General features: G+C 35.4%; 3 protein-coding genes and 1 long non-coding RNA gene across 4 annotated transcripts; 3 read left to right on the top strand and 1 right to left on the bottom strand.

Moving 5' to 3' along the window:
- Positions 1–8,128: 8,128 nt before the first annotated feature.
- On the top strand, positions 8,129–21,395 carry LOC115452095 (solute carrier family 46 member 3). The gene is made up of 7 exons (XM_030180550.2): positions 8,129–9,203; positions 9,475–9,634; positions 10,070–10,171; positions 16,159–16,296; positions 17,714–17,803; positions 18,478–18,634; positions 20,411–21,395. The coding sequence occupies exons 1-7, from the start codon at positions 8,418–8,420 to the stop codon at positions 20,460–20,462; spliced, it is 1,485 nt and encodes a 494-aa protein (XP_030036410.1). The 5' UTR covers positions 8,129–8,417; the 3' UTR covers positions 20,463–21,395.
- A 16,301-nt stretch (positions 21,396–37,696) lies between these two features.
- On the top strand, positions 37,697–48,950 carry LOC115453207 (proton-coupled folate transporter). The gene is made up of 7 exons (XM_037443257.1): positions 37,697–38,541; positions 39,741–39,900; positions 41,154–41,255; positions 42,542–42,679; positions 43,449–43,538; positions 44,711–44,867; positions 48,634–48,950. Exons 1-7 carry the CDS (start codon positions 37,756–37,758, stop codon positions 48,683–48,685), a joined length of 1,485 nt encoding a protein of 494 aa, XP_037299154.1. The 5' UTR covers positions 37,697–37,755; the 3' UTR covers positions 48,686–48,950.
- LOC119190736 lies at positions 46,891–47,353 on the bottom strand. Its single transcript, XR_005113074.1, has 2 exons — positions 47,307–47,353; positions 46,891–46,940 (listed from the first exon to the last, which is right to left on the bottom strand). It is a non-coding gene; the product is annotated as an uncharacterized LOC119190736 (long non-coding RNA).
- A 6,982-nt stretch (positions 48,951–55,932) lies between the features above and the next one.
- On the top strand, positions 55,933–61,508 carry LOC115453351 (proton-coupled folate transporter). The gene is made up of 7 exons (XM_030182052.2): positions 55,933–56,777; positions 57,031–57,190; positions 57,726–57,827; positions 58,371–58,508; positions 59,080–59,163; positions 60,725–60,881; positions 61,252–61,508. Exons 1-7 carry the CDS (start codon positions 55,992–55,994, stop codon positions 61,325–61,327), a joined length of 1,503 nt encoding a protein of 500 aa, XP_030037912.1. The 5' UTR covers positions 55,933–55,991; the 3' UTR covers positions 61,328–61,508.
- Positions 61,509–63,622: the final 2,114 nt, after the last annotated feature.

The following is a 63,622-nucleotide window of genomic DNA, read 5'->3' as shown; positions in this document are numbered from 1 at the left end:
ACTTTGTTTTAGAATAATATGAAAGGATAACTCAAAATTTAATCACAAACTAACTGAATACTTATAATTAGTTCCATGGTTTCATTAGTTCCATGTTCCTGCTTCATAGTCCTGATAAAAAACCTAATATAAACAACACAACAATCCACATTTAAGTTATTAGTGTCATAACATTAAGGCCCCGTTTCATATCTTCTGAGTAAATGCTATTTGTCACATAAATGTATACTTAAGCCGACCAAATATGCAAGTCACACATCTCTGCACAAACAAATGGCAATAAAATAAATACTATCTACATTATAGGTTAAATACGATAACTGTCAAATAAAGTTTACTTGAAACAGGCTTTTAATGTGATTAAGTCGTGAAAAAATCGCTCGAGCAACTTTCTTCCCTACTGTAACTACATTTAGGACATTTTTCTGGATATGTGAGTATGATACGTTTTCCTGTGAATTTGTCAAAAGACTCATACAACTAGCTTTTGCCCGTGGCTTTGCCTGCGTAAGAATTTTTTTCCGGGATACAGTTTTCCGTTATAAGAGTCAAGCTATTTATTTTCCCGGGGTAGAAACTTTAAACGTTTACGCAGCGCAATGGAAGCTTTCAAAAGTAATAAATTTTCCCTGGTTTTGCAACATTATTCATTAATTTTCCGCTCCTATTGGTCATAGCGTGATGATTTATAGTCTATAGCCTTCCACGATAAAAGGGCTATCCAATACTAAAATATTTTTCAGTTCGAACTACTAGTTCCTGAGATTAGCGCATTCAAAGAAACAAACTCTTCAGCTTTAAATAATAGTGTAGATATTTAAAAATACTTGATTTTTTGCGAGAGAATTTTATCCAATTAAGCTATAATACTAATCAGATAAATCCATATAAACAGATAAATAAATTCGCTACCTTGGTCATATTTTATATAGAGTAAAGTTATCCTTTAATTATACATTATGATTCAAAAGATTACTTTATAAAACAATCATGTTTCCAAATTACGCGCAATAAAATACTTTTGACTAAATTTAATTGATTATAATTATCGTCTTAAAGTACTTAATCTCATATTTCTTTCTACGCATGCTTTTTTATTAATAACCTTATCATTACGAAGGCAACAGATCTATATCGATCAGTTTTCTTTGGAAACACAAATAAATAATACCATATGGGCATTCCATGTGAAGCGGGTACGCAAAAAATGTTGATCTCTCAGATTTTAATAATATTGGACTATGTTATACCTACCTGTATATATGTGCCCAATCCAGATAGGATCCAGTATAAAGTCTGGTTAGTGAGTTAAAGGACTTTGAAGTTTTGACTAGCCGGCTGTTATACGCCACTTCGAATCCCATTATAAAGTTTTAAAAACTTACAATAAAATAAGTAAGGCAGTGAAACATATAAGTACTTAATTTATTGAGCTTTTTTATTGCAGGTTTGGAAATTGAAAAAAAGACATTTTATTATTTCAAACTTGAATTTCTCAAAGTTGGCATATTTATATATAATGATTTCTTATGTTTACGCGAATGTTAGACATTAAAATTAAACTATTTTTCGGATTTTATCGCGGTTTTAATTTTCTTATATCGGGCAAACAAAAAGAAATACAGGTACCCGCGTAAAATAACATATAGCTGACGCCACAAATCCTTGCCAAAGAACACCGATTCCTCCCTAGGATGATTCGCGAGGCTATTGAAATTAAAAAACATCCTTATTTCAAAAGGGAAGACCAAGACACAAGCCTGGGATCCAGTTTTACATTTAATTAAATCGGAACCCAAAAGGCCAGATTTCAAGACACTGTGAGCTCATTCTGCATAGATCGGACCACCAACAGCTAAAATTTTAAAATGTTGTATATTTATAAAATGTAGGTAGATATTGTAACTTTGACTTTGCGGATGAACAACACCTCAGTCCCCCCCCCCCCGTGACCATGAAGGCTGCAGTCTTTGAAACGTCGGGAGAAAAGTAAAATATTAAAACCGCGAGAAAATCCGAAAAATAGTTTAATTTTAATATTTATATATTTTTACGTTTTTCTTGTAAAATTAGATACTATTGTATACATAATCCCTGCGAAGTTTCATAATGGGCTGAGAAGTCGTTTAGGAGCTAGACCGGTTACAGTGTCTTAAATGCATTATCAACCTCACTAAATTTAGTTCATGTGGCATTTAAAAAAATGTCATTCAAAGATTGCATAATTTTTGTTGAAGAAGTCATTAATTTAAGCAATTCTTATCTTGTATGTAATAAATAATCTGATATAAATTACTTGAGAATTAATTTATTATCAAATACGTATTCACTGATATTACTGATAATAATGTCTTTAATCTTATCATTATGGAGATAATATGTAATTTTTCAGTTTTCTACTGAAAGGGAATGACTCACTTTGTTACAATTTGTCATAAAATGTATATTGTATAACCACAACAACAAATATGACGTGGGTTCGGTCATCGATGAGCAAAGGAATAAAAGAGGTCCAGAGAATCGGGAAATCTAACCGCACAAAATTATACATCCCATCTCTACCACTAACAAAACTCTCATCTACAATAATATTATTTATTAGGTACTTACTTACATATGGAATATACTTTATATCTAGATCGAGGACATATACAGGTATAACAATCAAATATTACGAAAATCTGAGACGTCGAATTTCTTTGCGTGCCCGCTTCACGTGGAATGCCCCCTATTAAGGTGCCTTTCCATGCTTGCCAAGGCTTGACAAGCGTCCACAAACACAAGCGTGCAAAGAGGGTGTTTGGCTTGGCTTGCGTGAGCTTGTGGACGCTTGTATCCGATCTGGTCTAGTGTCGGTTTTTGGACACAGATCAAAGGGCGCTTGCGGCAAGCGCTTGCGACGCGTTCACACGTTGGCGCGCGCTTAGTAGCCGTTGTGATCTCCTGGTACGATTTCTATGAATCTTTATCATCCACCATCTTCGTGGTCGTCGGGGTTTCCTTGCTTTTGTTTTATTTTGCTTATATTTGAAATAAAAGTACGTTAAACCAAACGTAATAGCCGATACAAGTTCGGTGTCCGCCATGCTTGGATGTATGTAGCACACTGACGCATTCACAAGCGTGTAACCGACTTCCAAATGCCAAGCGAGATTTGTGGACGCTTGTGCCTTGTGGATGCTTGTCAAGCCTTGGCAAGCATGGAAACGCACCTTTAAATCTGTTATTATGCATACGTACTTTGAGGGCTAGGATCGCACCAAAGCGATTTCCCGTCCTCATTGTGGGAGCTGGATTGCGTGAGGGAAGGTGGCAATACCAATTAACAAGGCCCCGAGAGTTTGTATTGTTCAAATACAAATGTTCGTATCACTGTTGCTTCTTATCGGCGGCCACCGTAGCGGCGTATGCACTGTAGCGCGGTGTGAGCTGTGTGGCATGCATGTCGCTCTCTCCCTCGCACTGTCCAATTTTCTTGCTTGAATTTTTCGCTTCAGGGCTTCCTTTTCTTTGTTGAGTTTCCTTTCTTCCTTGCGCTGCTGGCTCGAACTACGCTAGGTTGAAAATTGGAGCCGTTTATATACTCCAAGGTCATCCCGTAGGGAGACCGCCAAAGATAGCCGCCATTTTGAAGGCTAACTTTCACTATCTATGCTATGTATTTTCACAAATTAAGTTGAATCTTTCAAGTCCCCTATACTAATTGTACATCATTTTTTAGATAATACAAATACCTGTAACAAAATATAAAACTATACGCCTATGTGCGATACGGACAAAGTCATTCCCTAAAAACAGACAAAATTTACTGCCAATCGACGCACAAAGGCCCTTATAACGCTATTTTCTATAAAACTAACACAAATATCATGACCCCGGTTACATTACGGGGGAGGCAAAAGCCTAAATTAAGTCTATACAAAGTTACTTCACTGTCACTTTGATTTCTCGGCCGCGAGGTCGCGTTATAGCACAATTAGTCTGTGGCGGTACAATCGATGTATATACCGCCATCTTGTCAACATCGCCGGAACTGCAAGAGGATCGATGCAGTGACACAACTAGAGTGATAATCACACAGCAAGCACGATAGATGGCGACATCGATCCTGAATCACGGTTGCACAATTTGCGCGACGTGCAGCATATATACCACCTCCGAATAGGAACTGTAGGAGGGGCCGCGGCCGGTCAGGCGCAACATCTGCCTGACTGGGAATCTTCCCCTTCCATAGAGGAACGTAACCATCTGTTCCTCTACAGCGGTGTCTACCTTTACGCCGCTACAGTGGTGACCCCTGACGCTGAACATCATCGCACCGTCATCAACGAGACCAGCCGCACCTGCATCGTCGTCGCTTCGCACCACCTCGCCATCCATCACTTCCTTTCCATCCAGCCAGTCAACACTTCGCACAGCCAGCCAGCAACTGTCCAGCCATTAAGGTTACCACATGCATGCTGCCAATGCAAGCCTGGTACCTTCAGCACTCCTGCACGGACTTCGGCTCCAACGTCACGGCACAACTGCGCTACAGCCGGACCATCTACGGGCAGCATTCGCCGGTTGTCGTGGTATAGCCACGTGACGCACCGAACTCATCGCGGAGGGACGCAGCATCGATTCCGACTCACTGGAATCGAACACCGTCAGCTTCGCTTCAAAGGAGCTGACCACCCGCGCACAGCCCTGACCCACTAGGGCCAATTGCGCACGGTTCCGACTCACTGGGACCACACCCCCGACTCACTGGGGACATCTCACCCCGACTCACTGGGGCATCTCACCCCGACTCACTGGGGCATCTCACCCCGACTCACTGGGGCATCTTCACCCCGACTCACTGGGGCATCTTTACCCCGACTCACTGGGGCATCAACACCCCGACTCACTGGGGCATCATCTCTCTGGCACTGGCAAGCTACAATTAGCACCGAAGAAGACTCGACTGAAGACTTTCGACCTCCGGTCTCCGGGGGGGAGTGATGTGGCGGTACAATCGATGCATATACCGCCATCTTGTCAACATCGCCGGAACTGCAAGAGGATCGATGCAGTGACACAACTAGAGTGATAATCACACAGCAAGCACGATAGATGGCGACATCGATCCTGAATCACGGTTGCACAATTTGCGCGACGTGCAGCATATATACCACCTCCGAATAGGAACTGTAGGAGGGGCCGCGGCCGGTCAGGCGCAACATCTGCCTGACTGGGAATCTTCCCCTTCCATAGAGGAACGTAACCATCTGTTCCTCTACAGCGGTGTCTACCTTTACGCCGCTACAAGTCCATTGAAATGTTACATTTTTTAGGCCTTACCTTGCGTTTTTTAGAGGACGCAATTTTATTTTTTTGAAGAGTAGGGGGGGTCAGTGTAAAGCTAAAACCAAGTTTGTGGGGTCGCCACCCTTGTCCCACGGCCGCCATCTTGAAAATAGGGGTTGAAATAGTTTTTTACGATGTATCTCTTAAACTATTTATCTGACAAAAAAATTATAAACATTTTTGTTGCAAATTAAATTCTCTACAACTTTGGTTCAGTAACTTTTGTCGTAGAACTATAAATAAAAAAAGTTATAAGCGAAAATGTTAAGAAATTCAATGTTAAGCAATGTCCATTGCAACGTCATCAGAACGTGTGTTTATAAGGTTCATAATACTTTTTTGTACTCTCATTACGTACAACACAAACCCGCGGTTGTCGGCTTGTACGCGAATTACTTGGATCCTGAATCGCTTTGGCACAGATGAAGCAATTGTTCACAAAATCAAAGTCTGGCTCTGGAGCTTCTGAAACTGACGATAAACTACTATACAGGGCTGATATTATTATTATATTATGATAGCTTAGTTATTTAAAAAAACACTTTATCTAGTATACTTTTAGTAGTGTTTTGGCCTATTGGTACCATGCAATATCTATAAAAATATTTTTTTCTTCCATGACAAAACAGCGATTTAAAATGAAAATCCTTACTTTATAAATCTATGCATACAGTAAACAATATGGAACGTGCTCGGTGACGTCATCGAAGGGCGTGAAAAATGGCGGCGTTCGAACATGGCAATTCAATCCATATCCAATTTTTTTTTTTTTTATAAAACTTCCAACAATATTTATATTTTTACTACATCTAAAAGGTTTTGAAAAATGAATTGAATAAATAAAAAAGTATATTGTGCATATACCCTGTTGCATATCTAATGACCTAATTTTTAGTATAAATATACCCTTAAAGCCGCTGTCTGAATTTTGATGCAATTTGGCACGCAGTAGAATTAACACAATGGCAGCTTTTTAACCCAATAATTTGCTATTATGATAAATAATGCTGGTGTCCTGTTGTGTTTTGTAGCGGGAAAGCCATTTTATTATATTATAGGAGGGCCAGTAAGTGGCTGATGATAATACATGAATATTTCCTCAGCCAATTCATAACAACGACTTCGCTTGGATTCAGTTTACAAATGAGGCCATGTACGTTTAAAAATTAAACCACGATATAGATTAAGATATCTATTTTAATCTATATTTAATTTCCATGAAGACAAATATAAAAAGTTCTTAATTCCGTTAAGAAATGAGCTTCGTTTCATTTTATTTTTTGTAATGTGATGTCATAATTCAAAATGTCACGTGACCTGTTTTCGATATATCAAATTAATGAAAAACCTTTTTTTTTTCCTATCAAGCAACGGTTTTTTTGTGAAAAAGCTTATTTTAAATATTTATAATTTGTAAAATACTTTTTTAACAACAATGTAGTAGCCAATCATAAAGACGTCCACATAAAAATTGTTAAAATACAGTGAAACCCATGCTAGAATCCATTCCGTGACTTCCAGGTAGTGAACAGAGAAACAGACTAAACATTGTTTAGAGACTGATTCATTTGTTTAAGAACAAAATGTTTAGTCATCTGATTCCAAATTCTTTCCCTACAAAAGTTTTCTGGAAGAGATAGATCGCTTTTAGCAATAATACCGCCCATTAGTAAAGTTATTTATTTATTTGTTTTTGTTTTATCCCAATGGTTGCTACAAAGAGGATTGACTGCAAAATTACTTTGTGTACCAAATGCACCCTAGCTCCTATTCCAGTGTAAATTCCTTTTGAAATAACCAGTCTGCCCGGCTACAAATTTATGTGTCATGTTAAGCGCGAGTTAATGTCAAAGGGGTATTATAATGTAAAGGACTACCTCGATGATCAGACGGTTTAAAAAACAGTCCTGCGCACCCTGTCCAACCCTATGGTAACGCCAATATTAAAAATTAACTTCATAAACGTCTCATGTGTACCTTTTTACAATTTTAACATTATAGGGAAAAGTTTTAAATCGCCGTGACAAATTTTATATTGTACTTATTGACTCATTGACTTACCAATTTATAATAGACGACCGACCGATCATTTTGTTGCACTAACCTTTAAATTTATAATCTAAATTATATTGACCGAGATCTATGTCAAAATATGAAATATAAAACAACAAAATTATGTTTGTAAATGTAGGCGTATGCACGCCGTACACTGTTTCATAGTTTTTATAAATGTTTTAGTATTATTGCTTTTTTTAATTTTGAGTTATTGTTAAATACTTTTATGTGGATTTTCTCCGCATTTTTACGGCGATGTGCGTGTATTAGCTTATATAATTAATCAGACTTTGTATACAAAATACTCATTAAAAAAATATATATTTAATAATAATAATATAAAAGATTCCATGGACAATTGATGACAAAAAATAAAGCCTGGAGTTTCGTTTTGCCTTTCTTCTTCGGGTAGTCATCGCTTAGGTAGTTAGTGAAAGGCTGGTAGGTTAGCTAGGTTAGGGCTTTTATTGTCCTCACCGGTTTATTTAAAATTACATATATACATCATTTTATTTCCTCTTTCGTGCCAGCCTGAGCTGGCTTCTTTGTTTACTTTTATTTTTTAATTTATTTTATTTTCAATATAAATTGTCTTTGTTTATATAAGCTAACTTAATTAAGTAATAATTAAATATTCTCATGTACCTTGAGTTATCATAAGTGCAACTATGTTCGCCTACGTGATGAATTAAGCTATTTATTTTATTTTATAGTGTACGGAACATTGGGCTGATATATCGCTCAATTAAACAGAGACTAATGTGACATTATCTGAATTACAAATCAATTGATACATTTTAAAAAGATAATTGTAATATATTTATAGATAAATATGATAAAAAAGATGACTAATGGAATTCCCATACAAAGCTCATTACGGAAGGTTCTATCTACATAATATTATCTTGACTTTTATCTTCACGTTTTACTTTTATCACAAGCAAATCTATAAAAACTTTACACTATGAGCATATGCTGCTCACAATACAATTGATCATCTAAATTAGAGGTCGACCAACTTTTTATCAATAATGGAAGCTGAAAAGGCTACTATGGCAGAAAAAGATAGGAGCCTAGCTCCGACTGAATACAAGAATATGTCATTATGTCAACGAGTCAAATATGTCAAGAGCCACGTAACTGTAGAAGTCACTGGATTTTTAGTCATTTTTGCGAATGTTATACAAGGAGTGGCCATGCAAACCATGGGCTTAGAAAAAGCATGCCGAGTAAATTTAGAGTTGGACGACGCGATATGCGATGCACTCAGAGCCCAGAATGGGACAGAAGATTTATTACCTTACGAGAGAATGGTCCAGGAGCTATACGCATCACGAATATCATGGAGAAGCATTGTGCAAACGGTACTCTCTTGTGTCGTGGTCATATTTGTCGGTGGATGGAGTGACGCGACCGGCAGAAGGAAAGTGATAATGATGGCTTGTCTTTCTGGTGAAATAGCACATACGTTGAACAACATAATTAATGTGATATTTTTTTATCAAATCCGTCTGGAAATTTACATATTTTTTGATGTATTCTTTCTTAGTATTTTCGGAGGCACCGGTGTTATGTTCCTAGCACTGATTAATTACATATGCGATATTACAACATCTGAAAATAGAACACACAGAATTGGTTTTGTAAACTTGTCAACATTTGCTAGTATTCCATTGGCCTTATCCATATCGGGTATTGTTTTAAGCTATGGGGGATATTATGGTATATTCATACCAGCACTAATAATGCACATTTTAAATTTATTTTATCTTATATTTCACATATCTGACCAAGCCAGAACCGAAGAACATAAAAAGGTAAGTCATTTTTCAATATTTTCTTTTCAAGTGCCAGTTATTTGTGACAGTAAACCGAAAATAAGTAACAAGTACACACACAATATGTTTGTACAATCATATACACGACATGTGTACAATTTTATTGACAATTAACCAAACATTTACTGGTTATTCACATTTTTTTCGGAATAGTCATATACACATACTAAAGATCAATTTTCATACCATAATTATTGCATATGCACTAGTCACATGCACATGCTTATTATGCAAATGTTTGTCCCACCAGCACGACGGTAGAGGGGTGATTCACTTCTTGAGGACTTTCTTCAACTTAGCGACTATAAAAGAAACTTTGGCTATCGTTTGGAAAAAGACAGAAAACAACAGGAGGAAAACACTGCTGATATTAATTGGTACTATTACTTTCATGCACGGGCCTTTCATTGGTAAGTCGAATATCTGTCTCTCTATTAAAAATGTGTCCTCCCACGTCTTATCATAAATTATAATAACGAAGCCTGTATTTCTAAATTTTTAATATTATAATTAGTACTGTCACCCTCTTTTAATCGATGGTTTTTGGGATCGAATTATAATGTACATATGATAAAGAAAATGAGCAAGGTTACAATCAGAACTACTTATGTTAATTACTTCTGTCAATTATTATGAGCAAAATAATAACAGAACGTATCTAGATGCTAATAACAAAATATTCACTAAGTCTAAACTTGTCCTTCCGATATCGTTACACGCTCGGAATTCGTCCCTAATTGCATCGTAATACTTGTTTATTCCGGTAAACTTAGAATCTTAAACCAATAATAACCAATTCCTTCAATTTTTGCTTAGTCGTTTATTCTATTTTAATATTGTTTTAGGGGAAATGTCAACTTTATATATGGTGACTAGATATCGTTTTAACTGGAATGAAGTACAGTTCAGCTTCTTCCAGACCTACAGCTTCTTTATGAGTGTAATCGGTAAGTTTAAATTGCTTTGCTGCTCACGGCTGGACCAACTTAAAAGACTTTTACCCGTATAAAAATATCCACAGTAGCTTAATATAATAGTTAGCCATGACCTGCCTTTTAACGATAAAAATCCGTAGGAATCTATTCAGCGGTCCGTGTGTTTACTTCTAGCAAATATATAGATCAATAACTTGCAAATGACACTTTTCACCCTAAAAAAACAGGATAGGAACCCTGCTTTCTGAATTTTGTTCCGTAAAACCTCTGTGAAATTGTGTTATCTATACTTCTATACTATTGGATGGACATGGGATATGCTCGGAGTTTTTCTACGCAATCAAATCAGAAATGAAGAAATCCGTAGAAGAATGCCTGCACTGCGCAAACAGTTAAAGTTACGCAACAATTATGTATTGTGGAATTGTTCGTCCTAAAAGCTCTAAAATATCTTTACATAGTATAAAACAAAGTCCCCAAAAGCTGTCTGTGTCATATGATCGATTTTCTCAAAATCTACTGAACGGATTTTTGTACGGTTTTTACTAAAAGAAAAAGCAATTCTTGAGGAAGGTTTAGGTTAATAGTACATTACGGTTTTATTTAAATTGAGTGAAATATAACGTTTACTGTTGAAGAGGTCTCGTGGTTGTAAAAATCTCATGGGACGGAATTTAGTCGAGTAAAACTTTCTGATGCACTGATTTCCACGCGGGCGATGCCGCAGGAACAGCTAATATATCTTAAAACAAAGTCCTCCGCCGCATCTAACTGCCTATCCGATCTCGGTAAACTCAAAGACTACATAAAAGATGTCGATGAAATTTGGCATGGAGATAATTTCAGATCCTGAGAAGAACATATACTTCTATGCTTGCTAGAAAAAGTTTCTCACGTTGGCGGAGCCGCGAACAAAACCTATCATATAAAAGTGTGCGCTCATCATAATTGCGTGACAGTGTGATGACAGGTCCGTATTAATAGATGCATCTCAATGCGATAATAGCTGAGACGCTGTCAAGATTGAGTAGGTATGTTAAGGGCCGGCGCATATATGACAGAGCGTGGCGCAGAGATTTTTTTTACTGTCAAACAATTATCGACATTGTCATCAATGAAATAATATTCAAAATCCATTAACACAACAAGAAATTTCCGAAAAGTATCGAAGCGACTACATGTGAAAGGTAGCGCAGAAGTACAGGAATGTGTGAGCATGCGCGCTGTTCCGAGCGCATCCGCTCTCAGCCGTCGGGTTTGCCAAAACAACGCTCGTGCGGCATGAGCGGGAGCCGCTATTTTGTTGTCAACATTCGTTCTTCTCTTTTTTAATTAGGAAGAAGTGGAATACCACTTCTTCTTCTTTTGCAAGTTATGATCGACAAGCAGGACCCAATCCACCATTACATTTACGAATGTATGTACACGTTTGGACTCTCTAAAGATTGCAAAAGGAATAACGACGGTATGTCGTGGCGACGTGGCGACTCGCGCATACGCTTGCGATCTTGAGGATAGTCGCAGATTCTCGAGTAGAAATTCGTCTAATGTGCCACACGTTCAGAAAACTTCGCAAGCATCCTCTACACTGTGCCCCGCCACATGTGCGTCGGCCCTACGATCGTAACATAACGTAACAACGTTTATAGTTATAATTATCATAAACTCATTATTAGTTAATGTAGAGAATTAATGTAAGTTCGTTTAAATTATAACATTATGCTCATATTAAGATACAATGACATCTATACTATTATATAAAGCTGAAGAGTTTGTTTGTTTGTTTGTTTGTTTGAACGCGCTAATCTCAAGAACTACCGGTCCAAACTGAAAAATTCTTTTTGCGTTGGATAGCCCTTTGTTCGTGGAGTGCTATAGGCTATATATCATCACGCTATACCCAATAGGAGCGGAGCAGTAATGGCTAATCTCAGGAACTACCGGTTCAAACTGAAAAATTCTTTTTGCGTTAGATAGCCCTTTGTTCGTGGAGTGCTATAGGCTATATATCATCACGCTATACCCAATAGGAGCGGAGCAGTAATGGCTAATCTCTGGAACTACCGGTCCAAACTGAAAAATTCTTTTTGCGTTGGATAGCCCTTTGTTCGTGAAGTGCTATAGGCTATATATCATCACGCTATACCCAATAGGAGCGGAGCAGTAATGGCTAATCTCTGGAACTACCGGTCCAAACTGAAAAATTCTTTTTGCGTTGGATAGCCCTTTGTTCGTGAAGTGCTATAGGCTATACATCATCGCGCTATACCCAATAGGAGCGGAGCAGTAATGGCTAATCTCAGGAACTACCGATTCGAACTGAAAAATTATTTTTGTGTTAAATAGTCCTTTGTTTGTGGAGTGCTCAAAGTTATATATCATCACGCTATGACCAATAGGAGCGAAGCAGTAATGGCTAATCTCAGGAACTACCGGTTTCAACTGAAAAAATCGTTTTGTGTTGGATAGCCCTTTGTTCCTGGAGTGCTATAGGCTATATATCATCACGCTATGACCAATAGGAGCGGAGCAGTAATGAAACATGTTGCAAAAACGGGGAAAAATTATTAGTTTTGAAAGCTTCCGTTGCGTGCGCTGCGTAAACGGTTAAAGTTATGCAACAATGATGTATGACGGGATTGTTCCTCTTAAAAAGTTCTAAAAAATATATTATAAAACAAAGTCCCCCGCTGCATCTGTCTGCTTGAACGTGTTAAACTCAAAAACTACCCAACGTATTAAGATGAAATTTGGTATGGAGACAGTTTGAGACCCTGGGAAGAACATAGGCTCCCGGGAAACTACTACTTTTATAACGGAAAACGTTAGCCTGAAAAAGTTTATAACGCGGGCGGAGCCGCGGGCAAAAGCTAGTTAAATAATATAGTTGTTTAGACCGGTCATCAAGACCGAATTTATGCTCCATAAAATATTACCAATTGGTAGTAAGTCGTTGTCTTGTTTGAAATGTCCGTGTGACAAGGTGTCACAGCGTCCATAGATATTAATACAAAATGAAATATATTTATAGCAAATATGCTGTTACGTCCAAACAACGATATGATAAAAATATGAAGTATCTTACATTGGTGTTTTGATATTTCACGGTAGATTGGGTAATAATCGCATAAGCATAAAATTTCTGTATGAAAATCTTCCCCAGTCCACTCAATATACTCTTACAACTCTTTGTTAAGATATATTTTTTATGACAATAACATAATAACAAGTTTACAGGTTAGACCTTCCGTCAGTTAAATCCATCTTTGCTAAAAGATTTCCGAATTACTCACATTCGTTTATCTATAACAACGTCTCAAAACACTGTAACATCAAGAACGATTGCCCTATTAAAATAAAAAATACAATTGTTAGCTGGCTATTTAATTTGAATTATGAAGAAACGGAATTATTGTTATGTAACATCATAAAGAAATTATAAGTTATTATTATTTTGCTACCTTTTACCATATTATGTTTTAAAGAAGTTCTCACCTCACTCAATTTTGTTATTTATTTAATTTTATTTACTGTTAGTGCTCACCTAGCAAACAAATTATAGAAAACCTAATTGTGTTTTATATTTAAATTGTTTCTGGTATCCCAAGGTACAGGCCTAGCCTAGTTTGGGTACCCCTGGCAAATATGTTAACTTTTGTTTTTATAATAAGTTTGTAATTTGTAACCATTGAAATTGTAAACAAATTCTGTTATTTACAATAAAAAATTATTATTATTATAATAGCAGTTTATAAATAATAATTTCATAATAGTGGACTTAATAATAAAAGTGTAATTGTGTGTTACAAACTATAGTCGAGCTCGATAAATCGACCGAGTAATTTGACAGTTGTAGGTTAAAACTTAACTATACATAGATGAAAACAAGAGATTTGGTGGTACTAATGTAAAGCTGCACAGATTTCTTTTTAATAATGAAATATTGTTATAGAATACAAACAAAATTTCGTGTAACAGTTCAGTTTTATCGATAGGTTCTGTTTTTTTGCTCGGACCCAAAAGCTGATGTGTTTGTATAAGCCGACCCTTGCCAAGCGAACCAATATAGTGTTAGGTTAAGAAAAAGCTTAAAATCTTAATTTCTACGCTTTATACCATGTCCTACACTACGTACTTTATCTATCTTTATAACATTTTGTTAGTTATCTCTTATCTAAGTATTTATCCTTTCGTCACTTTATGAAGATAATTGATTATATTTTAATATTATTATCTTGATTATATTACGCAAATAAGTTTTTTAAGCTGTTTCCCTACACAATAATATATAAAAAAAAAATATAATTCTGTGAATCATAGTGTGGCAACGAGGCAACGCGATTGTACTTCTAACCTTTGTATATTATCAAAATTAGATAAGTACCTAATAGGAACGATGAATAAATCAAGATCCAGTTGATAGATATTACATTTAATTTTATTTATTTGTACAAAACAACACTTAGCTATCAATTAATGATTTAGAATTATTACAAAAGAAAATTATTAGGCATTTTTTGTTTTAGAAAATCAGATTTATTTTAAACTTCTCCTTGTCCTGACATATAATACTGTAAATCTGGGGTTTCGTCAATTTCAAAATTTCATGTCTATCTTACTAGTTGATAATTTCCTGCTAGGGTTGTTCGAATTGGGGGTCTTTCAATATATTTATTGTGATAGGGTGCATTGTGCATAACTAGAACCGAATTTCTAGGTATATTTGGAATTAATTGATTAACCATCCATTTCTCAAAGTTTCGTTATCTTTTTATTGTGGTAATCGCCTGTATCTGTGGATTCATACATTAACAAAGCTTCGGGCACAAACCCATTTTTTCCCTGCATGAACGATTACCAATCATTGACCTTTTGGAATCTGCCTTTTTACTCCTCTTATCTCCACTACAAAATTTTCCTTTATTATGAGATGTATAGCGTAAGTAGCGTATTTTAGAGGTAATTAATTCGTTTGGGACATACATGGTGCTTTTAGACAATAACTTTTCGATTGTCTTTCATTTTAGTGAACCGATTCACATCTCATTACGTATTCTTCTCATCGTCTTTTCGGATACATTGTAATTTATAGTCTCAAATAATTTAGGATTTAATGATTTAATAGTCGGCAGTTTATTAAATCATAAGTGAAAATCGTCCATTCTTCGAACATCATAATCAAAGACCGTCCGTATCTAAACGAGATTGCTTTTTTGGTCCCCCCTTTTTCGAAGAACTAAACTTAAGTGACGAGAAAGTCATGGGCGCCGCCAAGATTGTTTTTAGGGAGGTGCATCTGCACCTGCATATTATATTATATATCTTTATTTTTTTCAAATTCAAATCGTGCGCTTTTTTGAAAATCCTTAATCATAATAAAATCTCTGTGGTCGATAGTTACCATCGTTCCAAATCTATTCAATGATTAATATTTTTTGTGATTTATTTCGGGACAGGGGGTGTACGTGCACCCCTCTCGGCGCCCATGTTGGCAGTTGTTTCAGTACTAACTTTGCTTAATATATTGTTCAAAGTTTTTCTTGAAAATCCAGTGGCATTTGCCACTCGTTCTTGACCCTTCTTAAATAATTATTTATTTATTTACATTTTCATCCTAATTTTTTTATCGGTCGGCTTCGTATACAAAATATTTATAAACATTGTAGATAATTTCGCGAATCTGACCTCGTAAAGGTTTCTAACTTTTTCTAATGGATACCATCGTATTATTGAAAGTTGGAGCTCTTACAACTCCATAACATGATGTTTTTGATCTGGATGCGATTACACTCTTTCGCCCTCGTACAACGACTGACAAATCAGACAAATAATGATAATTGTCACATACGTAGTGTGCGACAGAGATAACGGAATTCGAGCTGCAAATGAGCGAGTTAGCAAGTTATACGCGGGAAATTTTATATCCAAAGAGTTTTCAGGTATTGATTTGGTGGTGATATTTTTTATTATTGTTTCTATTATCACAATTAACATTACAGGTACCGTGGTATCTTTGTTGCTGTTCAGCAAATATCTGAAGTGGCACGACAGCGTATTGGGAATAACATCTACTACCAGCAAGATTCTAGCATCGTTTGTGTATTGTTTCGCCCCAAACACAGGCATTTTCTATCTAGGTGAGTGAGGCTATCTCGTTGTGATTTTCGGATTTAAGGCAGTTCGATTCCCGAGTGTGGCAAGCGTATTTTCAAAAATATCTAAATGCAATTTTGCTTCTTTTTAAAAATAAAGTTTTTTGTTGTTTCCTTTGACTAAAATTAGCAATCTCCAATTATTAGAGTGTGTATCGAGGTGCGATTCAAAAATTCCATCCTGTATATAGATGATAGCTAACTATTCACAATGGCGAAAAGTGCTCTCTCTCAACCAGTGGCGGAGGGACCATATAACCCGATTCCTGCCGGCTTCCTTTTATGTAGAATCTAATTATAATCATCAGAACGATTTGCAAACCGCATTTAAGCATATTAGTACCTATATATGAGGTCGGGTTCCCTTTCGGGAAATTTTACCTTTCGCCACTACTCTCAACTAGTTTATCGCAGCGACCAGAGCCATCATACGTAATACTCCAGAGGTACTCGCTTCGCGGTCAGGACACTCCCCGAGGGACTCAGCAGTTATTCTATTCTATTCTATTACTACAATTCAAGTGTTCGCCCGTCGCACACGTACACTCGCTATAGCCTAGCATTAAAACTATCGGAGCTTTACACTCTCTTCGCGATGTTCTCTAACTAGTTTCTAACTCTACTCTCTGCTTCGTCATCGCGGGCGGTGGGACAAATGCCTTATATATAAATGCAACTGGGAACGAATGTCAAAGAATGCGCTTGCCGTACAATTGTCGAACTGATCAACATTATATTTAAATGTAATTCGCTTGGTAGCATTCGCCGACACTCCAAAAGACTAAGTACTTAAACAATATATTTTTGAGGTATAGTATGTACAATACCTACATACGTTTCATCCATACCAAGTAATGTGCATTCAGGTAAGATCGGTTAAGGGGTAATATGGTATAAAGCAAAAATACCACGAAAATATTATGGTTCTAATTGTTTTTGTGGACTTTACAATACTAGCTTTAGAAGCGTTATTAGAATGAACTCCGAACTTATCGTGGAACGTCCGATCTTTCCTAAGCATTTTAAATTTCTTTAAAGATATATCCTATTTTTAAGCTTACACGGGGAGAATTGAAAGGTTGTTAAATTATCACATAAAGTATAATAGTTTTTATTATAACTAGTTGGGTGTATAAAATGCCGGTATCACTTAAATATTTTATGAAAAAAATAATATTTTGCAGACCACTCATCGAAAAACTGTCGCAACAAGCCGAGTGCACCTTAAGTATATTGATAAAAAATTCGAATAAAGGCTAATGTGTTTAATTTTAGCTTTATCGATATAATTAATGCGACTTAATTCGACGCAGATAATACATATTTCTCACACGTGAGCCATCTTTCATATCTAACTTTGTTGCGTGATATATTTTTTGTATATTATTTAATTTTATTTCAGGTCCTTTTGTTGATATATTAAGCGGTGCCATGTTACCAATGTTGGCGATTAGATCAATTTACACAAAACTAGTGACCCCGCAAGAACTGGGTAAGAACTAAATATATATATTAATTTCTGAAACTGTGTTGTGTACTGTTTTGGTGACGTCGTTGTATTACGCTACGACTGCAGTAGTGAGGAGTCCGGTTAGATAATGGGTTTTCTCTATCGATATATATGTACTACGATACGTCAATGGTCTCTCCGGTGTCAGTCCTGAGTCTGGAATTTGTGCTCGAGGCAGCGATTAACTCTCCCCCTTTTACATCATGGTACGGAATACGCACGACGGAACGTGGGTGTATCAGCTGGGCCTCTGTCTAGCCCTTCTCGGATAAAGGCATGATGTGTGATTTATGTGGGCTTACCCATCTCACTATTATGTTGTATATTAAAAATATATATTTCTCTTTTTATCCTATCAAGACAAAGTGAGTACACTGGAAGACTCAACTGCACTCACTACGCACTACTGTACCTACACTCAAGATATACCATCGACAACTAAAGTTGTAGTGACCCTCAATGGTACCTACTGGGCGTACAGTTAACCACAAAAATAGATGATCAAACTCAAATTTTTAAATCGCCTTTTAACTTTTTTATCGTATAGACAATCGTTTATTCTTCGCTAAAATAAACTTCAAAGGCAACACACATCTCTATATCAAATGTACCTAAAATATTACAACTAATTAATATTGCTTTTTTATAATTTTCAGGCAAGATGACGTCACTGTTTGTTTTATTTGAAAACCTGGCGCCAGTGATGTATGTTCCGATTTATGTTGCCATCTATACTGCCACCATGGACACACTGCCAGGAGCAATTTATCTATTTGGAGCTGCCATAAGTGTTCCAGGACTAATAGCATTCTTGTAAGTTAAAATCTAAGTAATTCATATTTCCTACTCCAGCTATTCTAATCTCTAGTATTATAAACCTTTCCATTAAATTCCTATGAAGGATTATTATCTTATAAAGACCGGAATACACCCGATGATAGTTATGTATTGTTATAACTGTTCTAGCGACCCGCCCCCGCTTCACATGGCTATCACTAGTCTGTAACCAAATGCCGACGATACAATATTTCCAAAAACAAAATTAAGTTTTATCTCATGGACACTAAACTTCACACGGCACCCCTTCTCCCCCACTCCCCCCCCCCCCCCCCGAGGCAATTCTTGTGCGCTCGGTCTTCACACCGAATGCACGCCTATGCACGGGGGGACATCGTGTCGCGACTCTAGGCACATAGTTTAATGTGTATACCTTTTGGCTGCAAAATACACATTGAGGCCTATAAGGGTTCGCGAAAATCTCCCCTCCCTCTTCCTTTTAACCATCCTAATAAAGCTCCTCCTCCTTCCTCTTCTCTTCCTTCCCTCTATCCCCTCTCTTCTTCCTCCCGGGTCCCGTGACCGAATAGCTACGGGTTGCCAGCGTACCGTCCGCTGGCACCCTCAGTGATAGCGGTTAGGCCCACCAAATCTTCATTGGGACTGCCGTGGTCGCTAAGCCGGGGGATCGCTTGTACACCGTTAGCAGGGTACGTCCGGTGATAACAGCGGCAGTTCCCAAAAACAAACAAAAAAGAAGATTATCTAAATAATATATAAAATTGCTCCAGCCGTTTTGATGTCCTAAGCGAACATAAATACAAAATTATTTTTATATAATAATATATAAAAAATATATATGGTATATTAAAGGAATATTAACTTGAAATGCATTACATTGACTGGGTAATGAGTATCTTGTAGAATCCACCCGGTCTCTAGCCTACTCTTGAGCAGCACTTTTTTAACCAAAGTTGTTGCTATTAGTAATTATCAGGAGTAGTTCTTAGTATCAAGCCATGGAACTGTTTATACGATCATGTAAATGTTCAAACATGGTATCAAGTAAATTTTTTCTCATATCATCGCGACGCGCGAGTGCCGGCACTCGCGCGTCGCTGTCACACAAAACTACCTGCGTCCTTGAATAGTTGCGAGGTGCTTAGAGAAGGAAGATGATTGTATATAAGCGGAAATGCGGGACGATTATGTATTCAACGTTCAATTTTGTAGTTTAATTGAAAATCATCCAGTTCTCTATAATTGTAACAGACCAGAATATTGCAATAACCCTCTGTACATTAGCGAGATACACCAGTGCTAAGACATCTTCATCTTCGGAAGAAGACATGTTATGGTGTCAAAATCCGACAGCTAATAGCCATCATCTCCCGCGGCGTCCAGCGGCACGTCCGTGCCTTGACTTTCCTATATGTTTTAAAAAATTACGACGGCGCGGCGCCCCGTCCGTGCCATGACTGCGCCCCACGTCTTATCTGTGTGGCCCGCGCCTGAGAGTGAAATAAGAGAGTGCACCTGTGAGCACTTTATTAACCAAAGTTGTTGCTATTAGTAATTGTCAGGAGTAGTTCTTAGTATCAAGCCACGAGCCTGGTCGGATTGCCGTCTCACCGGACTACGAGAGTGAAGAAACAGAGAGTGCACTTGTGTATTGCGCACACTCTTGTGCACATCATATTTGCTGCGTAGTGTGAACCTCGCTGGATAAGATCAGCCGAGATTGGCCGCTGTGACCGAAATTCAGCTAGGAGAGATTCATGCACTCACTTATAAATGGTATTTATTTTTCAGATATCTCTTCCGCATGCACAGAATAAGTTTGAAGAAAAAAGCAATGCCGTAAAACACGGAATATCACGGAAACCCATCAAGCGCAGGGTGGATAGAGAAATGTTTATGCATATTAACATGCTGTGATTAAAAATATGTCGTTGGATGAACACACACCGCGAGAAGTGGATGCACTGGTTGCACCTGTATCCCTTCGGGAATAAAGTCTTGTGTGTATGTGAGTGTGTGTGAGTGTTTATAATAAATTATAATCGATGGAAGGTCGTGCGATTATTGTGGACTCGAAATATCCAATAAGGTGTTGATGAATGACAGTTAAGATTAATCTTTGGAGGATAAACTAAGAAAAAAAATCATTATCGATGGAAATCGGATAACGGATAATTAATAAAGACTGTATGTATTTTTTTAAGGGTACGGAATATCTACTTCACTGCCGGTGCACTGGAGTACATGTGCACCACTATATTCATGAATATAGTGGTGTCTGGAAAATTATCGATTAGCGAAATACGATTTTAAATAGGCGTAAGACAATCTGTATTACGGTTAAATGTATGTGCTAATGCTTCCATCTACATCATATTGAAATAAGTACATCAATGGCATTCTGCAGTAGAATAATAAACTGCAATTTATTCATCGTCTGATAATTTTATCGCGCAGCTTCATATAACAGACAAACACTCATATTGTTCAACACGACGTGTAATTATGAAGATTATCATTGTTCGTAGTTTTGTTGAACATAGATCCAGTATTCCGGTCTGTAGTGGGATTTCCAGAATCAATCTCGATGTATCCACTCTGGCTCTATGAATTCTGGAATCTTGGTACCTTACCGATAATTCGAGCATTTGAATGCCAATACTAAACAACGTTAACAACATGCGATGATGACTAGATTAATGACAAAATAGTTTTAATGATTTCTTATGTTTACGCGAATGTTAGACATTGAAATAAAACTGTTTTTCGGATTTTATCAAGGTTTTTTATATTATTCTTTTCCCCGACGTTTCGAAAGCTTTAGGTAGCCTTATGATCAAGGTGAGAGGGGTCTGAGGTGATGGTCGTCCGAATAGTCATAGTTACTATTTACCTATATTTTACAACCATGCATTTTTTTTGTGTGATATAGAACACGAATAAATTGTAATTTTAGTACCGGCACGCTATGATTACCATTTAGACTGTTTACAATAGCTAGGTGAAATCTCAATTCATTATCAAAAAAATATATAATCAATGCGAGTCACATTTATGTTTTGAGATTTATAACTAGTATTGCAAGGAGTAGCTGATTAAAAAGTTTTACTAAACCGAAAATAAAAAAATGTTCTTTATATATTTCAATGAACCGAACATTGCAATGAAAATGAATGTACTAAACTTTACTAAGCGAGTTTGCCGGAGGTAGAAGTTGTGCTGGCCAGCGATCCTTTTTGAATTTTGAGAAACAAATGCCGAGTTTTTTTGCTCTCTGGCAAGGTGCGGTTCACGCATCAGCCAGTGTCATTACATTACATAAATTGTACAGTACGAAACATTAACAATAATGTACAGTAATTAGCGCCTTAACGTAGTTATAAATTAATACGAACCTTGATGAGCGCACAAACTTCAATACAGCTATCATAGTGCGCCGGTATTGTAGTTCCTTACTCGAGTCTAAAATAAGTTTGTGATCGGCAATGAGTTCTAGCTACCTATGTATAAAGATTTGAAGCTTTCGCATAGACAATGTCAAGATAAACACACATCCCACCTTTATCCTCATACGATAGGAGCAACCAGGTCACCACTTTTCACCGTTAGTGTTCCGTCCCAATGTATGATAGATGGCGAGCCTATCGCCATTACCGCCACCGATTCATAAATCTGGGCTTATACTGAGGAGAAAAACCCAATATTAATTTGTCCGACGTGGGATTCGATCTGAGGCCCTCGGAATGGAAGTCGTACCACACACGCGATTCAACTACACCACTGAGACGGTCACCTTGTTACTCACTATTGACATTAACACTAGACTACTGTGTAACATATAGTTGCTAAACTTGCTTATATATAACTTTAATCGAAATGTTATTGTTTCTTTATCTGAAATAAAGTAATCCCTCTAAAATTCATTTTAGTGTACACAAAACAATGGTTGATATGGACACAAAATTTGAACGACGTATAGAATCGGGACATTTCGTATTTATTTAGCTACTTTTGTTGCTGACTGTACAATAGCAAAAAAAAATTCATTTTATTACCTAGATGTTGCATACGACTTCAAGCTTTACTCGCTAAAACACTACACAACGCCAATGCCACCTGTTTAAAAAAGCGGATTAAAAATTATCTTGTCTCCCATGGGTAATCCAAAAAGTAACGTATGAGTTAATCCATGACATGGTCTACCCGTGTGCCAAATTTCATCCCGTTTACATCTTACAAACATCCAAACATTTTCACAAACTTACGCATTAACAATACATTCACAACCAAGTCTAGGCAACGAGCCAATTATGTCAACCTATTTATGAACCCTATTAAAAAAGTACTGGCCACTAAAATTAAAATGTAGGACAAGCATTAATCAAATGTTCGAAATTTAAAAAAATAATAATGAAACAGCAAAATCTTTTCGAAATATGGAGGGAAAACTGAACTACGTCGCAGAGTACGGGATTATCTTACGTAAAAAGTTGAGAGATTATTGTAAGTTTTCGATTTTTACTTGTCAAAAACAAATATCACTACTAACTTGTAGTTTTTGTGACTCTTGAGCATTATATACGTCGTCATTTAACATGGGAAAACATGCTTAGGGCGGTGGGTATGTCAACTCCAGATTTCTCAGGAAGTTCATCCTTACTAAGGCAGAACGATACTGGTGTGTGAGCTGGAATTTGCCTAGGTGAAAGAACAGATCTCGTTTGGTTACGAGGCAATGCAAAATAGAGGCTTGCTCAGTCCGCCGATCGAAATCCTATTGAGCATGCGTGGGATTTGGTTGGGAGTACAGTTTTCAGTCATTTTTCCCAAACTTTAAACACGGGAGAAGAACTTTTTTCACACCTTTCCAGAATATGGACCCTTATACCACAGGTGATAATTGATAACCTCATTCTCAGTAGATGTAGAGCTGTCGCTAATGCCTTAAGAGATCTAACAGATTATTAAATAGTTACTAGTAATATTCTTTTTAAATAATTTTTACTTATGCTTTAGTTTTTATTATTTACATTAACTTGTTTTTTTTTAATGTTATATTTTCGATACTTCAAGCATCCTTTATGCCCAACTTTTTGAAATAAGCGAATCGTTTTTTTATGATATTGTTTAATATTTTTCAGTTTCTCTCGTCGATATATTAGCGGCGCGATGTTAGCGTTATTGGCCGTCGGATAAATTTTCACAAAACTAATGAGCCCTTATGAACTAGGTAAGGACAATATTTATGTTTGTAACTATATCGTAGTCTTAATTATGAGTAAAAAAATGAGAACCACAAAAAAAAATATTTTTCCTTTTCATAATATTAGTTTAGATTATTTTTGTATCTTTATAACTTACTGCTTTCTTTTTAATGTATTGTAATTTAACAGTTATCTAGCTTGTCCAATTTATATTTATTTAATAAAGCACTATTCGATATCCTTTTCTAGATATTCGAGTGAATCCTCTTTCTTAGACAAATCAAACATAAAGTCTAATATAAATATGAATTAATACCACTAACTAATAACATTGTTTTATCATATTACATCTACCCTACACACGTTGGGTTTTTAATTTTGGTAGAGGTCGGATTAGTGGGTAGGTAACTGTAATGTGTGGTATTAGTTCATGCAGTTCTGTTAATGAATAAGCTGGAACAATTTGTAAAAATAACATAAAAACTCAAATTACGTTTTTTTAAGAAATCTCTATATCACTGCCCGGGGATCGAACTTGAGACCTCAACACTGCAGTAATACGGTAATACAACTACACCACCGAGGCCGTGTCTGCCCGGAGTCCGGAATTTGTGAACAATAAGGCGGTAAGCTAGTCTTCTATCACATCATGGGACCACATACACACGGCGCACAGTGGGTGAACCAGCCGCGGCTCTACTTTCTGGGATAAAGGCGTGAGTGTTTGCCCACTTTTTTCTTGAAAAGTATGTGGTTTGATGTAAGATATTGTTAATTAAATGTGAATCATCGGCTTGGACCTTCAAGCACGGTGAACACGGGTAGTGTAAACAGTAAAATCAACTCGCGTACTAGCTTACCAGCACCTAGAGCTCCACCAATTTTAGTAGACCCAATTCAGCACTCTACTCTATCCAAACTACTTACATTGATATAAATAGTTGGCGGTAGTATAGTTAGTACTTTAAAGTTCTAGTAACCCATTTATTCTACTCGTGTACAGCGGGCTTAAGGCATAGCGTAAACGGTGTCACCTTCTTGTCAAGTTTGACCTGTGTTGCACTTTTATTGATAAACTAGCTTCTGTCCGCGGTTTCGCCCGCGTGAAAGTTATCCCGAAATAAGAAGCAGCCATGTCCTATATCCTTCCCAGTGTCGCAAACAAACTCCATACCAAATTTCATCGAAATCTTTTTGGTAGGGTTTGAGTTTATCGAGTTCAGATAGACAGACGCGGCGGGGGACTTTATTTTAGAATAATATGTAAGAATAAACCAAAATTTAATCACTAACTAATTGAATACTTATAACTAGTTCCATGGATAGTAAAATACATACTTAATGAAATAATTGTGTTTCTTGCCTCGTAGTCCTGATAAAAAAAAAGTAAATTGTTAGTATTTAAATTGTTAGTGTCATAATATTTAGGCCCTGTTTCATATGAAACTGAGTAAATGCTACTTGTTACATAATTGTATAAGCTGACCAAATATGCAAGTCACACATCTCTGCATAAACAAATACAATGAAATAAATACTATCTACATTATCTGTTTAATACAATAACTGTCAAATAAAATTAACTTGAAACTTGTGGAACATGTCTTGAATATTTTTGTAAAAACGAATGTGATTATGGCATGTAAGAATCGCTCGAGCAACTTTCTTGCCTACTATGACTAAATTTATGCCATTTATTACTGGAACGTGTGAATATCGTACATTTTTTTTTATGAATATTTGTCGAAAGATACATATTACAAAGTTATCGCTTAGGCGAGCTAAGTTTCCCCTGCTAGCGCGGGAAAGACAAATTCGTTCCTAAAAGACAAACTTAATAAACTCTTAAATGATTTCGAAAATTCTTTCACTAATACAAAACTTCATTACCTGTAAATGCTACTTTTGAGCCGGGCGCAAAAGCTAAATTGCAATAAATTCCTAAAAAAAAATCAATTTCCCGACGGCTAAATAGAATGATGTCCTTAGTACAGAAAATACATTTATTTTTTATATATATGAAGCTAATATAAAAGGCAGCCCTTCTGTTAAAGCAGCATTCAAATTGGTTAAGAAATTAGACAATAATTTGCATTTCGAATGATACTACGTTATGCGGATAGCTCCATTTCTTTCTTTTGCACGCATCGTAATTCCATGACGTCATGTGCCTATATTTCAACTCATTTCTCGTTCTTGATACTAATGCCAACTACCGAATTTCGAAGACAATTGCAATTCAACAGATCTATATGGATCAGTGCTGTTTTTTAAACGCAACTGACACCCATTACGTCGTAATTGTATCTGCATGAAGATACAATAACCACGCAGGCAGGTCGCTAGTTAGTCAGGGACGGTTCCGAAAAACTATCTTAGAGCAACAAGAAACCCTGGGGCCGTCACGTAGGCGTCAGAAAAGGCCACCGCAGGTTTTATTTGGTCAGTATAGGGTATACAGAGATTAGGGACTCGGTCCAACGCTCGCTCGGATGATGCTATACTCCCGAGTGTCGACATTGGGCAAGTCTATGTTGGTTTTACGGGTCTTGGCAAGACCCGTTCCACTCCAACCCCCCTAAAAGTAATTATAGCAATAAAGCGTTTTATTCTTCCGAAAAAAGTGTTCGTTAGTTTTTGGACTTGGACCTACTTATAAAAAAATATATATTTTTAGAGAGCAATAAATTAAATCAAATATAAAAAAACTTTCATCAAACATTGAAAGTCACCTAACTTCCACCCATCTAATTTATACCTACTCTAACGAAAATTCCTGTGCATTTCCAATGTTGTCATAGCTTTCTTTCAAACCTTACCTAAAAAAATGACGGCAATATAAATATTGTCTGCGTAAAAGAAATTATATTTAAAACTAATTAGCCAACGTAGAAGTGTTAACACATGATAAATTTATAGAGTGATTCAAATGATAGTGTCCCTATGACGTAAGGGCTTAAGATACGACCAACTCAATTTTATGCACACTTTGAGCGTCAGGCAAATGCGAACAAAGCTACCTATAATGCGGGAGTGCGTCTTATCAAAATCCCAATCCGTAAGGATTCTACATTTGTGTTTATTATTCTTACCTTTTAAAGAAAAATAAATGATCTGGCTAGACATTTGTGAGGTTGGCTATGCATGCATTACTAACGCTAAAAAATATATACTGCACCTTAAAACGCTTATACAGCTCAGACGCTCCCTCCTGTGTTCCCAAGATTAGTCTAGTATCTAAATAAAATATGGAAACTAACAATATAACCATTAGAAAAAAAAACGCGATACGATTAACACTAATACCATTCATTCAGATCTATTCAGACATATAATGCTTCAAGTCCACCCGATCTGTCGACCATCGAAGTAATCGGGGATAAAGCCAATGTAGAACCCTGTGAAGAAATAAAAAGTCTAAAATCAAAGCTAGCTAACGCCCAATTAAAAGAAGAAAATCTCTTACAAGAAAATCGCACATTAAAGAAACAAAATACTCAAGGAACTGAGAAAACTGACCCCAAATTAACTTTATTATGTGAATACGAGTTGAAGATGAATATGACTAACAAAAATCAAGAAGTAATTTTTATGCTAAGAAATACGAACAAAATATTCCTAAATGACGCATTCAACATAAATTTTAACACAACAATAGATGGCGACACCGAGTACACTAAGGATTATGCAAGCAACACACAACCAGAAATCAATGAGTGTTTAGCTATGTCATTCAACACTTACTCAAAAGATGGCGCTCGCTTACCATAACATTTTCCTGTAATCAAGAGACCAACGATCATCGCTTCATATACATATTCGGAGGACTAATGTGAAGATTTTTTAGTGTTTATTACAATTATTAAGCGAAAGTTGTGTAGTAAAGTTCATTTCAAGATCACAGAATACCTGGAGGATATAAATGCCTGAAACTAAGCATTTTAGTGTCATTTTCTTTGGAATCATGTCACTCGATCGGTATTTTTTATTTCCTTTATTCGTAACTAGCTTTTGCCCGCGGCTCCGCCCGCGTTATAAAGTTTTTCAGACTAAAGTTTTCCGTTATAAAAGTAGTAGTTTCCCGGGAGCCTATGTTCTTCTCAGGGTCTCAGACTGTCTCCATACCAAATTTCATCTTAATACGTTGGGTAGTTTTTCAGTTTAACACGTTCAGGCAGACAGATGCAGCGGGGGACTTTGTTTTATAATATGTTTTTTAGAACATTTTAAGTGGAACAATCCCGTCATACATCATTGTTGCATAACTTTAACCGTTTACGCAGCGAAGGCAACGGAAGCTCTCAAAACTAATAATTATCTCCGTTTTTGCAACATGTTTCATTACTGCTCCGCTCCTATTGGTCATAACGTGATGATATATAGCCTATAGCACTCCAGAAACAAAGGGCTATCCAACACAAAAAGATTTTTTCAGTTCAAACCGGTAGTTCCTGAGATTAGCCATTACTGCTCCGCTCCTATTGGTCATAGCGTGATAATATATAGCCTATAGAGGTCCACAAATAAAGGGCTATCCAACACAAAACGAATTTTTCAGTTGAAACTGTTAGTTCCTGAGATTAGCCATTACTGCTCCGCTCCTATTGGTCATAGCGTGATGGTATATAACTTTGAGTACTCCACAAATAAAGGACTATTCAACACAAAAAGATTTTTTCAGTTCGAATCGGTAGTTCCTGAGATTAGCCATTACTGCTCTACTCCTATTGGGTATAGCGTGATGATATATAGCCTATAGCACTCCACGAACAAAGGGTTATCCAAAGCAAAAATATTTTTTCAGTTTGGACCGGTAGTTCCTGAGATTAGCCATTACTGCTCCGCTCCTATTGGTCATAGCGTGATGGTATATAACTTTGAGTACTCCACAAATAAAGGACTATTCAACACAAAAAGATTTTTTCAGTTCGAATCGGTAGTTCCTGAGATTAGCCATTACTGCTCTACTCCTATTGGGTATAGCGTGATGATATATAGCCTATAGCACTCCACGAACAAAGGGTTATCCAAAGCAAAAATATTTTTTCAGTTTGGACCGGTAGTTCCTGAGATTAGCCATTACTGCTCCGCTCCTATTGGGTATAGCGTAATGATATATAGCCTATAGCACTCCACAAACAAAGGGTTATCCAACGCAAAAAGAATTTTTTAGTTTGGACCGGTAGTTCCTGAGATTAGCCATTACTGCTCCGCTCCTATTGGGTATAGCGTGATGATAAATAGCTAATAGCACTTCACGAACCAAGTACTATCCAACGCAAAAATAATTTTTCAGTTTGGACCGGTAGTTCCTGAGATTAGCCATTACTGCTCCGCTCCTATTGGGTATAGCGTGATGATATATAGCCTATAGCACTCCACGAACAAAGGGCTATCCAACGCAAAAAGAATTTTTCAGTTTGGACCGGTAGTTCCTGAGATTAGCCATTACTGCTCCGCTCCTATTGGGTATAGCGTGATGATATATAGCCTATAGCACTCCACGAACAAAGGGCTATCCAATGCAAAAAGAATTTTTCGGATTGGACCGGTAGTTCCTGAGATTAGCGCGTTCAAACAAACAAACAAACAAACAAACAAACTCTTCAGCTTTATATAATAGTATAGATATAACTGTAAGCGGCTTGGGTATGAATTACTCTCTAACTGTCTGTACCTGCAGCGACGTCGTGTGACGGGTCGGCCACTTTCCTACAATATGGTTGAGGAGGCCGATGGCTGGCACATGCGTCATACTCTTGAACGGGTGCTGCTTGTGTGGACTGTTCTGCCCATTTCGCTTACTATTTCTAATTGCTAGGGATACTAGAGGTAAAAAATTATAAGCATAATATAATATTTCATGATTCCTGAGAAGGTTGTGCACTCGTATGGAAATTATTACTTATAAAATAAATTTATTACTTATTTTGCGAGCATATAAATGGACTGCCCTAAACAACAATAATAAAACAATTGTATTTTTTTTCTTCTCTGTATCATGTTCTGTAGTTTATACCTTAAACTGATTTTGAAATATGCATGTCAAATAGCATTGGGATCCTCGGCGTTGAAATTTCGAGTGACGTCCAGTTTAGGAGTAATTTGGAGGCCAAAGCCAAATTGGCCAGCAAAGAGTTAGGAATCTTGAACAGAACCAAGCGGTACTTCACGTGCGAGCACAGATTGGCGCTTTATAAAGCGCAAGCTCGCTCGCTCGTGGAGTACTGCTCACACCTCTAGGCAGAGCCCCCAAACACTTGTTTAACCCACTGGATTAGATCTCTCTGTAAATTCTACCGCTTCTACCATGGAGAGTGCTCCGAGAAACTGTTCAATATGGTGCCAGGCCATTTTAAAATTGTAACGATGAGAAATAAAATTAAAACATTATATTATTTGGCCAAAAAAAAACAAATTTTGCCAAGCGTCATAAAAACGACGATTATATTTCAGTCCTAAGATTATCGAAAAGAAAACATATCAAAGATTTCAATGAACTAAGTATTTCCTGACATGCTCATTAATGAAACAAAAAATTTTTTAAGAATTTTGTAGCATAAATAACATAATGCGCGTCAACACACTTTTTTATACATATTTTGCTGAATCATAGGAAAAACATAAGACAAGCTAACAAAAATACAATATTCGGGGAAACACAAAATAAATATACTTTGATAAATTCATATTTAAGTAGTTACCTATCATTATCATAATACTTAAGGAGCAATACAAATATTGCTTTTATCTAATACTAGCTTTTGCCCGCAGCTCCGCCCGCGTTTTAAAATTTTTCGAGCTAAAGTTTTCCGTTATAAAAGTCACGCTATATATTTTCCCGGGAGCCTATGTTCTTCCCAGGGTCTCAAACTGTCTCCATACCAAATTTCATTTTAATACGTTGGGTAGTTTTTGAGTTTTACACGTTCAAGCAGACAGATGCAGGGGGGACTTTGTTTTATAGTATATTTTTGTAGAACTTTTTAAGAGGAAAAATCCCGTCATACATCATTGTTGCATAAATTTAACCGTTTACGCAGCGCACGCAGCGGAAGCTCTCAAAACTAATAAATTTTCCCCGTTTTTGCAACATATTTCATTACTGCTCCGCTCCCATTGGTCATAGCGTGATGATATATAACCTATAGCACTCCAGGAACAAAGGGCTATCCAACACAAAAAGAATCTTTCAGTTCAAACCGGTAGTTCCTGAGATTAGCCATTACTGCTCCGCTTCAATTGGGTATAGCGTGATGATATATAGCCTATAACACTCCACGAACAAAGGGCTATCCAACACAACAATATTTTTTCAATTTGAACCGGTAGTTCCTGTGATTAGCGCGTTCAAACAAACAAACAAACTCTTCAGCTTTATATAATAAGTATATACTTAGTCTGGCCATAAATACTGTTACACTTAATTATAAAAAAATATTACATTTGAATTTCGAATCTGTCATTTTTATACGATTGTTCATTGTGTTTTCTCATTTTGGCGCCAATACATTGTAAAATATTTTGCGATATTAAAATGGTGTGGGGTGATAAAGAGAACCGAATCGCTGTGATAGCATTACACAAAGTAGGTATGGAGCCAAATGCAATTTTTAAAACTCTCCATACACTTGGTATTAGTAAAATGTTTGTGTACCGGGCTATTAATAGGTACAATGAGACCTCCTCTGTTTGTGACAGAAAAGATCTGGCCGTCCACGTAGTGTTCGTACGAAAAAGGTGGTCAAAGCAGTAAGGGAAAGAATTCGAAGAAATCCTGTCCGAAAGCAAAAGATTTTATCTCGGGAAATGAAGATAGCACCTAGAACCATGTCGCGTATTTTAAAAGATGACTTAGGACTTGCAGCCTATAAGAGACGCACTGGCCATTTCTTAACTGATAATTTAAAGAAGAATAGGGTGGTAAAATCGAAACAACTACTGAAGCGGTACGCAAAGGGAGGTCACAGAAAAATTTTGTTTACGGATGAGAAAATTTTTACAATTGAGCAACATTTTAACAAACAAAATGACCGTATTTATGCTCAAAGCTCTAAGGAAGCTTCCCAATTAGTCGACAGAGTGCAACGTGGACATTATCCGACTTCAGTGATGGTTTGGTGGGGTGTTAGCTATGAAGGAGTGACTGAGCCATATTTTTGTGAAAAGGTATCAAAACATCGGCACAAGTGTATCAAGATACCATTCTTGAGAAGGTAGTTAAGCCCCTTAACATCACCATGTTCAATAACCAAGTATGGTCCTTCCAGCAAGACTCGGCGCCGGGTCATAAAGCTCGGTCCACGCAGTCTTGGTTGGAATCGAACGTTTCGGACTTCATCAGAGCTGAAGACTGGCCGTCGTCTAGTCCCGATCTTAATCCGCTGGATTATGATTTGTGGTCAGTTTTAGAGAGTACAGCTTGCTCTAAACGCCATGATAATTTGAGTCCCTAAAACAATCTATACGATTGGCAGTGAAGAATTTTCCCATGGAAAGAGTGCGTGCTTCTATTGATAACTGGCCTCATCGTTTAAAGGACTGTATTGCAGCCAATGGAGACCACTTCGAATAAGCTTTTTATATTTTTAATTGTTTTATATTTATGTATTAAACTGACACACTGTAAAAGTAATAAATGTTATTTGCAGTTAACAATTTTCTTTTTTCTTTATTACAATATTTATGGCAAGACTAGGTATATAAAAATCAACATTTGTTTGTTAGTAGTGTTGAAGCGAGATGTTTGAATATCAGAAACAAAAGGCGCAGCAAGTCAGGGAAGGGAGATAGATTAAAGATACAAGTCTGAGACGAGCTGCAAACCGCACATGCCGCGGCTGCAGGTCTCCGTCCTATGCATAGGCTTACCCATTACGTCAGATACATTAGCAGCCCAACTAAATTTAGTTCATCTGGCATTTCAAAAAATTACATTTAAAGATCGTATAATTTTAATTGAAAGTAATTATTTTAACTAATTCTACTATTGTGACCCTTTCAAGATAAACGAAAACTATGAAATATTTATGATATTATTCGATATTAATAAGATTATTGTTTCACTACACTTTTTCACTATGGAATCTAGGATAATTTTAGCGCCTTGTGGTCCGCGTCACTACTGGTGCTGCGGTCGGCCGCAGCCGCACGCCTCATTGTCGCTTTGCTCGGAATCATTGACATAATATTTTATAGAAATAAGTAGTATTGCTTGCAGCCTACGGCTAGCGAGTGTAATTTATGGCTCAACTAGGACTCATTTAAGTTGATGCAGGCGACATTGTGGGTACATCTAGTATTTAATAAAACTAATCAGATATAAATTACTCGAGCATTAAGATATTATCAAATACTTATTTACTGATATTACTGAAAATAATGTCTTTAATCTTATCATATTTTAGATATAATATGTCATTTTTCGACAACAGAAAGCGAATTACTCACTTTCTTACAATTTGTCACATCATGCATAGCCACAACAACAGATATGACGTGGGTTCGCTCATCGATGAGCAAAGGAATATACATTCCCTCTAGCACTAACAAAACTCTCATCGGCATTAATATTATTAATTAATGCCGATGAGAGTTTTTTATTTTTATTATAGGTATATATACCCTTACGCCGCTGATCGAATTTTGACCTTTATTTCTTTAAAAATATGTGCCATGAAATTCCACGAGTAACATATAGTTAATTCATTATAATAGCTTCTCTTTTGAATATAGAAAGACAAATTGAATTACACTCCTTTATGCTTAATAGCGACGCGACTAGAACATCGACATCCCATGATGGGGTTTCCCATTACGATGCGATATGTCTATATTAAACACAATATTTTGACCATACGATGCGTCTCGATGTATACTTAGTACTAATCGTTTACAGAAATTTGTTTATTGAACAAATTCGGCTGGTTTTCTTTAGATGTTGGTTGTATTTAGATAATTTTAGAAAGGTTTTTTTATTAATACAAATAATATTATATGTAGGTATCGTACGGAGTTGATGTCTCAGTCGTCTTAATGTGAAATTCGTATACGATAAGATATATTCATACAAGAGGATAAAATAATATCGCTTATTGTAACAAACGCTTTCGATGCGGTTACGATGCAATATCGACACTACGATTTTTATGAGAGAACTTTATTTCATGATGCGATGAGCGAATTTATCGCCATACCGCGTCTGAACGCGAATCCAGGGCAATTCAGGTGTGATAATTAGAAACCACACTGCTATGCCTTGCAAACATAACATACAAAAGCCCCTTGGTAAATGAATACTGATGCTTATAACAATATTTCCCTATCCAAAGTTACGAAACTACTAACTTACAAGATCTAAGATCTACACTTATATAATTAATAATCTAGTTCATACTACCTATATCAAAACATTCTTACGAATATTATAAACAGTTTATAAGTTTGTAAAAATGTTTGGACATTTGATAGAAGTAAACGCAAAAACAACTGACGGGATTTGTATGAAATTTAACTAAATAACTCAAAATTTCTAGTTTCGAGATAAACGCGATTAACTTTTTTTTTCGTTATTTTTAAGCACTACTAAAAACTATAAATAATTTTAATGTCGGTATTTTTATATATCTTGGGTCTTATTATCTATTATATTATGCATTAACAAAAAAACTCTGACCTGAAGAATAAAAATATAAAAAAATAAAAACTTCTTATTTAATTCTGCCACAACAATGTTTTGTAAGTTTGCTGAAATAAACTAAATAACTCGTATAGTTATTTGGTTTTGCCACACTAGAAACCATATGGTAAAGTAATTATAAGGTTAAATAATTCCTGAGATTAGCACGTTAAAAAAAAAACAAAATACAAACAAATTCTTCAGCTTTATACACCGTGACTTTATAGTCGTTTTAGAACTGAAAATTTTAAATTCTATATCAATAATAGAAGTGAAAAAAAATATCATTTTAATAAAATTAAAACATTTTTTTTATCATTAAAATGAATACTCGTTTCCGAATAATAAATGAGAACACGTGGTAACGCCACTACAAACACTACGATCGGTGCCATTCATAACTAAGCGGCTAAATATTCTCCAAAAAAGTAGGTACAAAGAGACCGCCGCGTCGCGTCGCGTCGTAGCCAATCACGCGCACCCCTCTGATGTACTTATGCCTCAGCACGGCGAGCGCATACACTCCCGCGCTCCCCCGCCCGTCGCGCCGTCCTTCAGTCAGTAATGCGACAACACGCGCGCGACTAGTCTGTTTTGATTACGACAATGAGTCGTCAGTACTAATATTCAAACGCGGAGTATTTGTCAGTGGTTCAGCTATACGCTGTAGCTAAGTACAATTTGGAAGAGGCTAGGCGGTTGTACTCCTAGCCGGATCGTTTGAATCCGCTGCGACTTCACGGGATCGAAACTCCTCAAGTTCCATCTACTCCCACTACCTTGGCTGCAACCCAGCGCCTCCTCGACCACGGATAATTCCACGCGCCGGCTCATGTGCAAGGCCGAGGACGGGTGAATGACTCGCCGGATAACGAAGTGGACATTTTAGAGTACTTTGAGCGAGATCCTCGGCGAAGCACGAGAATGGCGGCACGGGAATTTAATGTTAGTATTTGTGTGGAAAACATTAAATACCTACGGATTACACCCGTATCATTTCCGTCGGGCGCACGCAATTCACGACAATGATGCACTGGTCATGAACATTACTGGACTATGGATTGGCCGCGCGCGGCGGCCCCGTTACTTGGCCGGCGAGAAGTCCGGACTTAACACCCCTGGATATTTTCTTGTGGTCGGAAATAAAACGACTCGTGTATTTTCGGGAACACGAAACACCTGACGAGTTACGTAGTGCGATAGTGGACGCCTTTAACCGAGTGAAAAGTGACAGAGACACATTGCGAAAGCGTAAATACAATAACTTAAAACGTGCACGTTTGTGTATCGAACGCGGCGGACTCCATCTCGAGCAGTTGCTTCGTTACCGGGAAGTGTAAATAGGTAATTTGTAAATAAACTGTTTAGGTATGTAAGTTGATTATTTTGTAAATAGTTCCAATTTTTTAAATACGCCAGAAATACTCACAGTTCGTTCGCGCTGTTTATTTTTATTACTATGACAATAAATGAAGTAGATATTTTATCGGAAAGTAATGCTTCAATAAAGTAAGTATTTCCGACGGTCCTAAGCCCGTGTAAAGTATGAAGGAGAAATTGGAGTATCCATTTACTTATTTATTTGTGATTTTTAATAAATTTAATAATGCTTGTTCTTCCAAAGTGAAAATAAAAAAAAAAATAAACCATTGCGTTCGTGCCTCGTACCAGCTGATTCACGATGTGAAGTATGTACATAACGTAAGTTGTGATCTGATATTATCCCAAATACAATCAATACCATCACCATCATAAAGCATTTAATTTAAAGGTGGTAGTGTACCAGTTTTTAAATTAAGGGACTCTGGAACCGCGCGCGCGTCTTACCGCTCTTGGTAGGTATCAGCTGTCACGCGTTGGTAGTGTGCGTCATTTGTGAGAATTGTTGCGGCGCGGCGTTAAGTACTCAAAATCGTTAATCATTATCAAACTCGAACGAGTGAAAAATATTATTTGGATTATTTTTTTATTATCGACAGTAGAATTTATTCACTATTTTTTCTGCGTCCTACAAACTGTTATAAGTAACAACGCTTCGGTTCCTAAACGACTACTTATAAAGTCACCGTGTATAATATATAGATGTGTATTATGTTTAAAAATTAAAACACGCTGAGGTTTTTTGTCGTATACACGTATCAAATATTTGAGTGAAATGGTTATTAAAAAAAAACAACTTTAATCTATATTTAACTTCCAAAAAGACTAAATTTTTTTTCTGAAAAAGTATGTTCTACTAGTAGTTTAAATATTTGATAATGAAATGCGCTTCGTTTCGTTTTATTTTTTTGTAATGTGACGTCACAACTCAAAATGTTACTTGACTTACTGATCACATGATCTGTTTTTCCTTGAAATTTTGTTATTTCCTATTAACAACGACTTTTTTGTGAAAAAGGTTATTATAGAAATACTTTTTTTTATAACAACCTTATTTTATCATGAGTGCAACTATGTACGCCTACATGATGAATAAAACATTTTATTTATAATGAAGTAGCCAAATCATTTGTGATTCATTTTTGATACGGTTTCATCAACCAATTCAATTTCAATCATTTATTATATTTTTATTTATTATATATTTTTTATTGCTTTGAACGACGAGACAAGTGTGTCGTTCGCCTGATGGTAGCAATACGACCGCCCATAAACAATAGAAACACCATCCAACACCTTGAATTACAAGGTATTGTTTGGTATTCCACTGCGCTCGCCATCCTGAGCCATGACATGTTAAGTTTCATTATGTCCAGTAGTTACACTGGCTACAATGTCCTTCAAACCGAACCACAATAGTGACGACACACTGCTTCTTGGCGGCAGAAATAGACATTGCGATAGTACCTACCAAGGCGGACTCTCACATGTTCTCACATCTCATGTCTCTCAACCTACCACCAATAAAATTACTTTGCTTTGTAGTATATCGCTCAATTAAACATAGACTAATGTAACATTATCTGAATGACAAATGAATTCGGATGGTTTAAAAAGATAATTACGTAGTACATATACATCGATGATAATTACAATTTATTTACACATAAATATGATAAAAAAGAGACGAGTAATGGACCGTCATACAAAGCTCTTTACGGAAGGTCCTATCAACAAATATTATCTCAACCTTTATCTTCACGTGTTATTTTTATCACAAATAAATCTATAAAAACTTTGCACTATGAGCATACGCTTGCCATAATACGATTGATCATCAAAAGTAGAGGTTCACTAATTTTTTTTTATCGATAATGGAAGCTGAAAAGACTGCTATGGCGGAATTGGATAGGAGCCCAGCTCCAATGGAATACAAGGATATGTCATTTTGTCAACGAGTCAAATATGTCAAGAGCCACGTAACTGTAGAAGTCACTGGATTTTTAGTCATTTTTGCGAATATTCTACAAGGAGTGGCCCAGCAAACCCTGGGATTACAAAAAGCATGCCGAGTAAATTTAGGATTGGACGACGCGATCTGCGATGCACTCCGAGCCCAGAATGGAACAGAAGATTTATTACCTTATGAGAGAATGGTCCAGGAGCTATATGCATCACAAATAACATGGAGAAGCATTGTGCAAACGTCACTCTCTTGTATAGTTGTCATATTTGTCGGTGGATGGAGTGATGCGACCGGCAGAAGGAAAGCGATAATGCTGGCTTGCCTTTCTGGTGAAATAGCACATACGTTGAACAACATAATTAATGTGATATTTTTTAATCAAATCCGTCTGGAAATTTACATGTTTTTTGAAGTATTCTGTCTTAGTATTTTCGGAGGCAGTGGTGTGATGTTCCTGGCATTGTTAAACTACATGTGCGATATCACGACATCTGAAAATAGAACACACAGAATGGGTTTTGTGAACTTAGCAACGTTTGCCAGTATGCCGTTGGGCTTATCCGTATCGGGTATTATTTTAAGCTATGGGGGATATTATGCTATATTCATACCGGCACTAGTTCTGCACCTTTTAAATTTGTTTTATCTTATATTTTACATATCTGACCAAGGCAGAACCGAAGAACATAAAAAGGTAAGTCATTTCACAACATTTACTTTTTGACTGCCAGTAAATGGTGACAGTAGACCGAAATTAATAGTAGGGGAGTCCGGGGTACTAAATTTGCAGTTACTAAATCGTCATGGGGACCTGTTGGATTGTGAAGACTAGGTCCTAAAACGAAAAAAGCTTAGGATAAGTTTGCCATTTTAGTAGGAAAGAGCGTGTACAAATTTTCAAAAATCTAAAAAAAATCAGTCACATGGAAATACTCGAGCGCGTCAGACATTCATAGTGTATACGCGATATATCTTTCTGATAACCGAGAGACATTAATCTGACGAGTAATTTGTGGAGGGTGGCCGTAAAAAGGGATTGGAAAAAAAAGTTATTCAAGCGTGTCAGATATTCAGAGGGAATGTTAATACTCAAAAAAGTGTCTTATTGAAAAGACTAGGAATTTAGAGGCTACCTAAAGTCACAATACATTTTTGATAATGTAAAAAAAAAAAATGTGACCTTGAAATACTTAAGCGCCACAGATTTTTACACAGACAGTTCAACTTAATATCCTAGTCGTCCCAAAGGATAATAATTCTCAATCTAATAATTTACTTTTTTTTTTAATTTCTAAGTGCAATAAAATAATATAAAAGAAAAGAAAAGCGACAGATTATATTTTGTTCTTAAAGAGATTTCCTTCAAATTAAAAAGAACGATCCCGCTCGAGTATTTTGAGGTGAATTTTCTTTATAACATTTCCTCATGCCACGCTCAAATCTTAAGATTATGGAAATATACACTGCTCTGCATGTATTTAACATACCTTGTCTTAATCTGACGCGCTCGAGTTTTTCTGATGATCGATTTTTATTACTAATCTGACAGGCTGCTCTCAACGCACGCCTCTCTATAAAGAGTACATATATGGTAGGTAGGTACATTACAGGGTACAAGGTTTCTCCCAATATGATTTTCTGACGTGCTCGAGTAACGCGAATAATCCACGCTTAGGCTCCTCTACTATAAGTAACAAATACACACACAATATGTTACAATCATATACACGACATATGTATAATTTTATTGACTATTTACTAAATATTTACCGGTTATTCATATTTTTCTGAATAGTCATACACACATACAAAAAAAACAAATTTCATACCCTAATTATTGCATATACACTAGTCACATACACATGCTTATCATGCAAATGTTTGTTCCACCAGCACGACGGTAAAGGGGTGTTTTACTTCTTGAGGACTTTCTTCAACTTTGGGACTGTCAAAGAAATTTTTGCCATCGTCTGGAAAAAAACAGAAAATAACAGGAGGAAAACACTGCTGATATTAATTGGTACTATAACATTTGTGTACGGACCTTTCATTGGTAAGTTGATTAAATTGTCTTTATTACAAATATTTCATGCCATTTCCTATCACGTAGTTATAGGAAGTAGTGATACCAAAATGATATAACTGACATTTTATTTATGTGTGATAACGACGCACGTATCTCTTAATTTTTAGTATAATAATTAATACATACTGTCACCGGTATTGATTCAATGTTTTTTTGCTTTTATAAATTAATCTCTAGACAGAGTCGCGCGCTTCAATGATAGTTGACACTAAAACAATATATGGCATCTGTTACAAGCTTAGTGTGCGTGACAGCTGCGTCATACGCTGTCCCTGCGTATTTCTGCTTAACCATGTGTGCGTCTACAATGATACCATAGCAGCTCGAAGCGCACTGACTGTGGGACTTGACAACATTTCATTTTTTCAAGATACTCAAATTTTTATATTTTATGAAACTAGATTTATAATTATGAGACCCATATATTTTCTTTTTTCAAAACTCTGATGTTTTTATTAATGATTTTCACTTTGAATTTTGTTTTATTCTTAAACGACGTAATCAGCAAATGACGTCATAATATATACGACTGAAGACGTAATTTGCAGTAAAAAAGAAGTGAAGTGACAGTTTTTTTGTGTCTCTCTCTGTCTCTTCTTAAAAGTGACAGTTGTGACGTAGGTCTACTGTAATATTAACATTTGACATTGACAAATGACGGTGTCTTAGTTTTTTAAATAAATAAATAGTAAGGTGGACCAAATCACTACTTCATTCAACCGTATGTACGACGTCATCAAGCATTTTACTGTTTTCATTGTTTTTTTTCTTTGAATTTGAGTATGTATTAAAAAAATATTAAAATGCATAATCGAATTCAGAGTAGAAACCTGTATTTTTTTCAACCCGTTTCAAGTTTTCAGATTTTATCTAGACATATTTTTAATGAAAACCTTTTTAGATCGAATTATGTTATAATGTACACTCTACAAAGAAAATGAGCAAGGTTACGTTATAATCAGAATCACAAATTATATTAATTATTTCTGTCAATTAAGTATTATAAGCAAAATAATAAAGAACGTATCTAGATGCTGATGAAAAAATATTCACAAAATCTAAAGATGCATCATATAGTAACATGCTCGGAATTCATCCCTAATACCATCGTAATGCTTTATGACACCATCATACCTTACCTTTTTTAAAACTTAAAATCTCAAACTAACTCCTTCAATAATTACTTCTTAGTTGTTTATTAAATCTCAATATTTTTTTAGGGGAAATGACAACTTTATATATGGCGACCAGATATCGTTTTAACTGGGATGAAGTACAGTTCAGCCTCTTCCAGACATACAACTTCCTCATAAGTGTAACGGGTAAGTTTTAATTAGCTTTACAGCTCACGGCTGCACACGCATAAAAGACTTCCTCGTATAAAATAGTCTAATACAGCATACTACTTATAATATTTAGGGCCATGATCGGCCTATTTATGACCTAAATTCCATCCACATCTATTCAGCGGTCCGTGTTTTTACTTTTAACAAATATCTAAACATCTAAAAACCTAAATATCCCTAAAAGATACCCATTTGTAGGTTCAATGTTGCTAACAGTCGACGACTAAATCGATGACTTGCGAATGTCACTGTAAACTTAACTATATACATAGATGAAAAAAAGAGCTTTAGAGGTATGAATGCAATGCTGCACAGATTTCTTTTCAATAATGTAATATCGTTATAGACTACAAAGATTATACCGTAAATCTCCGTTCAGCACCAAGTGGCAACATTTGTGCATTTACCATTGACAAACTACTCCGTCGAATTATAAACTCGAACGCAATAAAATACGAATTCTAACTAAATAAAATCAAATCATTTCATTTAACGTAGCATTATTACTAAGTGTACAACAGAAAACATATCGACGGATGAAAGGCTTATTGACTTAACCGATATTTTTTATCGAAAAAATGTAACTCGGTTAAAAAATCATAGAAAAAAGTAGATTTCAAATATGTATAAAACTTATGGTCGCAAAAAAATGGCGTTAAGTCAATGAGCCTTTCAACTGTCGATATTAATGCACAAATTTTTATGCTTTACACCTTGTCCTGTACTGCACACTATCGTCATTACATTTATTTAGTAATATCTTATCTAACACTTCATGAAGATAATATATCTTGATTATATTACGAAAATAAGGTTTTTTAAGCTGTTGCGCTAGACACATAAAAAAAAGAATCTTTCCGTGGGTCATCGTGTATAGGCAGTGAATCAAAGCGATCTTACTTTTAATCTTCTTATCATCAATATAAGGCAAGTACCTAATAGGGATGATGACTAAGTATGGGGTTATTTCTCGCAATTTAGACATCTAAATCTAACAGATTTATGTCGATATAAAATGGTGGTTGTTGTATTTAAACATTGTTGATTTATATTTACTCAGCATGTCATAAGACAGTGGTTACATAAATGTCTTTAAGGCGTACGACGTATGATCAAATTGAAAATTTTCCCCCACTACAAAAAATAAAAAAGAATCACCTCAACAACAAATAAATTATCAATCGCGGATATAATTATATTATCTAATATTTTGCTGATCATATTTTTTATTATTGTTTCTATTATCACAATTAACATTACAGGTACTTTGATATCTTTGTTGCTGTTCAGCAAATATCTGAAGTGGGACGACAGCGTATTGGGAATAACAGCTACTACCAGCAAGATTCTAGCAGCGTTTGTGTTTTGTTTCGCTCCAAACACAGGCATTTTCTATCTGGGTGAGTGAGGCTATGTCAACTGCTGTAGTATCAGTGGAAATATTTTTTTATTATTCCGTGAGCCTTACGCACCTGTCTCACCGCCGACGAGAGCTCTCATTCTCTCTCTCCACTAGATTGTTGCAGCAACCAGAGCCATCAAACATAATATTCGAGAGGTATTCGCTTCGCGGTCAGATCACTCGCCGAGAGTCTCAGCGGTCATTCTATTCTATCCTATTCTATGACTACAATTCGAGTGATCGTCCGTCGCACACGTACACTCTCTGTAGCCCAACGTCACAACTATCGAAGATTTACACTCGCTTCTCGATGTTCTCTAACTAGTTTCTAACTCTACTCACTGCTTGTTCATCGCGGGCGGTGGGACAAATGCCGTATGCTACTGGGTACTAATGTCAACGGATGCGCTTGCCGTACAATTGTCAAACTGATCAAGATTAGAAATATATGTCAAGATTTAATCATAATGCGCTGATGGTAGAATTTGCTGACAATCCAAAATACTAAGTAAAAAATATTTTTTATTGTATTAATACGATACCTTCCATACTTAGCTATTCCAAAGCCGTTTTAAGTAAATATTGATAAACAAATATAGATAAAGGTTAATGTGTTTCTTTTTATCTTTATCGATATATTTAATGCGACTTAAATTGATGCAGCAAATGCACGCGAGGGTTTTTTATATTTCTCACACGTGAGCCATCTTTCATGTCTAAATTTATTGCGTGATATAGTTTCTTTATATTATATAATTTTATTTCAGGTTCTCTTGTTGATATATTAAGCGGTGCATTGTTACCAGTATTGGCGATTAGAACAATTTACACAAAACTATTGACCCCGGATGAAATAGGTAAGATCTATAAAAAATGTAAACTGTAAGAAAGTATTATACTGACTGCTTCGGTGGCGTAGTTGTATTACGGTACGACTGCAGTACTGAGGAGCCTAGTTCGATCCCCGGGTCGGGCAAAGTGATATTGGGTTTTCTCCATCGATGCATATTTACTACGATACGTCAATGGTTTTCTCGGTGTCAGTTCTGAGTCTGGAATTTGTGCTCGAGGTGGCGCTTGGCTGATCCCCTTTCACATCATGAGACAGATCACGCAAATTAAAATAAAATAAAATGCTTTATTCATCACGTAGACGAACACAGTTGCACTTATGATAAGTCAAGTTACATGAGAATATTAATTATTATTTTAAATAAAGCCGGTTATATAACTAAAGACATTTTTATGGGACATGAAATAAATGAGAGACTATATAGTAAACTAAGAAGCCAGCTTGGTCTGGCACGAAAGAAGAAATAAAAAAGATGTATATAATCTCAATAAAGATGAAAGGAGGAACACGTCGCGTTCCTCACCGGTGAGGACGATGAAAGCCCTAACCTAGCTAGCCTACCAGCCTTTCACTAGCTACCTAAGTAATGAATACCGGAAAGAAGACAGTCGGAAGAAAGACAGAAAGAAACCCTGAGCTGTTTTTTTTTTATCATCAATTGTCCTTTCAATCTTTTGTATTTTTTTCCAAGTCTTTTGTATACAAAGTCTGATTAATTATATAAGCTAATGCATGCACATCACAGTTAAAGTGGGGAGAATATCCGATTATAAGGATTTAACAAATACAGTAGATGTACCAGTTGGGTGTCTGTCTAGCCCTTCTCGGATAAAGGCGTGACGTGTGGGCTTACCCATCTCACTATTATGTTGTATATTAAAAATATATATTTCTTTTTTTATCGTATCAAGACAAAGTGAGTACACTGGAAGACTCAACTGCACTCACTACGCACTACTGTACCTGCACTCATGATATACCATCGACAACTAAAGTTGTAGCGGGTCTCGATGAACAAATTCAAATTTTCAAATCGCCTTTTAACTTTCATGATCGTTTATACAATCGTTTTTTCTTCACCTAAATAAACTTCAAAGGCGTTTATAAAACACACATCTCTGTATATTAAATGTAAATAAATATTACAACTAATTATTGCTTTTTTGTTATTTTCAGGCAAGACGACGTCACTATTTGTTTTGTTAGAAAACCTGACGCCAGTGATGTATGTCCCGATTTACATTAAAATCTATACTTCCACCATGGACACGCTGCCAGGAGCTGTTTATCTATTCGGAGCCGCCGTGACAGTACCAGGACTACTAGCATTCTTGTAAGTTAAAATCTTAATAATTCATATTTCCTACTCCAGCTATTCTAATCTCTAGTATTATAAACCTTTCCATTAAATTCCCGTGTAGGATATTATCTTATCAAGACCCGAATACACCCGATGACAGTTATGTATTGTTATAACCTCAGAACAAGAACAAGCATAGAAGGAATCTAAATTACCCTCATATACTTATCCTTTTTTTTCAAATAGGCCAAAACCGTTGAAAAGAACGAGACAAATATTATGTTGCTAAAGTCGGCTTGCGTACACTTTAAAATTATCAAATGGTTACCTTTGGTCCTCTTTATGATGCCGAATTAAAAGCAAATAAAATGTCAAAAGTTCCAACTTGCCAACCTCAAAACAATGTCACAAACGCGCGCACACAATTTAGTTACGTTATACTTCAGCGCGTGCTTTTCAAAAGTGGCTACATGTTTTGTAATATTTTTGTTGTTAATTTTAATAAATACACAGTGCTGTTTAAGTATAATATAGCCCTACGAACAAGCAATGGCCTGCGTTATTGTGGGGTGTAAATCTCATTCTTCTCGTAAAGAAAATGAAACTGAAATCATCAGCTTCCATCGGTGAGTAAACAAAAAACCTAATATATTTGCTTAAACCCTGTACATAAGTGCAAAAGTATTATTAATTAATCTTTATTATGCTGTAGTCATATTATAATCTGCTGTTGGCCATTCGATACAGTAATTATTAAGTATTTTTCATTTTTACCAATTTACGTAGTCGTGTTCAATAGTGTTGTGCTGCATATTCTGTCGATAACATAGATGTTAGTATATTGTAGTTTACTATTTTGCATAAATTGCCTTTTACTTTCAATATACGGTGGTGTAGTGGTAAAAGCCACTTGGAAACCGTGCGCGAAGGCTGGGGTCGAGGAAACTATCTGATTTTCATAGTGTGTTTCATACAATGTTTTTGCATTGCAGATTCCCCACAAATGATGCTATGAGGCAAAAATGGATCGTTTCCATAGCTCGTCCCAATTGACATTGAAAAAAACAGCACCGTGTTTGCTCTAAGCATTTCGACAAAGTTTTATTAACATTGAAATAAGTTATCAAACATATGTGACATGATTCATACCGCTGTGTTTTAATTTTACTGTCCCATTTTAGTAGCTTCTGTCAAAACACAGCTCTTGGGTATCTTTTAATCGTTAAGAAAGTCAGAAAAGAACAGAAGGCGTACTGGCTTTCTCCTAGACGAAATTCTGGCCGATTTCTTGTTTGTTACTTACAGCAGTTTCCATTCCTTCCGAAATTTCTAACATTTGCTAACATTTCTAACATTAATTTAGTAATCTAAATGCTAAACCATTTTTAATTTGCAACGGTTTGTAGTTGACTGACCGAAAAGTGTTTATTTTAGCAGGTCTGTGAATTTACCATAGCCGATAGACAAAGCATCTATCGATATCGATAAGATGTCAGAAGGGATCGCAACACAATTAAATTTCTTGCTGTCAAAGACAGAGTACACTCAAATGTCATAGTGTTACTTCTATGCTTGTCATTGTTCTGAGGTTATAACTGTTCTACCCTCAGAACAATGACAAGCATAGAAGTAACACTATGACATTTGAGTGTACTCTGTCTTAGACAGCAAGAAATTTAATTGTGTTGCGATCCCTTCTGACATCTTATCGATATCGATAGATATCGATAAGATGTCACACAAAAATGGTTTAGCATTTAGATTATTAAATTAAGCAAATGGTAGAAATTTCGGAAGGAATGGAAACCGCTGTAAGTAACAAACAAGAAATCGGCAAGAAGTTCGTCTAGGAGAAAGCCAGCACCCCTTCTGTTCTTTTCTGACTTTCTTAGGGATTAAAAGATACCCAAGAGGTGTGATTTGACAGAAGCTACTAAAATGGGACAGTAAAATTAAAACACAGCGGTATCATTCATGTCACATATGTTTGATAACTTATTTCAATGTTAATAAAACTTTGCCGAAATGCTTAGAGCCAACACGGTGTTGTTTTTTCCAATGCCAATTGGGATCCATTTTTTCCTCATAACATCATCTTTGGGGAATCTGCAATGAAACACATTGTATGAAACACACTATGAAAATCAGATAGTTTCCTCGACCCCAGCCTTCGCGCACGGTTTTCAAGTGGCTTTTACCACTACACCACCGTATATTGTAAGTAAAAGGCAATTTATGCAAAATAGTAAACTACAATATACTAACATCTATGTTATCGACAGAATATGCAGCACAACACTATTGAACTCGACTACGTAAATTGGTAAAAATGAAAAATACTTAATAATTACTGCATCGAATGGCCAACAGCAGATTACAATATGACTACAGCATAATAAAGTATAATTAATAACACTTTTTGCACTTATGTAGAGGGTTTAAGCAAATATATTGGGTTTTTTGTTTACTCACCGATGGAAGCTGATGATTTCAGTTTCATTTTCTTTACGAGAAGAATGAGATTTACATCCCACAATAACGCAGGCCATTGCTTGTTCGTAGGGCTATATTTTATTTAAACAGCACTGTGTGTTTATATATATTAACAACAAAAATATTACAAAACATGAAGCCACTTTTGAAAAGCACGCGCTGAAGTATAACGTAACTAAATTGTGTGGGCGCGTTTGTGACATTGTTTTGAGGTTGGCAAGTGGGCACATTTGACATTTTATTTGCTTTTTAATTCGGCATCATAAAGAGGACCAAAGGTAACCATTTGATAATTTTAATGTGTACGCAAGCCGACCTTAGCAACATAATATTTGTCTCGTTCTTTTCAACGGTTTTGGCCTATTTGAAAAAATAGGATAAGTATATGAGGGTAATTTAGATTCCTTCTATGCTTGTTCTTATTCTGAGGTTCTACCGACCCGCCCCCGCATCACATGGCTATCACTAGTCTGTAACCAAATGCCGACGATACAATATTTCCAAAAACAAAATAAGGTTTTAGTCAGCTAAATTCAGCTAATCCGAAGATTATCTAAATAATTTATTTAAAATAGCTCCAGTCGTTTAGGAGTCCATAGCGAACATACACACAAATTTATTTTTATATAATATGTAAAAAATATATATGGTATATTAAAGGAATATTAACTCGAAATGGGGTGCATTAGATTGACTGGGTAATGAGTATGTTGTAGAATTCACCCGATCGCTAGCCTTCTCTTGAGCAACACTTAGTAACCAAAGTTGTTGCTATTAGTAATTATCAGGAGTAGTTCTTAGTATCAAGCCATGGAGCTGTTTATACGATCATGGAAATTTTCAAACATGGTATCACGTAAAACTTATTCCTTGGCACGGGCCGGCTAGGGAAACGATGGCGTAGATTTTTGGAAAACTAGATGAATCCGTACATTAAAAATACAATTAAGGTGGTTTCAATTAACCTAATATAGCTATGTAGGTACAATAAATAATTATTTCAAATCGATAATGTTGTAATTTTATAATTATATTAACTGCAGAAGCGGCAAAATTAATGTCAAAAATCCATATTATAAATATACTCATGTCAGATCGGCGTCTCACAGGACTAAGAGAGTGAAGGAACAGAGAGTGCACTTGTGTATTGCGCACACACTTGTGTATTGCGCACACACTTGTGCACATCACATTTGCTGCGTAGTGTGAACCTTGCTGGATAAGATCAGCCGAGATTGGCCGCTGTGACCGAAATTCAGCTAGAAGAGATTCATTCACTCACTTATAAATAATATTTATTTTTCAGATATCTTTTCGCCATGCACAGAATAAGTTTGAAGAAAAAGGCAATGCCGTAAACCACGGAATATCACGGAAACTCATCAAGCGCAGGCTGCAAAGATAAATATTTATGCATATTAACTTCATCAAGCAGATACATCTATTTACTCAATATCAGCCCGACGTCTGGAATTTGTACCCGATATTGTAATACTCACCCTCTATTACGTCATAGGACGGAATACACACGGCGAGAAGTGACTGTACTAATTGCGCCACTGCCTACTCAGAGATAAAATGGGTAAATGTGTGTATAAAACATTAATAATAATAATAATAATATCAGCCCTGTATTATATACTTGCCCACTGCTGAGCACGGGCCTCCTCTACTACTGAGAGGGATTAGGCCTTAAGTCCACCACGCTGGCCTAGTGCGGATTGGTAGACTTCACACACCTTCGAAATTCCTATAGAGAACTTCTCAGATGTGCAGGTTTCCTCACGATGTTTTCCTTCACCGTTAAAGCGAACGATAAATTCACAAAGAATACACACATGATTTTAGAAAAGTCAGAGGTGTGTGCCCTTGGGATTTGAACCTGCGGACATTCGTCTCGGCAGTCCGTTCCACACCCAACTAGGCTATCGCCGCGTATAAAACATTATTTTTAGTATATTAAAAACCTGAAATCAGTTTATTGAGAATCAGTAGCACAATCCGTTGCACTAATTTTTAACATAATTTGTTATATTTTATCCCAAAATAAATACCATTAGTAAATACCGTTTCGAAAAAACGCTTAAAGCTTTAATGTTTTGAAGGTAATAAGATTTAAAATGCCGAAAATAAAATTAAAGTTAAGACTAATGAAAATTGTATAGCAACACGCATATTTGCGTATTGCCCAAGACATTCCTCGTGGGCTGTGCAAATGTTAGGCGAAGTTTCAAACCATCATAATATAATCTTATTAATTGTCAACGATGGAACTAAAAAATCACAAAATCTTGCCAAGGACTATAGATAATTAACCAAAAATGTTATGCTTTTGTGTGAAAAATTTGTATATTTTAGACTGTACGTAATTAGTGTTTGTTGTAATGGCTCTCTATATCAATGTAATGTTACTTAAAGTGATGTGTATGATACCACTTTAATCACGACATGTATAATTATTACTATAGTTGCCTTTACTAGCATTTATCCATTTATGGTATACTCTTGATTAATATACAATAATATATAATATACTTACATTACAAAAAATATTATTGCATCTTAGAAATTAACCGAGGGCCTAAAATATTTGTAAGTCGTCCACCAATGTACGCGCAGCATAGCAATTCAATATTTAGGTTTGTTAACACACAAAATGAAGGCAATGTCCCCAGCAAAACGACGCCTCACCATATTATTAGAAGCTTCTTTTCGGAATTTATATCACATGTAGAAAAAAACATAATATTTCTACAATATGTAATCTATACGCTGGTTGTGTTCAATTTTTTTATGATGTTGAAATTGTTTTTCATAATAAAAATGCAACTAAAATGGTTCATTTCGTGCATCTCCTCGGAAAGTAAAGATTATTTTAATAAGAAACCAACCCTTTTAGTAAACTTAATAATGGACATTTTGGCAGTTTAAAATAAGACTTAATTTAAAAGGACCTAAACTTTTTTTTTCGTAAATCTGTTTATTCTCGCCCGTAACTCGTACGCCGTATATGTATGATACGAATACTCAAGGTCATTTGCTCGTGGTAGAGTATAGAGCACCTTCTTGTTTTTTTGCACTAACATTAACTGGTAGAGAATTCTTATGACAAAGTCCAACTGAAAGGCATATATGAAGCGTAAATAAATAAAAATTATGGATCTTATTCAGATATAACAAACTGAACTCTTTGTTTTATCTGAAGCGTGTCTGGAGATAAGTGTACATGTGTTATTAATACATTTATTAATATTATACGTTTTGTATGTTTTGTAAATAAAAGCTATTATTAAATAAATGGTCGTATTTATTATTAACATAGTACATAATTTTATGGAAAACTCATAATTTAATCCTAGGTGTAACATATTACTTTACATTGTCTGCAAATTGTATTAAAGGTAACTTATATTTTTTATTATTATTGCAATTAAATGATGAGACCATCACGGTGCTCGCGGTGTTTAATGATACAACTGTCCATAAACAGTAGCAACACCATATAGAACTTGTAAATTACAAAATACTGCTTGCCACTGCGCTTCGGCACTTGTAAGTTATTAAGTCTCATAATGTCCGGTAATTACACTGGATATAGGTAATATCCTTCAATTCAGTGCATGCTCATTACCAACGCACTGCTTTATCTGCTCTAAACATTAAACCAAAGACCCGTTTGTGCTCCACAATACCATAAAATACGGACAATTAAAATTAAGCGCCATCCTTACATTATTTATACTTGGAAAAAGAGCTAATCAAATGGAAATAATCGAAGCGGGACCAAGTGTCGCAAATTACGACGTCCAAGAATTACGACTGTAAAGTAGGAAATTTTAAAACTGTCACATTGTTTAGTACGAAGGAAATATTACTATCCTACTTCCTACCTACAAATAATTATAAATTACCACAATATTGCACTCCACTCGGTCATCAAGATGTAAAATGTTATAAAGTCTAGTTTTTAAACTGTTTACGACGTTATCCAAAGCCATAACAACTATGCTTGCACAATATTTCTTGGCGGCAAAAATAGCCACATTTACTCAATTGGGCCCTCATGTACAAAAGACCGCCAACCACATGCCATTAGGGCACCAGTGTGTTAATTATTCCCGTTTAATTCTTAAATATTATTGTAATTTTTTTTTCTTGTTTTTTTATTGCTTTGACTGACTTTGTCACAAACTTTCGCATTTATATTGACAGTAAGAAGAAAAATAAGATATATGACCCTACACCGACCCAAACTACCCTGAAAAACATCCTTCTACTTCTTCTTTCTTTAGATCAATCAATGAATTTGTAAAAATAAGTTATCTATTATGCATTATCTTCAGAATTAGTTAAGTGTTAAATCCACACTGAAGCCAGTTCCGGTAATGAACATGCCGGCAAGACGGCGTTAGTGCCACTGCTTTGCAGAAAACTGGCGTAACGCACCGGCTTTGCCACATTTCCTGTGTTTTCCCCACATTTACTTTTATTTCCTCATCTAGCATCATTGCTATTTATCTATAACAACTATCATTTTCCATTAGTTTATCAGCCCTCATATCACACTCATATTTAGCTACTCCTTTATCCATAGGCTAAAAATAATAATTACCTTACCTATTCTCTTTTATACTGAAACCTGGAAGGATGTGAGATAAAAAAATAAAAATTTAATCAACGGTATTATAGCATTAAGCGATATAATTAAATTGAAGATAATAATATGTATCATAATTAATAATATTTTGCTGTCTGGCCTATAAACACATACCGGAGGATTATTCGCCAGTCAAAAAGTTTTTAAAAATCGCGCGTTTATGGCGCCTTCTAAATATTAAACCCATACAATTATTTATCAATGACTTCTCGTTTTTTTTTGTAAAGTGTCTAGTTGTACTACATATTTAAGAAACAGGCCTGAGAAACAGATAACCCGTTTTGACGTTTGTCCGCACATCAAATTTCGTACCTATTGATTTATAATTACATTGAAGAAGCTAATTATTGTACACTCAGGTTATCGTCCATAGTGACGTGACGTGCAGTAAAATGTATGTAATATACAATATGTGCTTGTAGCCATAAAAAAAATATATATATATATACAATTTTACGACACAACTCGCCATATTATGTTTTTTAAAACATTTTTTTTAATAATGAAATCTAATACTGCCGTACTTACAGGATCGCTGGCCAGCACAACTTCCATCTCCGGCAAACTCGCGTAATAAATGTTCTAACATTTATTTGTTTGAAAATCAACAATAAGAACTAAAATAGTATTTAATACTTATTACAAAAACTTATTAACAAAAAGAACAATTTTAATAAAATTAGCTAAGAAATAAGCAAAAGGGCAAGAACATAAAAATATAGTGAGCGAAATGGAACGATTGTGAACGTCCGTCTGATCTAAAGACAAAATAAATGCAAGCAAAAATGTATCACCGACGCGACGCAGTGATCCGCGCGCTGGGCGGTTCAGTTTCGCGCCTTTTTTCTTTTTTTTTCGCGCGACTGATCACGGCACTCATGTCATTATGACGTTGCACCCAAGCCTCGCGGTCTAGTATTATTTTGCTAATTTGAGTATATTAATTTTCATTGCAATATTCAGTTCTTTAAAATATATTAAGTACGAAAACATTTTATATTTTCGTTTTATCAAAACTTTTTAATCAACTACTCCTTACAATACTACTTAGATCTAAAAACTTATAAATGCGAACCGCATTTGATTTTATTTTATGTTTATAAAAAAATATTTTTATTTTTTTTTAAACTCCATTATTAATACAGAATTAAACTTATCGGTTCCAAAACGTCTATAAAATCACGGTGTATAGTTAGGAACTTATTAAACGACTTGAAAAAATTACATATCGCACGCGACATAAAACTGTTTGATTAGCCATACCAACATTTACTGTTAAGCTTTTATATGTGGCAGTCCGCCTGGGTAGGTACCACCGCAATGTCTTTTTCTGCCGCCAAGCAACACTGTGTCGTCACTGTTGTGTTCCGGTTTAAAGAACATTGTAGCTGGTGTAACTACTGCACATAATAAGACTTAACATCTCATGTCTTAGAATGGCGAGGGCGGTGGAAATACCAAACAATACTTTGTAATTCAAGGTGTTGGATTGTGTTTCTACTGTTTATGGGCGGTGGTATCGCTTACCATTAGACGAACGGCAAGCTCGTGTCATCATTAAAAGCAATAAAAAAGATTAAATACTTATATGTATGCTACTTATCCTACTAATATTATAAATGCGAAAGTTTGTGAAGATGGATGTATGTGTGTATGTATGTATGTATGTATGTTTTTGCCTCTTTCACTAAAAAAACTACTGAACGGATTTGGATGAAATTTTACAGTAATATTGGTTATACATCAGAATAACACATAGGCTACAACTTATAATGATTTTGTGTAATTTGGTCATAATATAACGATACATATCAAGTAAGTCGGAAAAAAAATTGTTATCTTAGCGAACGCTGCCTAAACCGTTGGAGTTAGACAAAGATGATGTATCGTAGGATTATTTGTCTTAAATAGTTCTAAATAAATGTCTGTGCCAGAATACGTCTAACTTTTATGTGGAAGATGCTATGACCAAATAATGAGCCATTTCTGTCTGTCTGTACGACATCGATTATCTCAAAATATATCGAACGGATTATTATGAAGTTTCGTATAAACATAGTTGACCCTGGAAAGGTTATAGGCTACGTTCTATCCCGGGAAAATATATAGCGGGACTTTTATCCCGGAAACCTCCTTCACAGGGGCGAAGCTGCGAGCAAAAGCTAGTAATATAATATTTCCAAAACAACTTTTCTAAGGTACCAATAAATTACGAGTTAGGCTTAGTATTAATCATCCATTACTAGAAATCGTTTGCTTTATATCCACGAACGTTTATCTTTATACTTTTCGAGTTTACAACCTACAAAAAGAATGACAAATACTTTTTTGGTCACGTGTTACCAAAACTGTTTAATGTCTGCATGTAACGAATAATACAAAAAAGTATTGATAAAATTATGTCGTTCTATATTATTATCTTTAAAAAATGATTCATTTTATTGCATTTTTATTAGTTATCGCATAAGAAATGAACGCCTTCGGTGACATAACATTTTAATTTAGATTTTATTTCATTCATCAAAGGTTACATTTTGTTTTTCATAATATTTTCCTCTTTGCCCAAGAATTATTACATGAACAAAGATTCCACTGACATATCAGGCTTTAGGAATATGAATGATTGAGAAATATATTTCCGATTTTATTTAGGAATAGTTTGTGAAGATCTTTAGATGCTTGTTAGTGCGTCATGTAAACAGCTGAACGTATAACTTAGAAGACAGAAACCGAACTTGGATGATCATATTATCTACAATTTGCCTAGGAATGGTTAGGTGATGCTTGTGTTACATCACCTCTTAGGCGCCGCGCAAACACTGTCAACTTGTGACCAGACAAAAGAAAAGTACTACTAGCGGCAACGTGTTTTGATATACAATTCTATACTTACAGTTACAATTTATTTGTGGCGATGTGACAAATAAATTGTATAGATCTGTAAATATAGAATTGTATCAGACATATTGCAATATTTTGTATTATCGTCAGTAACGATTTTACGACTTTGTTAAACAAAGCGCCTGACATTTATAGAAAATAAAAAAAATAATTGATAACTTACAACAGAAATGCTATTTCTATTATCTATTACGTATGTATTATATATATACATCTATCATAAATGTACACATAAGTTAATTGTATATTGCCACGTTTCTACCCATGTTTGTGTTTGCTTTGTTGATATACTTACCTGATTGAATAAAATAAAAAAAATACGTCGTAATCGGAATGAAATGAAATGAAACGTTTATTGGATCTGTCATTATTTAGTTTCTATCAACTCTACAACTAAATCGGAAAGCAGTTTCTACCACGAGAATAGGCAAGTAATTTTAATGTTGCTCTTTTCAAAATCAGTTAGTAAAAAGTATAAAGTAGGTACAGTGTATAATACAAAAAAAATTACATTTCGTTTTTTTTGGTTAAAAGCATTTCATTTATTTATTTACAAAACAAATCCAGTACTCATACGAGTGCACAATCCTTCCAGAAATAAATATAAATAATTATAAAAAAAAACAAATATGCTATTTATTATTAGTACTTAGGTATAGCAAGCGAAATCAGCAAACCAGTCCACTCAAGCTGCCCCCGTTCACGGATATGACACATGGCCTCTTTAACCATGTTGAAAAGAATTGACCCAATATAATATGAGTAACGAGTCTATAGTTCAAATTATTATCCGTAAGTATTGGAAATTAATCAATACATGACTACATAATAATATTATTTCATTGTTTATGAAACCTAATTTACAAGACTATAATGTTGAGTCAATCCATAGATTATTTAGTTCGTACGAAAAAAGATTACTTATCATATTCTAATATAAGTTGTTACTGAACTAATCTGAACTTTTATCTCCAGTAATCACATTTTGTTGTTATCACTACGATAAACACATATTTTATACCATGGCTCTGTAAACAGTTCACATTCAACATTTCACAATAGACAGTGAAAAAAATAATAAAAAAAAGTTGTTGACAAAATCGAAAATGGATTCTGGAGATATAAGGGAAACAGAACCCTTGAACGAAGCACGTATAGTTCAAGATAAGAAACTAACATGTTGTCAACGTTTTGGACAGTTTTTAAGCAACATAACAGTTGAACCGGTTGCTTTTCTAGCCTTGTTTTCAAATATATTGTCATCAGTCGCGACACAGACGCTGGGCTTAGAAAAGACTTGTCGAGTTAGTTTAGGACTAGACGACAAAATATGCGATTCTCTCAGAGCACAGAATCAATCAAACAATTTTACAGTTTACGAAAGAATGGTGCAAGAATATTATTCAAACCAGTTATTGTGGAAGAGTGCCCTACAAGCGCTTTTGCCGTTGATTATGCTCCTCTTCGTTGGTGGATGGAGCGACGCAACTGGGAAAAGGAAGTCAATCATGATGGTCGTCCTCAGCGGAGAAATAATGCAATGCCTCAGCAACATAATCAACGTTATATTTTTCTATGAGATTCCTCTTCAAGTGCTCCTCTTTTTCGACGTTTTCTTCGTTAGCATTGTGGGAGGCAGCAGTGTCATGTTCCTAGCTTTATTTAATTACATCTGCGATATCACCACGGCAGAAAACAGGACTCACCGTTTTGGTTTAGTCAATTTGTGTATATTTGCCGGCATGCCAATGGGATTAGCCTTATCTGGAATTATGTTGAAACATCTTGGATATTTTGCTATATACGGATCTTCATTGACATTGCACGCATTGAACTTTTTATACGTACTTTTAAGACTGTCTGATCAAGCCAGGAGCGAGGAACAGAAGCAAGTAAGTAAAATCTATGACTATATTTATATATCTAACTTTATACTGTGTTACCTATGATTTATAAAAAAAGATTACAATTAGTTTTTAAAACCACAATTAATCTATTTCTAACTAACGGATAAACTTTATCGAGTCCAATTTTTTTCTTTTTACAATACTTTATAAACAACTTCTTCAGATTTCGCTAAGAGAATATTCAAATCAAATTACGGAATTAAACATGATTGTTTAAATAAAAATATATTTCTTGCAGCATGACGGACGTGGGGTGTGTTACTTCTTGAAACTTTTCTTTAATCCGAGGACAATAAAGGAAACCTTTAAAGTTCTGTTCAAAAAGACTGAAAACAACAGAACTACTCAATTATGCGTTATTATCATCACCGTGACATTCCTGTATGGACCATTCTACGGTAATAATACTATAATTATACTTTTTTGTTCGATAGACAAAAACATATAAAAATAAATTACCATAAAAATAACTAAAGCATTACGATCATGATCCAAAATATTCACAAACAATACAACAAGAACTCGTAAGGTCGAAAATTTTTAGGTTTCTTGGACTTCGTTTATCTAATAACTACCTGAAGTCTCTATAATAGGATCACAAAATTAACCGATCATGACAGCCTAATTTATGCTATTCAAAGCACAACAACTACTTATCACACGAAACAACGAGAAATTGATTATTAAGAATGGCATTGCTTTAATTTGACTACGAAATGTTTGCGAATAATAAAAGATTTTTGTTCAGTGTGACCTCTCAACATGTGTATTTCTATGAGTACGATTTATTTGTCACGTCACGTTATAATTATTATTAATTTTTTTATTCACATTGAATATCTTTTCCTGAGTACGAATTATTGTTAATTATTAATGTCGTCAGTTGATATCATAATTATTATATTTATAATTCACATTGAATATCTTACGCAGGTGAAGCATCGATCATGTATATGTCTACCAGATATCGATTCAACTGGAATGAAGTAGATTTCAGCATATTCCAGACATACAACTTTGGCTTGAACATACTTGGTAAGTCCCACTGTTTCTCGTGGCGTTTATCATTAGGCTAAACTAAATATAAATAACTTTATTTTAGATAAATAAGAAAGAACATTTCGATTGAAGTTGAAGCGTTTGGAAGTTTTTCAAGTGTGTTTTGCCTAACTGTACAACTAATTAGGTTAACCACTGCACAAAAATATTTATTGGCAGACCGCATGTTGATATAATTATAGTATTAAACTGTAATCAACTGAAGGTCGTGGTTTTGGGAGTGTCCAAAAGTGGCTAAGCCTAGGGATAGTAATTATCGCGGTACGATAAAATAGACATGATAGTCACAGAAAAAAATTCTGCCTACTATTTCGGAGGTTTATAAAAATTTTCCTCGACTCGCTAATTAACGTTAATTTATAATATATTTTTGTAATCATTGATTATAATCTAATTCAATGCCATAATATGAAATATTAGTTAGTATGACCACCATGCTGCGAGTTCTAAAGTTACTGTTCATTCCAATCTTCCTTTGCCTCTTAATTATTTTTAAAATGTCTTTTAAATATTTTTCAGGTACAATAATCTCTATACTGTTGTTCAGCAAATACCTAAAATGGCACGACTCCGTCCTGGGTATCATTTCGTCAATCAGCAAGATAGGCTCTTCCTTCGTGTACTGTTTTGCGGCGACCGCGGCTATTTTCTATATAGGTAAGCAGCATATTTATTTAGATCTTCGCTTTCCCTAAGGTTCATATTTATTTTATACTAGCTTTTGCCTACAGCTCCGCCCGCGTGAAAAAATATTTTGGGTCAAATATAAAAAGCCTTCATATGGGAGTAATGTAGCGTCCTATTATTACAAAACATAGTAGCTGCTGAGATTTACGCGTTCAAACAAACAATCAAACTCTTCGGCATTATAAGTTTATTGGTATATATATAGAATGTATTAATCAACGTATATAATAAGATTCTGATTTCTTTTCGCTTTTATTAGTAACTACATAGGTGTTGCTTGCGGCCTCGCCCGTGTGAAAAATCTTTCCCGTTACAAAAGGCCCTAAAACCCTATACGAACCCAACGCCGTCTATTTGAAGTTATAAGTAGCAAAGGATTATGTTTATATTTTTTCATAAAACGATTTTAAAATTAGATTGGCCTTCCTGGGTTCCGTTACCTTAAAGCAAAGTCCGTCGCAGTATTATAATAAATCAATAATATTGTAATTATATACCTAACTAATGGGTTTATTAATTTCTTATTGTCAATGTGTTCCAGGGCCTGTTGTCGACTTACTCAATGGTACATCAATATTAGCTATAAAGTCGCTGTACTCAAAGCTATTGGACCCGAATGAAATAGGTAAGTAAGTAATCATAGTTTGTTTTGTTTATTTATACAGAGTAACGATGTTTGCTTATATCAAAGTAAAATGTATGCTCAGGTTAACTAAAAAGAGCATATGAATGATTAACTGAACCAAATATATCCAAACGATAAAACATCAAAATGAATTTTTAATAAATTATTATAATTTATTCTCTTCGTGTGTAGATAAAGAAATTGGTATTTTATATTTAAATGGCAGCCTTTATAGCACATCATAGATACTATACTACTTAGTACTCAGTAGGTAGACTAGTGGGTAGCATCATTGAAGTCAAATGAAACCAATGTCTAAAGTCGTCATACAGAAGGAAATTTTGGTGGTCCGCTTTTTTATAAGGCCCACTGCACCTGATGGTAAGTAGAGTGCGATTCAATAGAATATCGACTGATAGAGATGTTTACCACTCGGCAGTCGGCACAATTATGCCAGCCAGTTAGAACCGTATATAAACTCGGTGATCCCGGAACGCGACACACCTACGTGGGCCCTTATGGCAGGTTGCAACACCTTGTGTACGGTATCGCTATCCAGGCGGATATAAAATATATCCCACCACCAGCGATATTTACACCTGCTGATATTTCAGGAAAGGAATGGGTAATGGAACATGATTTATAATTACTCAGGTATTGCTCGCTGGTTCACTCGCGTGAGATGCCTTTCCCGCTACAAAAGTCTCTTAAATACTGAAGCGTATTCACAGCGTCATATAACGCCAAATCCATCTCTTTAAAAAATAAAATTATAAAATCCATTATTTCCTATGGGAGCAAATCATCGGAATAAAAGAATGTGTTAATTCAGGACATGGTCTACTTGCTCGCCAAATTTCATCTGCGTTTCTGCGTTTACTTCTAACAAACATGCAAACATTTTTACATACTTATAATTTTTTTATAGTAGTAATATTGTTTTGACGAACTAACTAGATTATAATTAATTATATACGTGTAGATGTTAGGACTAAGATCTAGTTATACAAACATTCAAATATTTTCTCAAAATTTTGCATTTATAATATTAGTTAGATAAGATACGAAGTAAGATAGTTTCGCTTACGAAGGTTACGTTACTAGTTACTTCGCGCAATTTTTCTACAATATTTTATAGATGCTTCTGGCCCAATCGGGATGCGTTATAGAGTCCCGCACTTCATCACTGAAATTTCTCACACGCTACCACTTACAAGATCTTGTCCGAATTTTTCCTGAATTCTTAATTTTCTCACCGAGTTCTTGAGTTCCCTCGCAAATTATATAAAAGTAGTTTTGGATGTGGCAATGAAAATCACACACTAAAAATATTAAATGCATTACCCAGTTTTTAGAACACAACGTACTTTGTTCAACACAATGCAACAATCAATGATTCCCAAAAGCAATAACCACAACATATATTTTCAATTCTGCTAATATTTTAGCGTCCAATTTAGTTTTCGTGTTCAAATTACTTTTAATTTACCCTGGAAACTAAAAGAAGAACGGAAAACATTTTTGCAAAAGACCGTTGATGCATTTATATTTTTCTTTCCAGGCAAGATGACGTCACTTATCGGCATGATTGAAAACATGACTCCATTAGTGTATGTGCCGATGTACACTCAGTTGTATACTGCGACCATGGACACCCTGCCAGGCGCTGTATATCTCTTGGGCGCCATGATGGCAGTGGTAGCCCTGTTTTCTTTCCTGTAAGTTCAGTAATTTCATCATAAGAAGCGATACTATCAAATATGTTTAATGAATAGTTAACATAACTTGTTCTTTGTCACTTTAAGTTGAGTCCGAAGAAAGTGTTGAAAATTAAATATCCTACAAATAAAATTTATTTGTAAAATTTAAAAGACAACAGTAGCGAAGGGTCCATATAATCTGGTTCCTGCCGGCTTCCATTTATGTCGAATCTAATTATCATTAGAGCGATTTGGAGACCGCATTTATGTATATTACTATTTTATTACCTACATATATATATGTAGTGTGGGGTTCCCTTTCACCACTGAAAGACAATACTTTAAAAATTAATACCAAGTAAAATCTCAATAAAACTATGTTTTTCAGGTGGCTCCTGTGGGTGCATTTGAAAGAACAAAAGCAGCTGAGAAACGAGAAAGCAAATGGAATGCCGATGACGTAGTACTTAAACTACGCCACTATCAGTATTATATTGAAGGTTCCTTTATACATATATTTATTTATTTATTAAACTTATAATAAGTTAATAAGACTATATAGATTTAATAAAAGGTGCAAATAGGTTATAAGTTAAAAAGTTTATACATGAAAATATTAGAAAATATATTTTTTGTAAAATACGCCTTCATGATTTTAATTAGTAAAAGCGTTTCCTACGCTGTTTAAGTACCTAATCCGCCTGGCTACGGATAGTTTAGTTTTGGGACAGTACAATTTATATTATTACGATGTGTGTTAAAAAAATAGATGTTTATATAAACGTATATATACTACGAAGCGGTGATAGCCTAGTTGGGTGTGGAACGGAACGAAGGACACCTACTTCTCTTTTCTAAAATCATGTGTGTATTCTTTGTGAAGTATCGCTTACTTTAACAGTGAAGGAAAACATATTGTGGAAACCTATATACCTAAGAAGTTCTTTGTACGAATTTTGTTGGAGTGTGAAGTCTACCAAATCGCACTAGGCTAGCGTGGTTGACTAATGCTTAATCCTTCTCAGTAGTAGAGGAGGCCCGTGCCCAGCAGTGAGACAATATATAAAACAGGGCTGATATTATTATGATATTATTAAACATGATTTAATACGTTCATTTGTCCGCCACATTATGAAATGATTTTTTTTCTACATGGCTATGTTAATGCATTCGTTACATGATACATCTGTGTCCATACCATCACGGTTACACAGATAGTATACGTGTTATAGTATTTGACAGATTATAACTAATGAACCCTATTATTTTTTAAAATTTTCAAACTATAGTTATAAATTGCACAACCATTTTCTTTCCTGGTTCCACCAAATATCCATTGTATACCCACTCTAAGCCTTCAAATCTGAGGAAAATTCACCCATAAAACATAATATTATCTAAATAAAACAAGCTATTTATAGTCAGAGCAAACACGTGCCAGTACAAAGAACTTAATCGACATCGCAATGTATTACAATAAATGGCGTAATTGGTACTTGAACAATACTGTTATATAAAACCGACGCATGAATGAAATTTATACTAGATTCGATGACTTATAGTGCGCTGGTTTCGCCTCTGCCTACCCCTACAGGAATAAAGGGCGTAGTGTGCATGTCAATGACTTATTGAAGAAAATAAAAGACCATATTGAAAAGCGCTTTTACAATAATCGACCATTGCTGCATTAAAATCAATATTATTGTTAGAGCCTGTTTCACAGATCTCAAGTGAATTTTATTTGACGGTTATTATATGAAACAAATTATTAATACTTATTTTGATTACCATATCTTTGGGAGCATTGATTAGTGACATTTGTATTTGGTCATACATTTACGTAAGATTGATTCAAAAGCGGTGAAACAGGGTCTAAATATTCCCAACCATTTTGATGTCATGATTTAATTTTAGAACAAAAATGTATTGCGAAATATTTTTTTATCAGACTAGGTACTTTAGAGATACTCATAAAAACAAAAGTTACATTTATCGATATGACAACTTAATTATTGCAATAGACAATGAAAATTATTGCACAATTCACTCACTGTCTGTGATATTTTTAACCGCGTTCCAAAAACGAACGACATTTCAATTCGTGCTTTTGTATTTTTTTTTACCTATATAGACATGCACTTAGTGCTTATTGTGCTTACCATCGTTAACTATACAGGTAATCTATCTATCTATATATAGAAAAATGAATCCCTATTTCCCGTGGTCACGCCATCACGCGTGAACGGCTGGACCGATTTCACTATTTATTTTTTGTTGTGTTTTTATTGTCAGGAGAAGGTTCTTATGAAAGAAAAAATTCAAAAAATTGCGCGGAACATTAGAAAATTTAAGAAAACTTAACGAAAATATTAATTTTATATAACTGTCAATTGTTTGAAATAACTGTCAGCGATTGACAGAATGCGCGCTGCAAATTCATGTTTAAGACGGGACAACGTCTGTCGGGTCAGCTAGTCTTTAAATAAATAAATAAATTGAAAGCAAGTTTATCAAATACTCGCACGTTGCAAATATCCTTAATCCTTACATGTACTTACAAAGTACGAAAGAGTTTTGAAGATCTCTACAATTTGACTAACGAGTGAAACACCTGACGGCATGTCTTTTTGTTTATAACTACGTTTAGACACTTTACTCCAGACTGCACGATAAACACATAGACAGTACGATAAGTTTACCACTCGAAATATATCATTAAGATTATCAAGGCCTTTGGAATATTGTTTATATATTTGTAT

This window comes from Manduca sexta, chromosome 26 (assembly GCF_014839805.1).
Source record: "Manduca sexta isolate Smith_Timp_Sample1 chromosome 26, JHU_Msex_v1.0, whole genome shotgun sequence".
Lineage (NCBI taxonomy): Eukaryota > Metazoa > Arthropoda > Insecta > Lepidoptera > Sphingidae > Manduca > Manduca sexta.
Note: the sequence above shows the minus strand (reverse complement) of the source record. Positions and strands in the feature narration are given on the sequence as shown.

Coding starts and splice junctions, on each gene's coding strand:
- LOC115452095 (XM_030180550.2), top strand. CDS start 8,418: ATGGAAGCTGAAAAGGCTACTATGGCAGAAAAAGATAGGAGCCTAGCT. Junction 17,804..18,477: donor AGTGACCCCGCAAGAACTGG/GTAAGAACTAAA, acceptor TATAATTTTCAG/GCAAGATGACGTCACTGTTT. Junction 18,635..20,410: donor CCAGGACTAATAGCATTCTT/GTAAGTTAAAAT, acceptor TTTATTTTTCAG/ATATCTCTTCCGCATGCACA.
- LOC115453207 (XM_037443257.1), top strand. CDS start 37,756: ATGGAAGCTGAAAAGACTGCTATGGCGGAATTGGATAGGAGCCCAGCT. Junction 39,901..41,153: donor TGTGTACGGACCTTTCATTG/GTAAGTTGATTA, acceptor ATATTTTTTTAG/GGGAAATGACAACTTTATAT. Junction 42,680..43,448: donor CACAGGCATTTTCTATCTGG/GTGAGTGAGGCT, acceptor ATTTTATTTCAG/GTTCTCTTGTTGATATATTA.
- LOC115453351 (XM_030182052.2), top strand. CDS start 55,992: ATGGATTCTGGAGATATAAGGGAAACAGAACCCTTGAACGAAGCACGT. Junction 57,191..57,725: donor CCTGTATGGACCATTCTACG/GTAATAATACTA, acceptor TATCTTACGCAG/GTGAAGCATCGATCATGTAT. Junction 58,509..59,079: donor CGCGGCTATTTTCTATATAG/GTAAGCAGCATA, acceptor AATGTGTTCCAG/GGCCTGTTGTCGACTTACTC.